This window comes from Euphorbia lathyris, chromosome 5 (assembly GCF_963576675.1).
Source record: "Euphorbia lathyris chromosome 5, ddEupLath1.1, whole genome shotgun sequence".
In the NCBI taxonomy this organism is placed as follows: domain Eukaryota; kingdom Viridiplantae; phylum Streptophyta; class Magnoliopsida; order Malpighiales; family Euphorbiaceae; genus Euphorbia; species Euphorbia lathyris.
Genome location: NC_088914.1, coordinates 34,823,030 through 34,895,118, shown reverse-complemented (window position 1 = coordinate 34,895,118; position 72,089 = coordinate 34,823,030). Strand labels below are relative to the sequence as shown.

At 37.3% G+C, this 72,089-nt stretch overlaps 3 protein-coding genes across 7 annotated transcripts in view; 2 read left to right on the top strand and 1 right to left on the bottom strand.

Annotated features, from left to right (window-relative positions):
- The window catches only part of LOC136229197 (uncharacterized), a 13,132-nt gene extending 5,035 nt beyond the window's left edge, over positions 1-8,097 (top strand). The window contains exons 2-5 of one of the 3 annotated variants that reach the window (XM_066017810.1): positions 739-1,030; positions 3,357-3,425; positions 3,525-3,630; positions 7,744-8,097. In XM_066017810.1, the coding sequence (XP_065873882.1) occupies positions 739-890 (152 nt within the window). In that variant the 3' untranslated portion in view covers positions 891-1,030; positions 3,357-3,425; positions 3,525-3,630; positions 7,744-8,097. Of the gene's footprint in view, positions 1-738; positions 1,031-2,828; positions 2,893-3,356; positions 3,426-3,524 lie in introns of all 3 variants that reach the window. The other 2 variants (XM_066017811.1, XM_066017809.1) reach the window with 2 other exon arrangements.
- Positions 8,098-33,521: 25,424 nt separating this feature from the next.
- On the bottom strand, positions 33,522-39,441 carry LOC136228855 (uncharacterized membrane protein At3g27390). 3 transcript variants are annotated; one of them, XM_066017345.1, is made up of 11 exons: positions 39,267-39,441; positions 39,057-39,165; positions 38,770-38,962; positions 38,523-38,659; positions 37,820-38,108; positions 37,634-37,740; positions 37,361-37,508; positions 37,079-37,274; positions 36,753-36,993; positions 36,301-36,535; positions 33,522-35,673 (listed from the first exon to the last, which is right to left on the bottom strand). In XM_066017345.1, the coding sequence occupies exons 1-11, from the start codon at positions 39,358-39,360 to the stop codon at positions 35,635-35,637; spliced, it is 1,788 nt and encodes a 595-aa protein (XP_065873417.1). In that variant the 5' UTR covers positions 39,361-39,441; the 3' UTR covers positions 33,522-35,634. The 3 variants fall into 3 exon arrangements, with proteins under 3 accessions (XP_065873417.1, XP_065873418.1, XP_065873419.1); XM_066017346.1 differs by lacking the exons at positions 33,522-35,673; positions 36,301-36,535 and adding an exon at positions 36,541-36,627; XM_066017347.1 differs by lacking the exons at positions 33,522-35,673; positions 36,301-36,535 and having other exon boundaries at positions 36,866-36,993; positions 37,075-37,274.
- Positions 39,442-55,296: 15,855 nt separating this feature from the next.
- LOC136231207 (probable glycosyltransferase At3g07620) lies at positions 55,297-61,857 on the top strand. The gene is made up of 3 exons (XM_066020522.1): positions 55,297-55,451; positions 60,518-60,866; positions 61,198-61,857. Exons 1-3 carry the CDS (start codon positions 55,297-55,299, stop codon positions 61,855-61,857), a joined length of 1,164 nt encoding a protein of 387 aa, XP_065876594.1.
- Positions 61,858-72,089: the final 10,232 nt, after the last annotated feature.

The window sequence follows — 72,089 nt, the reverse complement described above, 5'->3', positions numbered from 1 at the left end:
TATGTTTTAGAAATTACGTTTTCGGTGTCCATTTGGTTTTCAGTTTCTTTTGTACAGACAAATGTTATTCTATCTTTCTAAGTGCTCCTATATACACTGAAACTCAATAGCTTTTCTGCTTTTCCGTTTCTGTTTTAATTTCGTTTTCGGTGTCCGTTTTGGTTTCAGTTTCCATTATGCAGACAAATGGTTATTCTTAATTGCACTATCTTTATAAGTTGTTGCTATATTGCACTCTCTTTTGAAATGACGTTTTTGGTGTCCGTTTCAATTTCAGTTTCTGTTATACAGACAAATGGTTATTCTTAATTGCACTATTTTTCCAAGTTGTTGCTATATTGCACTGAAAACTCAATAGAGTTATTTTAATTTCGTTTTCGTTTTTGTTTCTATGTTCGTTTCCTAGCTATGCTTTGAATACTAATACTATGTTTTTGGAATAACGTTTTCAGTATCCTTTTCGGTTTCAGTTTCCGTTATACAGACAAATGGTTATTCTTAATTACACTATCTTTCTAGGTTGTTGCTATATTGCACTGAAACTCTATAGTGTTTCTACTTTTCTGTTTCTGTTTCAATTTTGTTTTCATTACCATTTTCATTTCCTAGCTATGTTTTGAATACTATGTTTTAGAAATAGCATTTTTTCGGTGTCCGTTTCAGTTTCAGTTTTTGTTATTTAGACAATTTGTTCGCATTTGATTGTTATATCTCTGATTTCCTAAATTTTGATGGCAGCCATTGTCGAAATAATGGATAGAGACTATGAATCTTCTTCACTCGAGAGAGGTAAGCGAGTAAAAGTTGAAGAGCCTATTCCTTTTGCTTCTCCTGTCGAGCCTGCAATACTGAATATGACGACACGTTACATCGGAAAAGGCGAAACTTAAGCGAATCTGTTGAAGCGGCTGAGTGAGCTTGGGGATGACAGTTTGAGTTCCTCTAGCTCAGATGGTGCATTGAATCTTTCTTTTGATTATTTTGCCGTTTATAAGACTCTGAATTGACTTAAGAAGTTCTCCACAGCTTGGTATGATTAAACTCCCATTTTGTTGATATTTTTCATTAATTGTAATACATGTTTTAAGCCTCTTTCTTTAACTATCCGGTTTTGGAAATCGTATTGTCGTGTCTGAAATTGATAGTCCTATCTCATATTGCTTAATTAGTGAAATGATCCTTCTCTTTTGATGTACTTTTGGTGAGTTAAGCCTTTGTCTACAGATAGATCCAATGGCTTTTGGGGTGAGTTAGGCTAATAGTTACCTAGTATAGAATAGATCCTTGTATAAATATTTGTTTCACGTTTTTTATGGTTCTGGGCGTGAATGGTATGCGTTAACTATCTCTCATTACATTGCTTCTTATATATATATATACACACACACACCATATATATGAGCAAATTCTCTTTTCAAGGTATGTTTTGGGTGAGTTAGACTAATACTTCTATTATATATGTCCAACGATCCTTCTCTTTTGGTGAGTGAAGCCGTTATTTACAGATTGATCCCCTGCTTGCCAAATCTGTTTTATAGATGCATCCAACATTTAAAAGAGCTGCTTTCCAATGGTTAAAATGAATAATGCGCTCTTAATTGAGTTTATGTTTAAAAACCTAATTCGTTTAGTCATCAAGGGCTTATAATCATGAATTAGGCCAAAAGCTTTTGGAATGAGTTATGCTAATATTTACATAGTATCAAAGCCTTGTATTCAATGTTTGTTTCACGTTGTAGATGCTTCTGGGCGCTAGAGTGGTACACGTTAAATATCTCAGGTTATATTGCTTCTTATATATATATATATATATATATATATATATTTATATTTATTTATGAGCAAATTCTCCTTTTAAGGTATGTTTTGGGTGAGTTAGACTAATATTTCCATTAGGTGTTTTGTTTTTGTATTTGTAAGGAATGGTTGATTGATTACATAATTACTAATAAGGCGCTCTTAATTGAGTTTATGTTTCAAAACTCGATTTTTTTAGTCAATAGGGGCTTATAATTATGAATTAGGACAATACCTTTAGCCTGAGTTGCTAATATCTACATAGTGTCAAAGTCTTGTATTCAATGTTAGTTTCCATAAATATTTTTTTCATGTTTTAGATGGTTTTGGGCGGCGTGTCGCACATGTTAAATATCTCACATTATATTGCTTCTTATATATATATATATATGAGCAAATTCTTCTTTTAAGGCTTGTTTTGGGTGAGCTAGACTAATATTTCCATTATGTGTTTCTTTTTTTTGTTTTTAATTTGTAAGGAATGGTTGATTGATTACATAAATGCTAATAATACGCTCTTAATTAAGTTTATGTTTAAAACATTGACTTTTTTAGTCTGCAAGGGCTTTTAATCATGAATTAGCCGATGGCTTTTTCAGCGAGTTAGGCTAATATGTACATAGTATAGAGCCTCGTATTCAATGTTAGTTTCCATAAATATTTGTTTCACGTTGTAGATGGTTCTGTGCGCGTGAGTAGTACGCGTTAAATATCTCACCTTATATTGTGTCTGATATATATATGACCAAATTCTCCTTTTAAGGTAAGTTATGGGTGAGCTAGACTAATATTTCCATTATATGTTTCCTTTTTGTGTTTTTAATTTGTAAGGAATGGTTGATTGATTACATAATTACTAATAATACGCTCTTAATCGTGTGTGTTTAAAAAACTAATTTTTTTTAGTCATCAAGGGCTTATAATCATGAATTAGGCCAATAGCTTTTGGCGTGAGTTAGGCTAATATCTCCATAGTATCAAAGTCTTGTATTCAATGCTAGTTTCCATAAATATTTTTTTTCACGTTTTAGATGGTTCTGGGAGGCGTGAGTCGTACACGTTAAATATCTCATATGAGCAAATTCTCCTGTTAAGGTATGTTTTGGGTGAGTTAGACTAATATTTCCATTAGGTGTTCCATTTTTGTGTTTTTAATCTGTAAGGAATGGTTGATTGATTACATAATTGCTAATAATGCGCTCTTAATCGAGTTTATGTTTCAAAAACCGATTTTTTTAGTCATCCAGGGCTTATAATTATGAATTAGGACAATAGCTTTTAGCCTGAGTTAGGCTAATATCTACATAGTGTCAAAGTCTTGTATTCAATGTTAGTTTCCATAAATATTTTTTCACATTTTAGATGGTTCTGGGCAGCGTGAGTGGTACATGTTGAATAAATATCTCACATTATATTGCTTTATATATATATTATATATATATGAGCAAATTCTCCTTTTAAGGCATGTTTTGGGTGAGTTAGATTAATATTTCCATTATGTGTTTCCTTTTTTTTTTTTTTTTTTTAATTTGTAAGGTATGTTTTTTTATTGAATGTAGTGGAAGAAACTGAGACGTTTGATTCTGATGAGAAAACAAATCCAAATCCAAGTGGTGGGGAGAGAACAGGTAATTTGAAATTCATATACCTTGACTTTGTTGGAAGGCTTATTAACCAGGGTGGTAATTTTTGACATGATATGTTTGGCACGATTATCATTTTGACAGGATTACCCAATAATCCGAATTGCACCTGTAGATATGTGGATGATATTTAGTATAACTGTATGGTTATATTTCAATGCAAATGCACTTGCTGTTTCACTCTCTCAAGGTAATCTCTCCTTCAAAATTGTTATTTATCTCATATTACTTAATTAGATAACTATATCTATATGGTTCGTTGTATATGCGAGGCAATCCTCCAATCTTTTGGAGTGTGACACTCTTATTTACATGGTATCAGATTAGGGAGCTACATGGCTCTTTATATGGGAGTCAATCCTCCTTTTTTGAGATTAGTTTTGGGATGTTAGGCTATATGGCTTGCAAAAAATTATGGTCCAATATCTATTTTATCCTCATAATTTCAGTAATTGTTTTATGGATTTTTCATTATTTGGACTTCAATGTTACAGTTGTACAAGGTCAAGGACTTTTGTGTCAAGCAATAAAATTTAGGGGTCATAATATTAGTAATCCTATATTTCAGGGGCTATGAATGTAATTTACCTTTTGTTTTGGCAAGTGATTAGGCCCTCAAACGGAAAGTAGAGGGTCTAACTGAAACTTGTCTTGTCAAATAACTTCTTAAATGCACTGTGTTTCTAAGTTGTTGCTATATTGCAATGAAACTCAACAGCCTTTCTGCCTTTCCGTTTTGTTTCAATTTTGTTTTTGTTTCCATTTCCGTTTCCGTTTCCGTTTTCTAGCTATGTTTTGAATACTATGCTTTAGAAATGACGTTTTCGGTATCCGGTTCGGTTTCAGTTTCTATTATACAGACAAATGGTTATTCTTAATTGCACAATCTTTCTAAGTTGTTGCTATATTGCACAGAAATTCAATAGTTTTTGTGCTTTTCCATTTCTGTTTCAATTTCATTTTCGTTTCCAATCCCGTTTCCTAACTATATTTTGAATACCATGTTTTAGAAATGACATTTTCGGTGTTCGTATCGGTTTCAGTTTCGTTTATAAAGACAAATGGTTATTCTTAATTGCACTATCCTTCTAAGTTGTTGCTATATTGCTCTGAAACTCAATAGTGTTTCTGTTTCAATTTCGTTTTCGTTTCCATTTTAGTTTGATAGCTAGGTTTTGAATACTATGATTTAGAATGATGTTTTTGGTGTCTGTTTTGGTTTCAGTTTCAGTTTTCGTTGGCGAATGGTTATTCTTGATTGCACTATCTTTCTACGTTGTTTCTATATTGCACTGAAACTCAATAGCTTTTTTTATTTTCCGTTTCTGTTTCTGTTTCAGTTTCGTTTTCGTTTCCTTCCTAACTGTGTTTTGAATACTATGTTTTAGAAATGGTGTTTTCGGTGTCAGTTACAGTTTCTGTTTCTGTTATACAGACAAATGGTTATTCTTACTGTCTTTCTAAGTTGTTGCTATATTGCACTAAAACTCAATAGGGTTGCTGCTTATCAGTTTCCGTTCCAATTTCATTTTTGTTTTCATTTCCGTTTGCTAGCTATGTTTTAGAAATGACATTTTCGGTTTCAATTACCATTATACAGACAAATGGTTATTCTTAATTGCACTATGTTTCTAAGTTGCTATATTGCACTGACACTCAAAAGCGTTTCTACTTCTCCGTTTCTGTTTCAATTTCGTTTTCGTTTCGTTTCGTTTCCTAGCTATGTTTTAGAAATGATATTTCTGTGTCCATTTCGTTTTCAGTTTCCGTTATACAGACAAATGATTATTCTTAAATGCACTATCTTTCTAAGTTGATGCTATATTGCACTGAAAGTCAATAGCCTTTATACTTTTCTGTATCTGTTTCAATTTCATTTTCGTTTCCATTTCCGTTTCCTAGCTATGTTTTGAATACTATATTTTAGAAATGACATTTATGGTGTCCATTTTGGTTTCAGTTTCCGTTATACCGACAAATGATTATTCTTAATTGCACTATCTTTCTGTTTCAATTTCGTTTCCATTTTAGTTTCCTAGCTATGTTTTGGAAATGACATTTTCAGTGTCCGTTTCTGTTTCAGTTTCCGTTATACGGACAAATGGTTATTTTTAATTGCACTGTTTTTGTAAGTTGCTATATTGCACTGAAACTCAATATGGTTTCTGCTTTTCTTCTGGTTTAATTTTGTTATTAGTTTTCATTTTCGTTTCAATTTTTTTGCCTAGCTATGTTTTGAATACAATGTTTTAAAAACAACGTTTTTGGTGTCTGTTTCAGTTTCCGTTATACATACAAATGGTTATTCTTAATTTCATTATCTTCCTAAGTTGTTGCTATATTGCACTGAAACTCAATATCGTTTCTGCTTTTTCGTTTTTGTTTCAATTTCCGTTTCCTACCGATGTTTTGAATACTATGTTTTAGAAATGACGTTTTCGGTGTCCGTTTCCGTTTTAGTTTCGTTTATACAGACAAATGGTTATTCTTAATTGCACCATCTTTCTAAGTTGTTGCTATAGCCTATATTGCACTGAAACTCAATAGCGTTTCTGCTTTCCACTTTCTGTTTCTATTTTGTTCTCGTTTCCGTTTCTGTTTCCCAGCTATGATTTGAATACTATGTCCTTATTTCACTATCTTTCTTCGTTTTTCATTTCCTAGCTATCCTTTGAATACTATGTTCTAGAAATGACATGTTCGGTTTCGGTTTCAGTTTCCGTTACACAGATAAATGGTTATTCTTAATTGCACTATCTGTCTAAGTTGTTGCTATATTGCAAGGAAACTCAATAGCATTTCTGCTTTTCCGTTTCTGTTTCAATTTGGTTTCCATTTCCATTTCCTAGCTATGTTTTGAATACTATGCTTTAGAAATGACGTTTTTATTTATTTCCGTTTTGGTTTGATGTTATACAGACAAATGGTTATTCTTAATTGCACTATTTCTAAGTTGTTGCTATATTGCACTGAAACTCAATAGTGTTTCTGCTTTTTCGTTTCTGTTTCAATTTCGTTTTTGTTTCCATTTCCTTTTCCTAGCTATGTTTTCAATACTATGTTTTAGAAATGATGTTTTTTCGGATTCCGTTTCGGTTTCAGTTTCCGTTAGACGGACAAATGGTTATTCTTAATTGCACTATCTTTTTAAGTTGTTGCTATATTGCTCTGAAACTCAATAGTGTTTCTGTTTTTCTGTTTCAATTTCGTTTTCATTTCCGTTTCCTAGCTATGTTTTGAATAATATTTTTTTGAACGGCGTTTTCGGTGTCGGTTTCAGTTTCTGTTTCTGTTATACAGACAAATGGTTATTCTTAATTGCACTATCTTTCTAAGTTTGTTACTATATTGCACTGAAACTCAATAGTGTTTTATGCTTTCCGTTTTTGTTTCAATTTCGTTTTCATTTCCATTTCCTAGTCTATGTTTTGAATACTATGTTTTACAAATGATGTTTTCGGTGTCCTTGTTTCAGTTTCGGTTATACAGACAAATAGTTATTCTTAATTGCACTATCTTTCTAAGTTGCTATATTGCACTGAAACTCAATATCGTTTCTGTTTCAATATTCGTTTCCTAGCGATGTTTTGAATACTATGTTTTAGAAGGGACTTTTTCGGTGTCCATCTCGGTTTCAGTTTCAGTTTCGTTTATGTTTCAGTTTGGTTTATACAGACAAATTGTTATTCTTAATTGCACCATCTTTCTAAGTTATTGCTATATTGCACTGAAACTCAATAGCATTTCTGCTTTTCCATTTGTGTTTCAATTTCGTTTCCGTTTCCGTTTCCTAGCTGTCGAACCGGTTCAACCGCGAACCGGCCAGACTTCCGGTCCAGTTATGCTATTTTGGGGTCAATATTACTGACCCCATTTGAACCAGGGAAAACCGGTGAATCGGAATTAACCCCCGGTGAACCGTTTTAACCCTGGTTTCTATTAAAAAATATTTATTTTTCCAAAAAATTGATTTTTGGAAAATACCCATTTAGAAGTTTTGAATTCGTAAATGATAGCCTTTCTTCTTTTCTGTTTCGGTTTCAATTTTGTTTCAGTTTTCGTTATACAGACAAATGGTTATTCTTAATTGCACAATCTTTCTAAGTTGTTGCTATATTGCACTTAAACTCAATAGCATTTCTGTTTCCAATTCCATTTCCTAGCTATGTTTTAGAAATGACATTTTCGGTGTCCATTTGGGTTTCGGTTTCCGTTATATAGACAATTTGTAAGCATTTGATTGGATTTAGTGTTTGTTCGAATTTGATTGTTATATCTCTGATGTCTTAAAATTTCATGGAAGACAATTGGAGACCTTTATGAAAAGACATGGTCGAAATCATAGTCTTCACCCGAGCGAGGTAAGCGAGTAAGAGTCGAAGAGCCTGTTCCTTTTGCTTCTCCTGTCTATCATTGTTCGTCTGCAGCGTTGAATTTAGAGACACATTACATCAGATAAGGCAAAACGTCGGCAAATCAGTCGAAAGATACTGAGATAGGGAGGGGATGACAGTTTGAGTTCCTCTAGCTTGGATGATGAATTGGAGATTTCTCTTGATTATTCTGCCATTTATAGGACTGTGGATTGAGGTTTTAAGAAATTTTCCACTCCAGTTTGTTAGATATTTGTCATTAAATATAATACACGGTTTAAGTCTCTTTTTCTAACCATCTGGTCTTGGAAACCCCCTTTAACAACAAAGTAACTCTAGTAAGTAATAGTCAAAGTGCCAAAAATATAAAATAATAAAATGAGGTCAACAGAAATATTCAGTTATTGAATATTTAATTTTTAATTTCGTAATCGTTGAATGGGCTTATCTTTAACTATTTTTGCTTTTTTTTTTTTATTTCTATTTTATGATTGAATCTTTCAGTATAGGGTATCTTATTTTCAAAATCAAAATTATAGAATTTATAGAGTACTAGTTTTTAACCCGTGGAATACACAGATTCTTGATATATAAATATTTATAATATTTATAATTTAATAATTAAAATTAATGAAATAAATATGTTATCTAAATTAAATTTTATTATTTTATTTTTACATTTACATAAATATAATAATATAATTAAAATTAATATATTATATTATATTTTTTATCAATAAAAAATGAGGAAGTGGTACATCAACTTAATCGTTACTGTTTTATATTATATATGGATAGATAGACATGTAGAGAATTAGAGAGATTTTAGTAGAGAATTTAGGACTTAATCTAAATTCTGTAGAAATTTTAGATATAATACGAATAAAATAATTTTTTAGATAAATATAATAATATATTTAAAATTAATTAATTATATTTTATATTATATTTTTTTATCAGTAAATAAGGAGATACATCAGTTCCATCGTTTCTGTTTTATATTATATATAGATTAGAATGACAGTTGTTGAGTATTTTAGTATCCCTCCACGTAATTTCAAAATTTGTAGAAATTACTAGCTGAAGCAACTATATGCAAAGTGACAATTGTAAGCGTAAACAATAATACTCTCTTTCGAAACAATAATACTCTTTCATAGAGAAGAAAGCTAAGGAATTTAAATTTGAGTAATAAACTTTCTACCAAAAAAAAAGAAAATTTGAGTAATAAACTAATAACATTCATAGATGTTGAATATTCTTGTGGGGGGTTTTAAATATTTAATACTTTTGCTACTAACTAAAAGTTTGGGTAGGTTTCAAATTGATAAAAATAACATAGGTTAGTGACTTAGTTGTTGATTTTGAGAGTTTGAGGAAGGTAATTGATTTTTTTTTTTTTTTTTTTGATAAAATTTAGGGTGCAAATTTGGCCGTAAGCCTTAAAAATATTAATTTCTAAACTTATTATTAAATTATAAAACTTGTTAGTTGTAAAATTGTTTTTGTTTGTCAATATTAAAGGTAAAATCGTATTATTTTAAATTAGAGTTATACGTGTTTTTTACACCATATTCCTATTATTTACAAAATTTACATCTCCTTTTTTTTTTTTTTTGATAAACAAAATTTACATCTCTAAATAATTACTTATAGTTGATAAATGTACTAAGTCACATGGTGATTAATAATACTAATAAATTTTCATATTATATGGTATAAATATATAGATTTTTTTTTTGGTAGGAAAGGAAAGAAAACAAACACAGCCGCCTAACCTGGGATCAGCCTGGAAAAGCTGACCCCCACCATATCATCCAACATCAGGGACGAAATGAACAAAGGAGGAGAAGAAAAGGTTGAGGGGCCAACATCCTAGAATGACCTTCCACAGCGAGACGGTCCGCAACCCGATTTTGCTCCCTATAAATATGGCCAAAGCTAATACGATCAAAGGAAGAGCAAATTCTTCTAATTCATCTGATTAAATTATGGTTATTTAAGCAAAAAGCATTATTCTCCGAGATCATCTTGACTGCTTCAAGGTTATCAGATTCCACCAGAAGCTCCTTCACCCCCAGACCTTTAGCTGGCCTAAGGCCAGAAAAGATCCCCCAAAGCTCTGCAGAAAAAGACGAACCCATACCCAAATTCTGAGAGAAACCAGAAACCCCAGTTCGTGATTCGTCGGCACCCTTTAGACGTATCCATATGGTATAAATATATAGATAATATGCATTAAAAATGTTTAACCCAGTTCGTGATTCGTCGGCACCCTTTAGACGTATCCTCTTTCAATTTTTTGTTTTTTTTTTTGCATACACTAAAATTTCTAACTCGAAAACTCTAGTATAAGTGATTTAAATCTCTTAACCACTTAAGTTAACCTTAATTGGTCATTAAAAATATTTTATATAACGAACGTTTTTCAAGCGATTCTCAACCATGCTCTTAATTACAAGATGCGTTTGAAAATATATATTTGACATTTCACTTACCGGATTAGATTTACAAGAAATCTAAATATAAATTGAATTCCCAACCGCTTTTGTTATATATATATATATGTATATCTTTATTTTTTTTTTTGGTAGAAACAGAAAAGGAAAAACAAACAACCAAAAGAAAACCTAACCTGGGATCAGCCTAGGGAAACTGACCCCAATCCTATCCTCTAAAAGAAGAGAAGAGAGAAAGATAGGAGGATCCGAAAGGGTAGTGACGCCCAACATCCCCTCATGACCAGCCGCCACCAAGCGATCAGCAACCCTGTTCTGTTCTCTGAAGATAGAAAACCTAACCTGGGATCAGCCTAGGGAAACTGACCCCAATCCTATCCTCTAAAAGAAGAGAAGAGAGAAAGATAGGAGGATCCGAAAGGGTAGTGACGCCCAACATCCCCTCATGACCAGCCGCCGCCAAGCGATCAACAACCCTGTTCTGTTCTGTTCTGTATATCTTTATTTATATTCCATAATTATGGTTTAACTTTAATTTATAATTTTATTTTTAATATAAATATTTTTTTTGTAATTTATTTTTAATATAAATATTAGTTGGGCAGACTAAAGTGATGTTTGATAAAATTGAAAATTAAATGTTGAATTTCAAGTGTTTAATATTAGGATTAATACACGTAATTGTCGATGTATTATCACGGAAAAACAGATATGTACTTATATCAAATAAACCCATAAATATACCTTGAAATTTTTCAAAAACCTACAAATATACCATAATCTAACAGACTTATGATGTGGCATAAACGGCTGTAGACACCGAGTCGGAGGACCTGTGACGAAAACCTGGAAACAAGACGGTGGAAGCGATTGATTCTGAAAGTTTCAAAAAGAAAAAAATAATAATAATAAATAAATAAAATAAATAAGTTATGGTCGGTCGCTGTTGTCGATCGGATAGCTCGAGAATGCTTAACGGCACGGTACGAGTGCTTAGCGGCGGCTGGCGCGCGTTCGACAACAGTCGGACGCCCGCTCGACGACGCGAAGCGCGCGCTCGACGTCTGTCGGACGCACGCATCCAACCATGAATGGTTCGCGCTCGGTGTCTGAGCAAGACACGAGCTTGGCGGCACGGGACGCGCGCTCGTCAGCCACGAGGCGTGTGCGCCCGACACGCGTTCGGCAGTCAGGACGCATGAACGCCCGACGACGCAGAGCGCGAGCTCGACAGCCGCGGGGCGTGCACGCCCGACGACGTAAGACACGCTCCGGCGGCCGTTGAGCGAGTGCCCGACCGCGTCAGGCGGAAGCCCAACGGTAGTCGGGCGCGAGCGCCCAACCGCGTCGGGCGGACGCCCAACGGCAGTTGGGCGCGCGTGCCCAACCTCGCGTTGGGCGCTCGCCCAACACTGTTGGGCGACCGCCCAACACTGTTGGGCGACCGCCCAACGGCTTTGGGCGACGCCCGATTTTACTCGGGCGTCGCCCATTGATCCGGGACCCGTTTTCCTATAAAAAGGGGCACGGATCCCAATGAAAAGGGGGAGGAATTTGGGAGCCTTTCTCACTCTAAACATTTTTAGAGAGAGAAAGTGAATTTTTTTTGAGAAAAATATTTTTTTTCTCAAAAATTCCGAATTTCCTAAAGTTAAATTTTTACTAAAAAATATAAAAAACGGAAGAAGGCGACTCGTGGAATCAATCGGCTTCGACTGTCAGATACCGAATTTAAGGTATTATCCGAGGACTAGACTCTTTTATTTAATTTAATTTATCTTCTCCTTCTATTTATTTTTATGTTATAGTTTTTATTTATTTAGTTATTCATTTATCTTGTCACGTTTTATTTAATTAGCGTATTTATTTAATTTTCGTCTCGTGTTGAACAAAATTCGGTTTTGTTTTAAAATAAAAAACCTCGTTTTGATATCCCAATACGAACCGTGATCCGATAAAAGGTAGTTCGGGTATTGAAAACGTTGTAATTATAAGTTTTAATTCAAAGAATTTCCAAATAACGTTTTTGAAATGAAAACGTCGTTTTAGGAATTTCCGTTATTGACTATGATCCATCTTTGGTAGTTCGGAAATCCAAAACGAATGAATTAGATTTAATTTAAAGCTTTTGAATAAATCTGGAAATAATTGGAGTGCTGCTGGAATTTGCCATTTCTGTCGCTAAATGCTGTTTACCGACAGATTTTCCGTCGGTAAATCTGCCAGAATGTAAAAAATGCTGTTTTGGTCCACCTTTCTTAACTTTTAAGCTTTCAACCCTTTATATATATATGTATAGTTATGTAATATATATTTTCAAATTATTTTAGACATTTAGTATATATAATTATTTAGGATGTTTGTATATCATTTTTTATTCTATTTTTAAACATAAGTATATGTATATATATGTTCTTTTTTTTTATTCATTTGAGTTATATTAGATCCTATTTTAAAGGTTATTTACTTGGGTATTTTGGGAAATAATTAGTAGATATTGGTATATGTTATTTTTGATATTTAAAACTATATTAGTTGTGTATATATGTAGTTTTGAGGTATATGGGTTATGTTATTGATTATTATATGAAACTATTTTGAATAAAAGATTATTTTTTTATTTATGAGATTTATTTACTATTTTCACATTTTTAAAGTATAAATGTATTATATCTAGTATTTTCATACATGTATTATATAGTTCCTTTTTTATTAACTCTCATATTCTCTTTTTGATTTAAATGTATATATATATGCTTAAATTGTTTTCTTTATTCTTTTGGCCCATCCATGGGCCCGGGTTTCAAATGGGCTTTATTTGAGTGTGAATCTTGGTTTAAATGGGTTTATTATTATAATCATAATAGGTAAAGAGTCCATTAAGTAAGAGGGGAAAATAAATCACAAAAAGAGAGTTTTCAATTTAATCATTTACACTAATGAATTTTTAGAGGTTCCTAATGTAAATAAGTGGAGTTATTTTTGTTAATATTTCTAAATTGGTTCCGAAACATCACGTTTTAAAACCTTAATCCGTTCCAAAGGCGGATTAAGCGAACATTGTAATTAAAATCGTTTTCTTTGTGAATAATAGAGTTTTTGAATCATTTTCTAAAAGGGTTTGTACAAAATAAAATTGACTTGTATGTTTAATCATGTTTTCCTATTAAAAGGTTTTTATCCTAACGTTTTCAAACACTCGAGTCGTTTCAACGGCGATTCGGGTGAATTTCATCAAGCGGGGTTTTAAAACGCTCCTAAATCGTTCCAACGGCGATTAAGGTGCGAACCATGTAAATGAACTCGTTTTGGGGAAATGAGTTAGCATAGAGTAAACACACAACATGACATTTAAATAAAGTCGTAAACCACTTCTTTCTTCCCCCTTCTCTGTGTATGTATAATATAAATGGGTGATTTTTTACTAATGTGGCTTTCCAATAATATATGCTCAAAACGGTTTCTAAAAAGAGAAAGAAAAGGTTTCAAATGAATTTTAAACTTAAAGAAATATACGATTAGTCCGTTATCGCCTAACATGCTGAGTAGGAGACTGGTGGTTCATAACCGGGCGATGTCGGGGTGCCTAGTAGCCTTTCTCCGGAAAGGAGCTAGCCTTCTCGGCTCGTACCTAAGTTTTCCGAACCCACACCAGTCTCCCGCAAGGGATCGGTGTTCATTTTCCCATTCGTGGGTGGCGACTCTTCCATATCTCCGAGCTCCGGTCCTGCCGAGCAGCTTGATTCCACGATTGGTTGCTTTCGGCGCCAATCACCGCTTACGTCGCCATGAGGTGTCCACCCCCCGGTCCGCCCGGGAGATTAGGCCGCGGCACCTCGTCTAACAAGTGGTGACTCTGCTGGAGAATCGAGAAATTTGATTCCGGAAGGCGTGTATTAAGCCCTTAACGGGGACGGATCGTTTTACTTCTTTTCGTATGCATTCATGTGCATTATTGCAAACCCTTTGGGTAATTTCCGCGAAACCTCTAGCGAGAGTCCATTCGTCGCTCGAAAGAGGCTAGTGTAAGTTCCCCCTTACAGTAAGGCGCCAAAGGGTCCCCATCCATTCGTTAGGGGCGAATTTGTGCGGTCCTGTGAGGTCCCGCGGTTAGCTGTGTCAGCATATAGTAGCCTTAGAAGTTTCCATAGGATTACCCGTTACTATTTTTGATGTGATAAATGAATCAATTCGTGTTTTCAAACCGCCACGATACATGTCTAATCCTAAAGTAGGTAAAGAAAATGAGACGATGTGTTAATATATACTCGTGAATCGACATACTAATTACCCTAAAACATCGTAACAATTTGAACTAAAGACGACTTAGTCATATGAATGAACATGTGCGACCCGCCTTGTCCCTTTCGGTGTCCCGACGAAGGCACATGTTCAGGAAATGTGTTATGACGTAAGCACGTATTAGTATGAATCGGTTCGGTGTTGAGGATAGTTACATCTCGATACAAAAGACTATATTAACAGTAGCCGTTATTCACATTCTTTAAATAAGTTGGGATAAAACGAGATCATGACAAAACGAAAACGAAGAACATTTCTGTCTTGAATGACCCTGTCGTAACGTGAAAAGTTTCGCACAGGTAGCCCGTCCCTTCCGAATAAAAGACGAGCTTTTTACGTTATGCCTCGTGTCGTTCTTAAGAGAAATGGATGTGTCCGCAAAGGTGACTAAGAAAATAAAAGAAAAGGAAAAACTAAACGACCAAAATCATTCCGAGTCTACGATATTCAATCCCGAGAGTAGTTAAAGAAAATAAACCAATACTGTTGAATACGTGTCTCGAACAAGTATATACCCCGTTTAAAACTTTGAAGCCGAATTAAGCCAAACCATATAATTGCGCCATATGGACGAGACTGCGGGTTTTGACTAACGACTCGATCATTTCGACCGTTACCAAAACTGTAAGAAATATGGCCCGATATACGTGTTTGCTTAATTCGCGCCTAAAGGAAAGAGAACAGTGATATCCTCGCCTCGAATAAACATGCGATTCAACGAAACGTTGATTTTCTATAACCACACTAAGATGATATATCCCGTAGGTTGGGAAGAACAACGAACTGTTGTTAGCCGAAAGATTACCGTGCGCTCAAATAAGACTCGCCGTCTTTCGTGTAGCAAAATGAGCAAACGAATCCTCGACGCTAAGAACAAACACGTTACGCGATGAGTCCGTTCCCTAAAATAAAATCCAAAAGTGATTCCATCACTAAATAAACGTGTGGTTACGTCTCTCGATAGATCCAAAAAGATCCCGTTGCAATCCAAAAATCGAGACACGAATCCACATGAATAAAAAGGGAACGAGTCATTTGCAATAACAAACGATTGGAATAGAAGAATAACTCGTACCACGTTTAAAAACCGAGATGCGCTCAAAGGGAGTCAAAACCCGAATTAATGCGTCTCGCGAAAGGACAAAAGACGAGTTATTCTGAAAGGACAATCCAACTTGGTCGATTTCTGAGTCACTGAACGTGGATACGTCAAAAACGAACTGTGTTGTATGGTGAATGATTTATTTTTCCGCAATAATCGACGGCATCACGCGTCCCCTGGACCGCAATGTGAGCCCCAAACCAAAATCCTAGGAAAGAGACTTGGACCATCGAGTGTGTGGAGGAATAAGGGTGGAAGAGAGATGTCGTGATACGTGTAATTAGACTAACGTTTGTTCTTCTTATCTTATATATCCGTAAATAAATAAACGCACACACCACGAATCATGCATATAAAATCATGCATACATACTAATGGATACCGTTCACGCAGACGTCATCATTAAGCGATTGTGGTACCGAAAGAGCAGTCTACTAGTTAGGCAGTTTGACCAGTTACAGATTGACAGTTCTGAATCGGCAGTTGTGGCTTCGGAATCATCTTCGTCCGAGTATACTCAGTCTTCAGCCAGTATGTCTGCGACCGACGAAAAAGTGGCCGGATTGGAAAACTCTGTGAACAACATTAATGAGCAGTTAGCGGTGATAGCGGCCCAGTTAGCTAAGCTGGCCATGAGAGATGATAAAAATGGCAGTAAACACGCTGAGAATGAGGTGAACGATGGTCCTCGCTTTGGGAATGAGGATGATTATCAGGATTATATTCGGAAGCAGCTGGAGAAAGAGAAAGCTAAGGAAGAGGAGTGGAAGCAACACATCACGCAGGAGGTGCAGGACTTGCGCGGGGGAAGTTCCGGGAGTCAGGACTTTTATAACTTGAAGAATTGTTTATCGGCAACAGCTTTGCCTTTGAAATTTCGGCTCCCTGACATGAAAAAGTTCGATGGAATTGGGGATCCCACTGCCCACATGAATCAGTATGTTGCTGTAATGAAGCACACGATCCTTACTAAGGATCAAGTCCTAGGGATGTTTAACACTTACCTAGAGGGGGCTGCCCTCACATGGTTTCATGCATTGCCGATGGTAATGAAGAGGGATTGGAAGGGACTAGCAAAGTCATTCATCGCTCAGTATAGCTTCAACACCATGCTGGAGGTCACTTTGAAAGAGTTAGAGAGCACTAAGTAACAGGTTGGGGAATCCTTTTCCGATTTTGTGAAAAGATGGAGGGCTAAGGCCGCAGTGATGAAACAAAAGCCGCTCGAGCAGGATCAGATCCGAATGGTGGTTGGCAACACGTTGCCGTATATCAAAAATGAGTTGCGGTATATTCCATTTACTGATTTCAATCAGATGTATAGTTGTGCCTTGACTGTTGAAGGGGATGGAGAGCCGAAGAAAGCTTATACTAAGTGGACGAAGTCTGGATATAGTGCCGGAGGGCCTAGCGCGAGTACGGAATCCGCAGCAGTGAAAGTGGTTGATCTTAATGCTATTGAAAAGAGGCGGTTCGCCAAGTTCGATCAGACCTACGCGAAAGTTTTCGAGCGTCTGCAGAAAAAGGGATTGTTGAAAGCCCTTACCCCGTATAACAAAGCTCAACCTACTCCGCAGATACAGGCTAGAGGGTATTATGAATTCCATAGCAGTTATGGGCATACAATTGAGAATTGTGAGAGGCTGAAACATGAAATCCAAGATTTAATTGAGGAGAAGAAGATAGCTGATCCTTCGTCAGTGAACCCTTCCGTTAGGCGCAATCCATTGCCTAATCATAGAGTGAGTACGATCGGAGTTGGTTTGACAGAAACTGTAGTGATGGAATCCTTCGAGGAGAATGTAGAGGAGTTGTTGGACTCCGATGAAAAGAGCAATGTGGGAAAGGGGCTGTATGTGTCCTTCCTGGGTGAAGAACAAGAGGATGAACCGATGGGGGAAGGGTCAGATGGTGGAGCACCGTATGATGAGGATAGTGCTGAAGAGACCGGAGAAGGGTCGTCTCGGACTATTGTGCCAGATTTGGGTTTGTTTAGTGGAGGAAGGGATCCTGAGGCGCACTTGCGTGAATATATTCACGACATGTTTATTGAATCCTTCGGAGTAGATGAAATTGCCCAGTGGTTCCACCATTCGCTGGTAGGCGAGCCTTTGGAATGGTTCCATTCATTACCCGAATCTTGCAAGCATGATTGGGATCGGTTGTCGGATTTGTTTCTAGAAAAGTACCAAAGAGCTGAAGATAGAACTGCGGAGCGCTTTGCGATGCAGATCGGACCCATCAAACGTCCGCTACCGAGGGTTAGTAAGTATAACGGCAATAAGGACCCTATGGAGCACCTTCACTTCTACTTGTCGGCTATGGCACCATTGGGTTTTAAAGAGGAAGAGATCACGAGCTTGTTTTGCAACTCATTGGCAGGAGATTCACTAGTGTGGTACATGTCTCTTCCAATGCACGTTAAAGCAGATTGGGCAAAAATGACTAAGAGATTCATCAAGAAGTACGCCGCATGGGAATGTCTAGAGGAAATGCCTGCATTGCCCGAAGAGGAGACACCTGAAGCAGTAACAGCCATGTCTAAGTATAAGGGAGATGAGAACCCCATTGATCACATAAACCGTTTCCGTGCCTACATGTTTGACGCGGGACTCTACCGAAGTGAGTTAGTCCAACATTTTCCAAAGACACTCATAGGAGAAGCTTTGATGTGGCACCGAATGCTCTCGGCAAAGACAAAAGGGGACTGGGGATCCCTCATGGAGGCCTTTGTGCAGAGGTACGAGAGGTACATTCCGTGGACAGGGTCGTTGGAAGATTTAGAAAGAATCAAGCAATTTCCTGAGGAAGCATTCATGGATTATGCTAGAAGATGGAGGTTCAAGTATGCCTCGTGTCGGGTCACCTTGAGTGATCAGGAGCAACTCATGTGCATCCGGAAGGGTGCTATTCCACTCGTGGCTAGAAGAATGAATGGAGTGTTCCTCAAGGACTATGAAGAACTGATAGGCTGGGCTCGGTATGGATCGTCGGACCCTTCCTACATAAATCTGAATGTCCCTCACATAATGGATCTAATGGTCGTGGACATTTGGGGAAGTTCCTCCGACGAGGAAGGTATCAATCAGAGGGTTCCGATCAACATCTGGGATGAGTCTGATGATGAGTCCGAAGTGGCTGTTAGCGCCGAAGGAAAGATTCTGCCAGGTTTTGAGATCTTCAATGATGTTACTGACTGGGGCAAAGGAAATGCGAGCTGCTTTGTCGAGGAGATTATGATGATTGATTTGAATGCCGAGGAGCAAGTCATCACCATTGAAGCAACTGCAGGAGCGGGAGATGAGCCTAGTACCTCCAAAATTCATGAGAAGTCCGAAGACCCTGATGATGAAAATTGTATTACTGCTTTGTTTGAATCAGATGATGTAATCACCCATGCTATCAATGAAATGAATTCTGATTTTGCTTACTTGCTTGATGTTGATCATGATCATTCCATGCATTCTCATTCATATAACATGCCTACATTTGAAATCAATGCAATAGAAATGTCAACTTTCAATCTTGGTACGGATGAAAATCCTAAACTTATACAAATTGCTCAAGAATTAACTATTGAAGAGAGAAAAGAATTCGAGAGAATAATTAAAAAATACGAAATTGTATTCGCATGGACATACGAAGACATGCCTGGAATTGATCAATCAATCGTAACTCACCGTATTCCAACATATCCCGAGGCAAGGCCCGTAAAACAAAAGCTCCGACGCATGAGACCAGAATGGGCAGATAAGATCAGAGAAGAAGTGAAGAAGCAGTTAGAAGCAGGGTTCATCGAAGTAATCGACTATCCCCCTTGGGTCGCAAATGTGGTGCCCATCGCAAAGAAGGACGTCAAAGTAAGAATGTGCGTCGATTATCGAGACCTTAACAAGGCATGCCCCAAGGATGAATTCACGTTGCCTCATATTGACGTATTGATCGATAGTGCAGCATCAAGTGTCTTACACACGAATGTGGACGGTTTCATGGGCTAGATGCAAGTTCAGATGGCCGAAAAACACAAAGCAAAAACCTCGTTCACTACTGAGTGGGGAACATACTGTTACAGAGTAATGCCGTTTGGTTTGAAAAATGCCGGGGCAACTTACCAGCGAATGGCCACAGCACTGTTCCATGATATGATACACAAGGAGGTAGAAGTCTACGTGGACGATATGATGGTCAAATCAGAGACAAGAGAAGGAAATTTTGCCGCGCTCGAGAAGTTTTTGGCTCGAATTGCAGAATTCAAGCTAAGGTTAAACCCGAAGAAGTGCTTTTTCGGCGTTTCGTCGGGGAAAATCTTAGGCTATGTAATCGGAAATAAGGGAATCGAGGTGGATCCTGATAAAGTGAAGGCTATACAGGAGATGCCGGCGCCGAGAAATGAGAAGGAAGTGAGAGGGTTTCTGGGGCAGGTTCAGTATATCAGTCGGTTCATAGCGAGACTCACCGCAATCTGCGAGCCAATCTTTAAGTTGCTAAGGAAAGACCAACCCGCTACTTGGAATGATAAGTGTCAGCAAGCTCTGGAGAGCGTCCGGAACTATTTGTCTAATCCGCCAGTGCTGAGACCGCCTAAACTGGGAAAGCCGCTTCTCCTCTTTGTAGCAATTGAGGAGCGATCTATTGGGGCAATGTTGGCTCAAGAGGGAGACACCGGTGTGGAGCACGCGGTGTATTATTTGAGTAAGAAATTCTTGGAGTACGAGCTCAAGTACAACATGATCGAAAAGACATGTGTGGCAGTAGTATGGTTGACAAAGAAACTGCGGCACTATTTCCAATCGTATAAAGTGATCATTATTTCTCGGATGGACCCCGTGAAGTATCTATACCGAACTCCATCCTTGACGGGGAAGTTAGCCAGATGGTTGTTGCTTTTATCCGAGTTTGACATTGAATATGTAACGAAAAAGGTTATCAAAGGGAGGGTCGTGGCAGAGTTTCTGGCCAACCAACCTCTGAATACAGAAGAGGAAGAGATAAGCTATGATTTCCCCGATGAACACTTGAACGCAATAGAAGTTATACCATGGAAAATGTTCTTTGATGGAGCAGTTAATTCGAATGGAGCCGGAGTAGGGGTATTACTTATCTCACCAGAGGGAGAAAGGATCCCGATGGCCAAGAAGTTGTCATTCCCTCTTACCAACAATATGGCCGAATATGAAGCGTGCATTTATGGCTTAGAGTCATTAGCAGCACTGGGAGCATCATATGTCGAAATTTGGGGTGACTCCAAGTTGATCATCGAACAGGCACAAGGAAACTGGGAAGTGAGGGAAGAAAGGCTACGTCCGTACCTCGATCAGCTAGAAGGGTTGGCACAAAGATTCAAAGAATGCCGTTTCTATGATATTCCTCGAGCACAGAACCAGGCGGCGGATGCCTTGGCCACTTTGGTGTCAGTTTGGGACAATCCTCGGAACCTTGCTTCGAAACCGTTGGTATTGAGAAGATCTCACAAACCGTGCTACGAAGACGTAATGCTGTTAGGGACAGATGAAAAACCGTGGTATTTCGATATCGTGAACTTCATGAAAGATGGAACATATCCGGCAGAGTCAGAACCTAGGGATCAAGCTGTGGTTAGAAGGCTAGCTTGTCAGTTCGTCATCCATAACGACTTGCTTTACAAAAGGCACATTGACGGATTACAATTAAGATGCTTGGATGCGGGAGAAGCCCGCGAAGCAATGGAATCAGTACATTCAGGAATTTGTGGAGCCCATATGGGGGGAGCAGTACTAGCTAAGAAAATTATTAGGCAAGGCTTCTATTGGCTCACCATGGAAAGAGATTGTAACGAGTATGCAAAGAAATGCCATGATTGTCAAATCCACAGCGATTGTAGTCATCTTCCGGCCATGGAACTACATGTGCTAGCACCTATTTGGCCATTCGCTGCTTGGGGCATTGACATCATCGGCGAAGTAAGGCCTAACGCTTCAAATAGACATAAGTTTATTGCTGTCGCCATCGATTATTTCACCAAGTGGGTAGAAGCAGAGTCGTTTAGCAAACTGGGATCCAAGCAGATGAGAAAGTTCATTGAAAAACACTTGATCACCAGGTTTGGAGTGCCTCATCACATGATTACGGATAACGGGGTCCAGTTTCAGGGGGAAGTAAGGAATATTTTCCGAGAATATGGCATTGAACATCACAGGTCTTCTCCGTACCGTCCATAGGCTAATGGAGCAGTAGAAGCAGCTAATAAGAACCTTAAGAGGATTCTCGTAAAAACGGTGGAATCACATCGGAACTGGCATGAGCAGCTCCCACTCGCATTATGGGCTTATCGCACGACAATCAGAACCTCGACTGGGGCGACGCCATTCTCCTTGGTATACGGAATAGAAGCAGTCCTGCCGATTGAGATCGAAAAGCGATCGTTGAGAATCACAGTGGAAGCAGAAATCCCCGAGACGGAATGGGTGAAGAGGCGATGTGAGCAGTTGGCTTTAGTTGACGAGAAAAGGATGGAAGCCCTTTATCATGTACAGTTATATCAAAGAAGGATGGCTCGGGCTTTCAATAAAAAGGTCAAGACCAGTCCTATCAAAGAAGGAGATTTGGTTTTTGATTTACAGTCCCACTTCTTCTTTCTCTTCTTCATATCCTGACTCTCCATTGTCAAAATTGGTTTTTGATTTTGCAGTCCCACTTCTTCTTTCTCTTCTTCATATTCCAACTCTACATTGTCAAAATTGGTTTTTGATTCAGTCCCACTTCTTTCTTTCTCTTCTTCATATATTGTCAATACGTAGACGTTGAACTTACGAGCAAAGAACTGAACCTGCAATTTTGAATTCCGAATTTCAAATCCGTCGATGGATCTCTCGATTATGGAACTAAATTAAGAAGAAAAACAAAAGAGATCGATTATACCTGTTTGTGCCATTGCTAGAGAGCGGCGGGGCAAAAGCCGTGAATGAGGACGAGAGAAGTTTTACTGGGATGACGATCTTGAGGGCCCTAGAAATGGAGTGTGGATTCATCGTCAATTTGGATTGATTGATGAGAGAGGTCGGAGGAGGTGTAGCAGTAACGCAGATAGTAACCGTTGAGGGAAATGGACTGATAAGAGAAAGCGCCATTGAAGGTTGAAATGGATATGGGAAAAGAGTAAGAAGGGCATAGAATTTGACAAAAAAAAATGAAAGAATTGGAGAGTTGGATATAAAGAAGAGAAAGAAGAAGTGAGACTCTGAATCAAAAACTAATTTTGACAATGGAGAACGGTGGACATGGTGTTTTTTTCTTCTCTTGTTTATGCCACATCATAAATCTGTTAGATTAGGATATATTTACATGTTTTTGAAAAGTTACAGGTATATTTGTGGATTTATTTGATATAAGGGCATATTTGTTTTTCCAATACAGGGGTAAATATCTATATTAACCCTTAATATTATAAGTACTCAAAATATTAAATGATATAACTGTTTGATAAATACTAAAAATACATAATATAAAATATTAGTTGATACTGTTTAACTTAAATTTTTAGTTAAATTTTTTGAATTATCAAAATAAGTGATTAATTAGTGATTCTAAAAGAAGGATAAATTACAAAACTGGGTCAATCATGACTAGAAAGCTAGGAAAATGAGATTCTTGAAAGATGGGAAGCAAGTTGAATTACAGGGGATGGATTTGGGTAGCAACGAGATGTCCTCTCTACAAGTTTGGCTTGATGATAGTGCAAATAACAAGGTTACAATCAAGCAAGGCACTCAAGTTAGAAAACAGGGGTTGACGGAAGGGCAACAATGTGAAATGAACACTCTCTTAGGAAAATTCAGCTTTGTTTTGATACACCTCGAGGACTACCACCACCTCGACCGATTTCTCATACCATCAATATAGCTCCAGGAAGTGGACATGTGTGTGTACGGCCATATAGGTACCCACATCACTATAAGGATGAGATTCAAAGACAAGTTTAAGACATGCTGGAGCAAGGAATAATTTGAAACAGTAGTAACACGTATTCCAGCCCCGTTCTTTTGGTTAAAAAGAAGGATGCCTGATGGAGACTTTGCATAGACTATTGAGCTCTGAACAGAATAACAATCCGAGATAAATACTCGATTCCCATTATTGATGAATTATTGGACGAGTTACAAGGGAACCAGTACTTTTCCAAAATTGACTTGCAGTCCGGTTATCACCACATTCTAATTAAAGAGATGGATGGAGAGAAGACGTCGTTCCGGACCCATAATGACCATTATGAATACTTGGTATTTCCATTTGGCTTAATGAATGCACCAGCCACATTCCAAGCCACAATGAATGACATGTTTTGGCCTTTTCTACGGAACACTGTCCTTGTTTTTTTTACGATATCCTTATTTTTAGCACAAATTGGGAATCTCATTTGCAACATGTAGAGGCTGTTTTGAGTGTTCTAGCTGAAAACCAGTTTGTGGAAAATCAAAAGAAGTGTCAGTTTGAAGGGCAATCCGTAGAGTATTTGGGGCATGTAATAACATGTGAAGGAGTTTTAATGGACCCAATGAAAATTGAGGCTGTTCTAGCTTGGCCGGTCCCAAGATTGGTTAAAGGCGTAAGGGGTTTCTTAAGGCTCACATGATACTATGGAAAGTTCATTGCGAATGATGGTAAGATTGCCCAGCCCTTCACGACTCTTACAAAAAAGGATAATTTTCTATGGACTTTAGAATCACAGGAAGCATTTGAGACATTGAAGCACGCCCTCACCACATCACCAGTTTTGGCTCTGCCTAATTTTATAGAGGTGTTTGACATAGAGTGTGATGCCTCGGGGAAAGGTATATGGTCCAGTTTAATGCAAAATTCAAGGCCAATTTCTTTTTTCAGTAAGGCACTAGCTGATCGCAACTTGGCAAAATCGGCTTATGATTAAGAAATAATGGGTCTTGCTTTAGCAATTCAGCATTGTCGAGCTTATTTATTGGGAAAAACATTCAGCGTGTTTGATGCGCCTCTCGTAAGAAGGCTCACTAAGGGATAAGTGTACCCCGTCGTTATCAAGTAATAAAATTATGGAAAAGTCCAGGTATCGTCCACAGGATTTATTTCTGCAAGTATCAAGCTACTTGGTCTCAAGTGTTATCTAGGCTTTGGGGGTTTTAAGTTTGGTTTGTTTAAGTTAATCTACTCCTAGTTGAATTATACTACTCCTAGCTAAGTTATTCTAATTCTAGCTAAGTTATTCTACGCCTAATTAAATTACTCTACCCCTAATTAAGTTAAACTACTCCTAGGTGATCTTTCATTAGTGCAATTACCCGAAGGAGCATGGTATGAACAATAATAATGAAGATAGATTATTAGGTCTATTGATTAAAAACCTAATCTAAGTCACTTGTATTCAAGGCGATTAACCCTACTTACCCTCCTGAAGTCTCTAGTGCGTGATTCCCTTGTAAGGCCGAAACTAGGTCTAAGGCTCAGCAATTTGGGCTTAATCAACTAAGAGGTTGTCAATCTCCTAGGCTCTGACTAGGTCAGATTCAGCTCGCAATATGTGCCTACTAGATTTTGGGGCTTTTGAATGAGTTAAACCAATTGAATAAAGCGTAAGACAAAGATTAAACAAATAATCATAGAACAAAATAAGAGCTAAAATATTATTAAAGGCGAAGAACAATGTCACAGGATACAATTAGCCTAGGATTCATAGACTGTATCAAAGAGTACAAACAAGGAAAGATAAAAGGAGATACGAAAATCCCTTTCAGGGAACCTGTCTACTCTGCAGCCGGCTTCCTAGGTCTTAAGGACGGACCTTGAATATTCCTCGGTGAGCGGAGCTTCGAAGGTGCTTCAATGGAGGTTGAAGGAGATGGAGGAGGTGGAGAGGAATCTTCAAGGGTGAAGGCTAAGGTAAATTTACAATAATGAAAGATGTCTAATTTACAATTGGAAAATCTTATTTATAGACGCGGTTCGGGCCCTCTTTCTGACCTAATTCGTGTCCTTTTGCAAATAGGAAGTCGTGGGGCCAATCGTGGCTTTGTGGGGCTGGGAATCAGTTTTTTGACTGATTCCCGCAGGCCAGCTCGCCCGAGCAGGTGCCAGCTCGGCGAGCTGGCAGCCAGCTCGCCCGAGCAGTGCCTGGGCAGCTCACCGAGCAGCGCCTGGGCAGCTCGTCGAGCAGCGCCTGGGCTGCTTGCCGATGCCTAATTCGCCGAGCGACTGCCGGGTGTCCCCGAGACGCGACTTTCACCTGAACTCGTTCCTGCTTTAGCCTGAACATGCACAAAAACTCCAAATAACATTAGTTCCGAGGCTAAATTGACCCGCCAATCGCTCATTTTGAGTAGACACTCCGTTTGGTGCGACTTTTGGAGGATCAATTAGCTATAAAAGATAATGGAATTTTAACATACATGCTATTTTAGCCATATTTGCCTAAAATAACCAGAAAACGAGCCTAAACAACGAAAAGTAAATAAAACATTTCCAATTTCTAACTAACTCACACAAAAGCATATAAATGCGAGAATTGCTCGCTTATTCATGAAATAATGCTAAAAACCGTCCTAAAACCGTACCCAAAGATAGGGGTTTTTAACCCTTATCAAACCTCCTCACACTTAAAACTTTACTTGTCCCCAAGTAAACTAAAAAACTAAACCCGCAATCACAAGCAAGCTAGAAAACCTCCTGGTTTGACTAGGTGCTTGACACAATTTCGAGCATCTGTAATTACATGCATTCGGAAATACAAAGTAGAGACACGATATCCAAAAGCCACATTTCAATTATCACGGGTCATATGTTTAAGAAAAAGGACACATGTTCAATTAAACGAGCTTAAGGGGATAGCTAAGTAAAACACTTCACCATAGGTAGTTCACTCAATTCACACAATTTTGGTGGCTAAAGTGTTTACTCTCGGCTTATGTTCTTGCTTAGGATTACGTTGATTTTGCACGTTCATCCGAGTTTCTCTACTATGCTATATGACTCCGATGATATCAAAAACAGCCTCAAATTGGGGTTGTAATGTGGTTAGAGGGTTAAAGGTACAATAAGGGTTAGGAGTTCTAGCGCTAGAAAAACAAAGTTAAAAATGGCTTTAGCAAATTGTGAAGTGATTGAGCTTTTTATTCACATATTTTTTCTGAGACGTTCTAATTTTAAGACTTGGGAGATATGGTTCTCCTTCTTTTGTTCGTCTCTTTTCTTTTTTCTGTTTTTCTTTTCTTTTCTTTTTCTCTTTTTTTCTTTCTTTTTGGATAGTGACGCTCATTCACTTTTTAGCCTTTTGGCTTGCTACTATGGTGCCATAAACAAGGATAAAGCGCTAGAAGAAAACAAAGGCTCAATGCGAGCTTTGAAAAAACTCCGGTTAAGCAACAAACCAAGCGATGGTTTGCAAAAATTTGGGTTAGAACGAAAGAAAAATCTACAAACTACAAAAATACAGGCTCAAAGGGGTTTCCTAGAGTAGATGAAAAAGATAAAATAAGGTAAAGAAAAAGGGTTAATTCTAATGAGGCTGATTCATCGTTTACCATCTCAAATCATTGCATGTAGGTTCAACTCAGTATTAGGTGCAAAATCTGTAATCTTTCCACAAGACAAAGCATTCACACAAAAATGTCAAGAAAAAGAGCTCTTTGATGTTCGCTCTTGGGCTCAAATTCAACTCACAGTTCTTGGGTTTCAAATTTGTGCTTACTAGTTTTCCCCAAACTCAAGTTTAATATCACATGCCTTCAATTCTTAAGTTATCTACCTTAGTAATGATTTTAGCATTTCTTCAAAAGTAGGGTCTAAATGCAAACTTTAGCTCATGCTTTTACAGATACAAGGGTTGTGTCCTACACCTAAACTAGTTGTCATGCAATTTTAGATTCGGTTCTCAACCCTCAAGAAAAAATAACGAAGTTTAGATTCGAAGGAGGTTCACGGTTTTAGGCCCTAAACATGCAAAAACATAAATAAAACCTGAAAACGCTAAACTAAACTAGACACAATGCAACAAAAATTTAAAAATTATACAAATTTTTGTAAGTTTGTCTACCCCTCCTCCTCACACTTAAATCATGCAATAAGTTCCAACATTGCATCTAAAACCATCAAGCGCATGTGCAAAAAGTTAGGGTGGAGAAGACAACTTACTGATTTTATCGCAATCGCCAAAAACTTGATGATTTGCGGTGTCAAATTATTTATTTAGCTCCGTTCGGAAAAAATCCCGAAATGTTGCTTATCTCGACCGAGCAGCTCGGCGAGTGCCCAGCTCGCCTGAGCTGGGGTGCCCAGCGGGCTGGGCGGCAGTGCCCAGCTCGCCCGAGCGGGGGTGCCCAGCTCGGCGAGCTGGGCTTCCCGGGGCGAAATTACGCTTTTTTTTTTCCAGCTCATCGCGAGCTGGCAGGCAGAAGGTCCGAAAATATATATTTTTTTTATTTTTATTTTAAACCCGAACACTTAAAAAAACGTAAAAGAAAACTAAACAACTAAAGATCAATGTATAATCTAAATAAAATAAACCTGAAAAGTTTTATTAAAACTTGGGTTGCCTCCCAAGAAGCGCTACGTTATAGTCGGTGAGCTCGACATAGAATTCCCGCCTAGGTGTATGCTGACATTCGTGTTAGGAATTCAAATTCCTGAATAAATAATCCGTACCTACAAAACGGATTAGGAGCCTCAAATGAGTTAAATAAAAACAAGAGGCCAAATTTAAATAGATTATGAAAACGTTGGTTTGCTCCCTTTTGGATTCTCTTGGTAGGTCGAAGAGAATGAAAACTTCTGAACAAGGAGTAAATCCAAACTTTTCTAACGTTTGAGGAAAAGGTAGTTCATATACACAAGCTTCGATCTGATCATTTATTTCTATCACATGATTTAGGATTTTAGGTTTTGAACCGGGGTTGCTTACCGCTTCCGGTTCCTCACTTACCTTGAGTGATGCATGTGATAGTGGGCTTGGTTCTACCTTTTTGTCGTTCCTCAAGGAGATGGCTTGAGCTGATTCCCTTTGTGGGATTTCTATGTTTTCCTTTATGCCTGGGAGAGCATCTCGGGATTGCTCTTGCATCTCATGGTTTATTTGAGCCAATTGGTTGCTCAAGTCCTTGCAAACCTCCTCGTTGATTGTAAGTCGGGCTGATATTCCTTTCAAAAGGGACAACACCTCATCTCGTGAGCTAGAGGGTTGTGGAGGAACTTGGCTTGCTTGTTCGTAAGGGAACATTCCCAATTCGTTTTCCCTGTGCTTATTAACAAACCTATTTGGAGGCCTCAACATGTTAGGGTTCCCGTAGGACAGATTTGAGTGTTGAGGTCTCATCCAATCACTACCATAAAAGCTGTAAGAATTGGGGTTAGAATTACACCTTTGGTGATTACCCACAAAACTTACACTTTCATTGGTGTTGAGGCTCAGTTTCGCCATCAAGATATCCATTTTCTTATTTAAGTCGGCCATGGAGGGATTGGGAGCCTCATTCTCCAGGGCATGAATGTATTGTCTTGATGGGATTGTAAACTTTTGAGCTTGCCACTCGACTCTTTCTTGCCAATTCATTGATCAGAGAATGCTGAGAAAAAGTCAAGTTCTAGCACAAAAGTTGATAAGTAAAAGTATATAGTTATGAACAAATACAAAAGATATGAACAAGTATAGAAGTTATAAAGAATTATATATAAATAGGTATAAATGATATAAACAAAGGATATTCATAAAAGAATGCCTAAACTAACAAATCAACCTTTGATTCGATATTGCAGAAGAAATAAATCCCCGGCAACGGCGCCAAAAACTTGATTATTGGCAGTTGTCGGGTATTTATAGAATTAATCTACTTTCCCCAGCAACGGCGCCAAAAACTTGATGCGCCTCCCGTAAGAAGGCTCACTAAGGGATAAGTGTACCCCGTCGTTATCAAGTAATAAAATTCTGGAAATGTCCAGGTATCGTCCACAGGATTTATTTCTGCAAGTATCAAGCTACTTGGTCTCAGGTGTTATCTAGGCTTTGGGGGTTTTGAGTTTGGTTTTGTTTAAGTTAATCTACTCCTAGTTGAATTATACTACTCCTAGCTAAGTTATTCTAATTCTAGCTAAGTTATTCTACGCCTAATTAAATTACTCTACCCCTAATTAAGTTAAACTACTCCTAGGTGATCTTTCACTAGTGCAATTACCCGAAGGAGCATGGTATGAACAATAATAATGAAGATAGATTATTAGGTCTATTGATTAAAAACCTAATCTAAGTCACTTGTATTCAAGGCGATTAACCCTATTTACCCTCCTGAAGTCTCTAGTGCGTGATTCCCTTGTAAGGCCGAAACTAGGTCTAAGGCTCAGCAATTTGGGCTTAATCAACTAAGAGGTCGTCAATCTCCTAGACTCTGACTAGGTCAGATTCAGCTCGCAATATGTGCCTACTAGATTTTGGGGCTTTTGAATGAGTTAAACCAATTGAATAAAGCGTAAGACAAAGATTAAACAAATAATCATAGAACAAAATAAGAGCTAAAATATTATTAAAGGCGAAGAACAATGTCACATGATGCAATTAGCCTATGATTCATAGAATGTATCAAAGAGTACAAACAAGGAAAGATAAAAGGAGATACGAAAATCCCTTTCAGGGAACCTGTCTACTCTGCAGCCGGCTTCCTAGGTCTTAAGGATGGACCTTGAATATTCCTCGGTGAGCGGAGCTTCGAAGGTGCTTCAATGGAGGTTGAAGGAGATGGAGGAGGTGGAGAGGAATCTTCAAGGGTAAAGGCTAAGGTAAATTTACAATAATGAAAGATGTCTAATTTACAATTGGAAAATCTTATTTAGAGACGCGGTTCGGGCCCTCTTTCTGACCTAATTCGTGTCCTTTTGCAAATAGGAAGTCGTGGGGCCAATCGTGGCTTTGTGGGCCCGCAGGCCAGCTCGCCCGAGCAGGCGCCAGCTCGGCGAGCTGGCCAGCTCGACGCGAGCTGGCAGCCAGCTCGCCCGAGCAGTGCCTGGGCAGCTCGCCGAGCAGCGCCTGGGCAGCTCGCCGAGCAGCGCCTGGGCTGCTTGCCGATGCCTAATTCGTCGAGCGACTGCCGGGGGTCCCCAAGACGCGACTTTCACCCGAACTCGTTCCTGCTTTAGCCTGCACATGCACGAAAACTCCAAATAACATTAGTTTCGAGGCTAAATTGACCCGCCAATCGCTCATTTTGAGTAAACACTCCGTTTGGTGCGACTTTTGGCGGATCAATTAGCTATAAAAGATAATGGAATTTTAACATACATGCTATTTTGGCCATATTTGCCTAAAATAACCAGAAAACAAGCCTAAACAACGAAAAGTAAATAAAACATTTCCACTTTCTAACTAACTCACACAAAAGCATATAAATGCGAGAATTGCTCGCTTATTCATGAAATAATGCTAAAAACCGTCCTAAAACCGTACCCAAAGATAGGGGTTTTTGACCCCTATCAGTGTTCACAGATCAAAAAACTTTGAAGCATCTCTTAAACCAACGAATTAGCATGTGTGACCAGCAGAATTGGGTAGCTAAATTACTAGGCTACCGGTTTGAGATATTCTACAAGCCTGGCAAATTAAACGCAGCAGCAAATGCCCTTTCTAGACGTGAAGAGGAAAAGGAACTAGTCTTACTCAATTCGTTCCCACAATGGGAGGAGGGAGCCCGACTCACAGATGAAGTTAAGAGTGATCCATACTTAATGAAGGTTAAGGTTGATTTACAGAAAGATCTCCAATCTAGGTCAGGATTTCAGTTGAAGGAAGGGATTTTGTTGCATCAAAACATGCTAGTCATTTCTTATGCATCACCTTTAATTCCGTCTTTACTACACGAATTTCATTCGTCTGCCGTATGAGGACACTTAGGTTTTTATTGAACTTATAGATGAGTGGCAGCCATAATTTATTAGGTGGGTATGAGAAAATAAGCGCAAAATTATGTCCGTAATTGTGATATTTGTCAATGATATAAGGCTTCAACCTTAGCACCAACAGGATTGTTACATCCGTTGCAAATCCCAGAAGTTGTGTGGAATGAAATTTCAAAGGATTTCATTACTGGGCTGCCAAAATCTAAAGGATTTGACGCGATTCTGGTAGTGGTGGACAAATTGAACAAATATGCTCACTTTATTGCTCTAAAGCACTCGTACTAACATGTACCATTATGGAACTGTTTGTCAAAGAAGTGGTGAGATTACATGACATTCCTGCTGCTATTGTAAGCGATCGTGACCATATCTTCATGAGCCATTTTTGGATAGAATTGTTCAAATTGCAAGGAACAAAGTTGCATATGTCTTCAACTTACCACCCAGAGACGGGTGGTCAAACTGAAGTAACCAACTGATGTTTAGAGGCTTATTTGCGGTGTTTCTCCGTTGAATAACCACGATCGTGGGCTCATTGGCTACCATAGGCCGAATTTTGGTTCAATGTGACATTCGACATATCATCAGGGATGACTCCATCTGAAGTGTTTTATGGAAGAAAACCTCCCACTCCAGTTCAGTTTGTTTTGGGGGAAATTCGAGTTGAATGTGTAGCAAGGGAGTTGACTGATAGTGCAGAAGTGTTGGCTCAGTTACAATTTAATCTTAGCAAGGCACAATAACAGATGAAAACTAGGGCTGACAAAGGGCGGCGCGATGAGCATTTCAAAGTTGGGGATTGGGTCTATTTAAAATTACGACCACATAAACAGCAATCAGTTGCTCGTAGGATCAATCAGAAGTTAGCAGCTTGTTTCTATGGGCCCTTTTAGGTAGCTCGTCGAATCGGGGAGGTTGCGTATGAACTAAAATTACCTTAAGGATCCAAACTTCACCCAGTTTTTCATGCCTCTATGTTGAAGAAGGCTAGTAGGCCACATCAAGTGAAACCTTCCCTGCCTACTGGTTTTGAAGTACCAGTGGCAGATGCGGATCAACCGACACAGGTATTAGCCACGCGCATGATCACATGTCACGAGGAGCAAGTTAAACAATGATTGATTCACTGGTCCGAGAAGAATGCAGATGAGGCTACATAGGAGGATGAGATTTCAATCAGTACTCAATTTCCCTCCCTCAGTCTTGAGGACAAGACTGATCTTCCAGGTGCGGCAATGATAGCAATAGGGTTATTGAGAGAGGCGGGCCCAAAGTATTAAGGGGGCATTTGGTTTGGGGTCTTTAGGAATGGGAATGGGAATGAGAGAGTTTCATTCTCTTTGTTCTTGTTTGTTTACAAAAAAAAAAAAAAACTCATTCCCTTTACCCACTTTAGGTTAAGCCATTACCCCATGCCCTCTAGGGAATTGGATTCCCTTTACTCCATCCCCTTTCCTAAACATATCCAAACACATAGGGGAATTAATGGTTATTCATTTCCTTTCCTTTAGTTTCCCTTTCTTGATTCATTTTCCCTTACCCCTTGTGAACCAAACGTCCCCTAAGGGTTTACACTAGGAGAAATGGTGGACACGTGTAGATGTGTGAATAATATGTCTCTTGTAAGGTAAAGGTATTAAATAAGGCCTTGAGCTGGTACGAGAGGGAGGCGTGAATATTGTTATTTTAAGGAATTTGCCTGATTTGTCAGGAGATTCAGAGGGGGCTGGTCCCTATAGGTTTGTCTCCATTCCATGTATTTCCATTGTTAGGAAGACATACACTGCTCCATTGTTTATCAATACTATCTTCATCTTATTTTTCTTACTATTAGTTCCTTAATCTCTATTTTGTGACTCTATACTTGATACTTGTTAATTTTAAGATAAAATACAAATCAAATCAAATGGAGAATTTAAACATTTAAACATTTTGCTAAATGGTATAGCCAAATCCCTTAGCCAAACCCAAGGAATTGATTTCCATGAATCCTTCCTTTCGATTGCCAAAAATGTAACTGTTAAAATGATGATTGCAATAGCTTCTACTTAATAGTGGCTTTTACATCAACTTAATGTAAACAATGCATATATTAATATGGTTATCTAGAAGTCCAGAATTTAATATCCAGAAGTCCAGAATGCTTTGTTCTAAAAATATGAGTATAGGAATGTGCAAGAAGTTGAGTGATATTTCTGGCATTCCTTTAACCAATTCTTTGGATAATTATCTTGGTGTTCCCCTTCATAGTGATAGAGTCTCTAAAGCTCCTTTTAAAGAGATTTTGGATAAAACTTCTAACAAGTGTGCTAATTGGAAAGCTAAAACTTTATCTCTTGCGGGGCGTCTTACTCTTATTCAGCCTGTCAATTGTGCAGTTCCTAACCATATTATGAAAGCTTGTAAACTGCCTGAGCCGGTCCTCAATGATCTGGATAAAGTTAATCGCCGTTTTCTTTGGGGAGATTCAGTTGATAGTAAGAAGATCCATCTGGTTCCTTGGATGGAGGTTTGTAAACCTAGAGAGATAGGGGGTCTGGGGATTAGACAAGCCAAAGATAACAACAAAGTTTTATTAATGAAGATTCTTTGGAGAATGTGGCAGAGTCCTTCAGCGCTTTGGGTTCGCTTATTGTGTGGAAAGTATAGAAAAGATAAGATTTTTGGAGGGCCGAAAGAGAGAGTTATTAATTGTTCCTTTCTCTGGAAGGGCCTTAGTTCTATTTTTTCAGATTTCTGTTCTGGGATTGGTTGGGATGTGGGTAATGGTAAGACAATCAGCTTCTGGAATGACAAGTGGATTGGTGACAAGTCTTTGTTAGAGGTTTGTAGCTCCCTTCCCCCTGTTAATTTTCGCTAATGGAAGATTGCTGATGTGGTGGATTCAGAAGGTGATTGGATTTGGTCAAAGTTTGAGGCTTTTTTTAGCTTGGATACTCTCCTTAGAATTAGAGGAGTGAAGATTAGTAGCATGGAAGAGGATAAGGATAGTTATTGTTGGGCTTCTACCAATAATGGTGCTTATACTTGTAAGTCTTCCTTTGAGACTTTTAGTAACAGTGATGAGGAGCCTCACTCAGCTATTTAGAAGACTTTATGGGCTATGAAAGTGCCCTACAGAATTAGAAGCTTCTTGTGGCTTGGGGTTAAAAACAGATTACTTACTAATTCAGATAGAAAAAGGCGCCATCTGGTGGAGTCTGGGGATTGTAGTAGATGTATAGGGCATGAAGAAACCATCTGTCATGCTCTTAGGGATTGTGTTAGAAGTGAAGCTATTTGGAGGAAAATTCTTCCTAGCCATATGGTTGATGAGTTCTTTTCTCATTCCAGTCTTGAGTGGTTTGATGATGGGGTGAGTGGGAAGTTGCTGACTAATCTGGAGCATGGTGACATATTCTTTTCTGTAGTCTGTCACCAAATTTGGGATTGGAGAAATAAGGAGATTTTTTGTGCTGAGATTGTTAACATCCCTAACTTGGTGGATTTTTTTGCTAAAAAAATTCATCATATTAGTAATAGCTTCAAGGAAGATTCTCTTGCTAGTTATACTCAAAGAAAGGCTGTTCATCTTCTTTGCTGGAAAAGACCGAGGGAAGGTGTGATGAAGCTTAATACAGATGGCTCTTGTCTTGCCAATGGTAGTATTGCTGCTGGTGGAGTTTTGAGAGATGATGGGGGTGCTTGGATTTCTGGGTTCTCACAGAATCTTGGCATAGATTCTTCCTTTTGACTGAGCTGTGGGGTATTTATTCTGGCCTTACCCTGGCCAAAAGATTGGGGTTGGAAAATCTGATTGTTGAATCTGACAATCAAAAAGCTATTAGGATGATCTCCAACAATAAAGCTATTGGTTTAAATAGCAAGAATTTGATTAAAGGTATCAAGAGGCTCTGCCAGTCCTTTGTTTCTATCTCTTTCTGCCATATCTTTAGGGAGCAAAACCGGGTGGCGGATCGTCTGGCGGCTGCGGGTCATGAAAGAAGTTGGGGTGTCACTACTTTCTCTTCTCCTCCTGCTTTTCTTTCTTCGATCCTCTTGGAAGATGTGGTGGGGGTTAGCTTCCCGAGGCTGATCCCGGGTTAAGTTTTTGTTTGTTTTTTTTTTCTTCTTTCCTTTCCCTACCAAAAAAAAAAAATATATGGTTATCTAGAAGAGGAGATTTCCTTAGGTATGAAATATGTCCAGCCGGGCAAGTTTGCAAGTTGATCAACTCCTTGTATGGACTTAAGCATACAGGGCGACAATGGCACAAACATATTTCGCCTAAGCTATTGGATTTTGGTTTCAGACGGTCTTAATCATGACCATTGTTTATTTGTGAAAAATGATAAAGAAAGGGATCCTATCTTCCTAGTCATTTATGTCGATGACATATTGATTACTAGCTTAAAGAAGCAAACATTCTTGCAACAGGAGGTTACCTTCATCAACTGTTTACCATTATTATTATAGCTATTTACCCCAAATAAAACACAATTATTTGTTGTACCAACAGATTGACTCACAGATTCTTATAACTACAAATGCCACAAACCACATTACAGTTATAACTGTGTTTGTAAACTTTTAAATCCCATATCTAAATTTGCAATTTGGGTAAACCTAACATTTTTTTCTTTTTCACTTTAGCCTTATATTTTCTTGAATGAATTGTAAATTACTGTTCAAACTATTTCCAAATATAGGCTTATGGAGATATGTTACAGAAAAGGAAAATCAAGTATAGGTTGAAAATTGAACTACACCTCAGAATCAAATGCCTTGTTCTGTTCCTCATTTTGCTCTCTTCTATTTTTACCTTTTCTGCTTCCACCCTCTATCAAAATCTTGCCTGAACGTTTTGATTTTAATGATCTTCCAATCTGATCAGACGAACTATTATTAGCCTGAATTGCATCTAAATACAACAGCTTCACCAAATTCATGAAACGCCGCCGAAAGGTTGGTATCCGAGTCATCATAGCTACAATACCTTCCAATCTGCCACAGAATCAAAGTTCTTATAAAGACCAAATTTTAGTCCTTCAACTCTGCTTTTTCATACATCAACTTAGTAGTTTGGTCAAGTCAATCTGAAGTAATATATATCAGCATCAGACTTAAAACAAGCCACATATATCATAATCCTACCACGTACTAATAATAACAGGAATACAAAGATGTAGTTTCTAGCAACATGTACGATTGTAAAATGTACCTTCTAATTATGCCTTGCAGCTGCCCCCTTCTGACATTGTCTTTGGACGGAAATCCAGTGTCATCCCACTCTTCGGGTACTTCATTTTTTCCCCTTATTATTAAACCTACAAGGCACTTCTCTTCTTGTTCATCTAAATCCAGTTTCTTTATTTGCTCTTTCATGATTAACAACGGTCCAATTAGCCATTCAAACAATTTATCCCTCGGTGCATTACTCCTTGTTAGCTCTGCATTATCAGCTGCATAATTTAATCACATAATTAATATACAAATCAGAAAAACAGATCATATACCATAAAGAGAAAAATATTGGAAAATACCTACAGATCACCAAGCCAGATGAGTCAGATTTTGCAGAAACAATGAGACACTGTAAAAGGGAACAAGCTGGAAGTTTGACGTCTAACTTCTTAAAATTACCCTTAACAAGGCATTCCTCAATGTCCTTGATATTTACCATGCCTTCCTGAAGGAGTTTCCTACCGTACTCCTCCGAGGATTTAAATAACCAGTCCCACACCTGTGAAATTTGAAACTTAATCTATGGATTCAAAGGAAATATAAGTTCTTTATAAGAAGTCATAAGATTAATTTAAAGCTTCATACATGCACTGGTTTATATTGTTGGACTGCCCACTTCAGTGTTCTTGATCTTTCTGATGATAGTTTGGTTTCCAGTGAGTTTTCTCTTCTGGCCTTTGAACCGTTATTGCTTTCATCTGTTTTGAGATCCATGTTTCTTCGATATCGAGGCCTGGCTGCCACACAAATGTGCAAAAGTTAAAAGGGAGAACATATAAAATGCATCAAGCAACGATAACATCACACATGCCTGTGATATTAATTGTGTCCGAAAAACAATGATTTCTGATAATCTACCTGGGCAGTTTTGATCCTTCACTCAAGTAGAGTAAATCATTTACATATTCATCAAATTCAGAAACTACTGCGACAACATAGGCAAGTCCCATCATGAGCGAGTCTTCCTGGAAACAATTACGATAAGATGAAACGTTAAATAAATAAGAGAAATTTGATGAATGCTTGCTGGCTAACTTCACAGACCTGATGGACTATCACTGCACTGAAAAGTCCAAGAAAAAAGCTGGATATGATTGCAGCAATTACAGATGCTACAACAGCCAAAGGCCAGAGGATGATTGCTAAAGCAGCAAATGGAACACAAACTGTCTCCAAGAAAGGGCCTTCCCTACCAATCAAGTCTTCTAATAGCCTCTTCCATCCTTTGAACAGCATATATGGGCTTTTCCACAATGCAACAACTGTAATAAGAACCACATCTACAGGCACTCCAATCAGGATCACCAATAAACAACTTGGCAATTTTGACAGCCTAGAAAGAAAGAAAGATAAGAAGAATCAAACTTTCTCCATGATTTATGAATGCATTAAGTGGAAAAGATATATTTTAACCGTTATACTAGGACATATTTTAACTTTCGTCCTCTAAACTTTGATTTAGTGAGATTTAGACCCTAAATTTTGATTGTTCTCACAGGGAAATAAGAAATGTACTCCTTCCTTCCTAAGGGAACTTTTTCTCCTTGTGGAGTTCAGAACACATGGTGTTCAAGCTGGACAATTTTGTCTATTAGGGAGAGCTTTTAACAAAAATCAAAATTAGAGAGGCCAAATCTCACCAAATCAAAGTCTAAAAGCGCAAAACTTAAGATTTGACAAAGTAGATGGGGCAAAAATATGTTTTTGCACATAAAGGACAGAAATGAAAAAAAGAAAAACTTGTTACTTGACATCTATGGGATTTTCATCTTCGGGGACTTGATCACTTAGTTCATCCATGTAAGAGAAGTAAGAATGGAAGCAGAAATCTGTAAAATCCCTAACCACTGTGCAGCTTCCTTTGATGGTGGATTCACAGCCATCCTGATAAAAAATTATCATTCAAAACCCCTCGTAATTAAATTGCAGATTTTTTTTTAATTAACATGATTACTTGAAGAAAAAAGGCAGAGGGCATAAATGAGAGAAGTTACAAAAAAACAATGGTAGAATTTGTCCCTAACATTCTCTCCAACAGCCTCAAAAGTAGCAGTGAGAGGATTAAAAAATCCATAACCAATACCACCCAAAACACTTCCAATAATTCCAATGAGTGGCCAGAGAAGCAAAGGCAATGGTAAAAGTAACAGCAGCACAATCTTCAGAACCAAGCCAATCCTCTTAGTCCTACAATATCAGAATCAGAGGGTGAAAATCAAAGGGTAAGTTACATATTGCAGGAAATGAAAGAAGAAAGTAAACAAGGAAGCATTAAGCATACCTTCCTACACAATAAAAAGTCCAAAGAAAATGAGCAAGCCAAAGGCCAAGTATAACTGCTGAATTACCAATCACAATAATACATAGTGCTAATGGGCAAATAAGAGAAGCTGTGGATTGAAAAAGAAAGAAGAGATTCTTAGTGAAAAAAGTGCATACATACAACCATTTAAGCATACACACAATTAACAACTGATGAGCACATACATACCTTTAATAAGACCCAGAATAAGAAGCAAGAAGAAGAAAGGCAAAAAGCGCACAAAACTCCATAACGTATCAAGAAATCCAACAGGAACCCTCATAGCTCTTTCTGTGGTAAAAGGATTGAAATTTGAAACAGTTAGAGATGAAGATGATAATAAATTAGTCGGAAGAAAAGAAGGCAAATTTGGTGCATGAAATGATAAAAAGTGTGCCATCTCATGCCGGAAGATTTTGAGAGGTGGGATTACGTGGCAGATGAACGTGGTCCAAATAGAAACGTGGCAAGCATTGGAGGGAAAGTCCCATGGTGAAACGGAGCGGAGAGTAGAGAGGCTGATAAAGCAATTTAGTTTTTCAAGTCGTCACCCTCTTTTGGCGGGAACGAACCGCCAATTGGAAAAGGCTAATGATGCTAGATATCTTTTGTACTCACTGTAGGCCATTTTCGTACGTGTTAGATTTAAAGGTCAAAATCATAATTACATCATATCATCATATTTAATTCTTAATATATCATTATTTTTTTTATATATTATGATTTTATATTATAATTTAAAAATTTTAGATTCAAATTCATAAATCATAAATATTTAAAATATATTATAAATTTCTAATTTATAAATTCTAATCCTTAAAATATATTAAAAATACTGATTTTACTAGTTTGACATAATCCAAAGTTATAACTTCATATAATTATAAATAATTTTTAAAAGATGAATTTCTATGTAATTTTTCTCAAATGAAATAGCAAAGTTAACTGGTCCATGCCGTTTTCTTAACCAATTTTTCTTTATTACTTTCCCGGATTCGAAGAAAACTAGTTTTAAATTCGTATCATGTACGGATTTTTTATATATTTAATAAATGTATATTTTTTTCATTGTAATGTTACGTATTAGCCATTTATTCTATTAAAATAATATTTTATATTTAATTTGACAATTATTAAAAATTATTATTTGAAAGTAAAACTAAAAATAAAAAAATATATAAATTTATCCATTAGTATTATTAACGACTTCTTTAAAAAATACACATGTTAATATAATTTTTTGTTTTTCTGAATATAAATATGAATTTTTAGTTTCTTTTTATTTGTAATTCTTTAAAATTGCAACGTAAATTTGATCGTGATTAAAAATTAGCCGAGCGAGATATAATCCAAAATTCGTCCAAAATTTTATATTACATATTAAATAGTGTTTCATTCTAAAATTTGTCTAATTTGTCAATGCTAAAACTCAAAATTTCCATCAAAATTAAGTTTTATCCGTGGTCTCTCGAATAAATCCTTAAAAAATGCTCTTTCAAAAAATAATTTAAAAAAAGTTGTTGAGTTAAAAAAAATTCATCTGTAATTCTCTTTTAACTTTGATATAGTTAATTGATACCGGTAATTAACATACTGGTTTCAGGATGGTAAGGAAACCAATGTGTGAAACACTAGTTTCCATGATGCTGCTGCAACAGGCAAAATTTATAGAAATGTTGAATATTACTGTAATAATTATTTATAATAAAGGTTTTTGTACACTAAAGGTTATAACTCATGTTATAGTTTCAATATGCAAAATCTATTTAACTAAAAGATCAAACTGATAGTTAGGCCTAATCCTGACAAGCTAAATTAAATCAAGTCCACCTCCTCGACCCATATTAGTGACACACTTACAACCTTTATAATCTATCTTTCTACGAACCACATCTAGCCTTTCCTCTCAATATGAGTTTCAAAAATAAAAATCAAGCTAGGTTTATAATATACGGACAAGATCCAATAAAACCCGAACTATAGGTGGATTGCCTAAACTACGATAGTTCTAGACTATTATATTCATAATGATAGGCAAGTCTTGTTGAAACACCTTTCCACATGATTTTGATTTGACAAAATTATTTAAGTAATTGATAAAAAATATTCTAACACATTAAATTTAAATGCTTTGATTTATTTACACTAATGTGTTTGTTCAATGTTGAGTTTATTGATTTATAAGACATTAAGATATAAAGTCTAAAAGCCCATAAGTGGAAGTCAAGCCCAAGTCAACAAATCAAGACATCACAGCCCAAGATTTCAAAACGCGGTCGTTTTGTACAAAGCACAAGCTCAGCTTGAAGAATGATCGAGAAGCCTTCTCTCAAATTGCTTCAAGATGAAGCTGTTGAGTGGAACGACAAGAAGTACAAGACAGCGGCAGACAAGAACCAACTTCTAGACAAAGTATTTCTACTTTGGGTAAAGTTCAGAAGGCGCAGGAAGCTGTCTGGAAGACTTTGCCAAATATGTCGAAACATTCTGTTTACCGGACGAAAAGCTGCCGAGCACTGCCGTGGACAGAAGATGCAAGAATCTCATTGGCCAACGACACTGAGCGCGTACTGAGTGACAACGACAGGACTCCGTTTGCCTCCAACGGTTATTTCGAAATTCGAAATTACCGATGCCTCAAGTGTCACTATATAAAGGCCTCTCATTTGCTTCATTCCATGCAGATCTTCAATTAGTCAAAACGCTGACCAAATTCATACTCGAAGTTCTGTGAGAAAAGCAAAGCAAAAATCTTACACCAATTTCCAATTATTGTGTAAAAGTCTAGAGTGATTACAATCATCTAAAGTGTCTTAGCAATTGTTGTTTAGGACAAACACTTTATCATTTCTAGAAGAATAGAAAGGAGAGGCTGAGTACTCGGTTATAGTACTCAGCGGTAGTTCTAGGAGTGAGTAGAGGTATAGAGGAAGGTACTCTTGTATACTCAGCTTCTATTGTAAAAGGTTTCGTGCTCTACCTTTAAAGAGCTCAGTAGAGAATTCAAAAAGCTCGGAACGCGTTCCGGGGACTTGACGTAAGCGGAGAGGCCGAACCAGGATATGTCTGCTGAGTAACATATTTCTAACCCTTAAACTCCTTTATATATTGCTTGCTATAAAACTGACTAAGTAACGAACTCACGCTGAGTTGAGTGTACTAAGAAGCTGAGTTCAGGAATAGACTCTAAGTGCTATCTCCTGACTCAAGTAAAGAAACAGACTTAGTCACAAGTTGACTAAGCTTGTGTCTTGAAACTACTTAGCACCGCTGTGTAAACCTTTTCTTAAGAAAAAGAAGTCAGCCTTAACGGACAAAATTTTAAATAGTTCCTATCCCCCCCCTTGGAACTAACCTTGTCATGTTATAAGGGACCAACAAGTGGTATCAGAGCTTAAAAGCTCACTGAGCAAGATATAACTATCTTGAGCTGATCCCCACAATGGCTGAGAACAACACTCGTTTCCTCCCAGGAAATGAGACAACTCAGATTCTACCTGAGGGACTGTCCATTACTCGGCCTCCTCTGTTCTTCGGGTCTAACTATACCTTTTGGAAGAACAGAATGAAAAATTTCATTCAGGCAACAAATATGAGTGTATGGCTTTCTATAGTCCAAGGCCCATTTGTTCCTGTTGAAACTATTGACGGCCAAACGATTGTTAAAGCTGAGACTAAATGGACAGAAGATGATCTCAAGAAGCTACAAAATCATGCTTCGGTTATAAACATGCTTCACTGTGCGTTAGATGCTGCAGAGTACAACAAAATTTCAGGTTGTGAGTCAGCGCAGGAGATCTGGAAGAAGCTGGAGGTCACCTACGAAGGAACCAACAAAGTTAAGGAGTCTAAGGTGAACCAGCACATGAGGTTGTACGAGCTCTTTGAAATGAATGATGATGAAGGAATCTCTGACATGAACTCAAGATTCACAAACATAATCAACGAGCTCAAGAGACTTGGCAAGATCTTTACCGAGGAAGAGCAAGTCAAGAAAATACTGGGGAGTCTTCCTAAAAGCTGGCAAGCCAAGAAAACTGCTGTTGAGGAAGCTCAAGACTTAACCACCTACAAGTATGATGAACTCATTGGCTCGCTGCTGACCCATGAGATCTCAATGAAGAATTTCGAGGTGAAGGAGAAGTCTGAAGACAAGAAGCAAAAGTCTCTTGTCATGAAAGCTGACTCCACTGATGGGAGCTCAACAGACAATGAAGAAATGGCAATGTTCACTAGAAAAATGAAAAGGCTGTTCAGAAAGAATGATAAATATTCCATGAAGCCTTACAAGAAGTTTGATAAGTACAGAGTTGAGTCAAGCGACAGCAAGTACAAGAAGGACAACTCAAAGCCCATTACATGCTTTGAATGTCATCAAACAGGCCATATCAAATCAAGCTGTCCTACCTTGAGGAAGGAAAGGAAGAACGACAAGAAGGCAATGGTGGCAACCTGGAGTGATAGTGATGAGTCATCATCATCAGAAGCTGATGCCACTGAGTCAGCAAAGATCTATTTCATGGCAGATGAGCTTGCTGAGCCTTGTGTTTCTGAGCATGCTGACCCCTCCATTGCATCTGACGATGAGATACACTCAACTGAGGTAATATCACTACCCTTGCTCAGAAATGAAATGATAAATGCCCTGAGTGATCTCTACACACTTATCAAAAAGTGTAACAAGAAGGTCAGAGCACTCAGCAGGCGATGTGATGAGATTGAGGAGGTCAAACTGAGTGACCTTCGATATCTTCTCCAAGACAACTCAACTTTGCATAGCAATATAGAAATTATGCAAAAGTTTGTCTCTGAGGTCCAATCAGATTCTAAGAAACTGAAAAAGGATGCCACATCTATTCAGAACCAACTTAAGGTTCCGAATAAAAGAAATATTCCTCTGAACACTCAGTACCGAAGTACTAGTCAGCAGAGATGGAATCCTCAACGGAATGTCCAGTGTGACTTCTGTGGGAAGAAAGGACACACCACAAAGGTGTGCTGGCATGCTCAGCACTGGGGTGCTGACCAGTCAGTGAAATATCCTAAATGGAAGGTCAGCTGCGACTTCTGTGGGAAGAATGGACACACTGTCCAAGTATGTCGTCATAAAATTAAATATGATGCTTTACATGTTGAACCTAACAAACAAGGACCCAAAAAGAATTGAGTACCTAAAAGTAACTAGCTATATTGCAGGTAAGCCTGAGGTGTGCTGAGAAGTCAAAGATGTGGTAAATTGACAGCGCATGCTCGAGGCATATGACTGGTGATGAAACTCAGTTCATTACATTTGTGCGTAAACGAGGAGGAAGCGTAAGTTTTGGAGACAACAAAAAGGGTAAGATAGTAGGGTCAGGAACCGTTGGTGGTAATCCTACTATTGAGTCAGTCTCCTTAGTCAACGGACTCAAATATAACTTACTCAGCGTAGCTCAGCTATGTGACAATGGGAGAAAAGTTATATTTGATGACACTGGATGTAAAATATTCGAGGGTAAAACAAATGAGTTGATTTTAACTGCCCCTCGTATTGATAATGTCTTTATGCTGAACTTAGAAAAGAAATTTTCAAAACCTGTATGCTTAGTGTCAAAGGAAGAAAATTCCTAGCTATGGCATATGAGACTTGGTCATGTAAGCATGGACCTCTTGGCCAAATTAGCAAGAAAGCAATTAGTTGAGGGACTGCCAGAACTTATGTTTGAAAAAGATCAATTATGCAACGCTTGTCAAGCTGGAAAAAAAACCAAACAATCTTTTCACAGTAAAAACATTGTCTCAACTAAGCGTCCATTAGAGTTGCTACACTTGGATCTCTTCGGTCCAGTCCAGCCGCTGAGCTTGGGTGGTAGAAGATTTTCCTTGGTCATTGTAGATGACTTTTCTCGGTACACTTGGATCATCTTGCTGAGTAGCAAGGATGAAACCTTTGAGACGTTTTCAACTTTAGTAAGAAAACTTGAAAATGATAAAGACCTTAAGTTAGCTCACATCCGAAGTGATAATGGTGGAGAATTCAAGAACCAACAGTTTGTTGAATTTTGTGAAGCCAACGACATTGACCATAATTTTTCTGCTCCTATAACGCCTCAACAAAATGGGGTTGTTGAAAGGAAAAACAGAACCTTGGTTGAAATAGCCATGACAATGCTGAGTGAGCATAGGCTTCCAAAGTACTTTTGGGGAGAAGCTGTCAACACAGCGTGCTACATACTTAATAGGGCTCTAGTTAGACCCATATTAAAGAAGACTCCCTACGAACTTTGGAAAGGACGAAAGCCCAACATTGGATACTTTCGTGCCTTCGGTTGTAAATGTTTTATTCTAAATACCAAAGACAGCCTTGCTAAGTTTGATTCAAAAGCTGACGAAGCTATCTTTTTAGGCTACTCAACAAACAACAAAGCATATAGAGTTTTCAGTAAACGAACTCAGGTCCTAGAAGAGTCAGTACACGTTGAGTTCGATGAAACTAACCCTGCAGGAAAAGATAAGCAGCTGACTGAGGATGATCCATACTCAGCACCCGCTGACCAAGAAACAGCCGCTGAGTCACTACCTCAAGGGCTAACCAAAGGTAAAAGAGAAACCCAAATTTTTTTCACTGACCAATCTACACCTGCAGAGATTGTTGAAACACAACCAGCTCAAGACATCACTCTTCCAAAAGAGATCAGAATACCAAGAGGACACTCAGAAAGTGCCATTCTTGATGCTGCTGAAAACACCCTGATGGCAAGAAATCAACTCAGGAGATACCTCAGCAACGTAGCATTCGTCTCAGTCCAGGAACCAAAGAATTTCGCTGAAGCTGAGTACGATGAATTCTGGATGAATGCAATGCAAGAAGAACTTGATCAGTTCAGAAAAAATGAAGTATGGGACTTAGTGCCAAAACCAAGAAGCCAGAAGACCATAGGAACAAGATGGATCTTCCGCAACAAGCTGGATGAACAAGGAAACGTGGTCAGGAACAAAGCAAGACTTGTAGCTCAGGGCTACAGTCAGCAAGAAGGTATTGACTATGGTGAGACCTGCGCCCCAGTGGCAAGGCTAGAGGCTATAAGAATTTTATGTGCATATGCAAGTTATATGAACTTTAAATTGTTTCAAATGGATGTTAAGAGTGCATTTCTTAATGGGGTTATAAACGAGGAAGTCTACGTTAATCAGCCTCTAGGGTTTGAGGATCCTAAGTTCCCAAACCACGTTTATAAGCTCAAAAAGGCTCTGTATGGTCTCAAGCAAGCACCATGTGCTTAGTTTGAGAGGCTGACCAGTTTCCTGCTGACTAGAAATTATGTTAGAGGTAAAGCTGATACAACCTTATTCATTAAGAGGAAGGGTAAAGATACCCTGCTGGCTCAAATATATGTTGATGACATTATTTTTGGTGCCACTAACGAGTCAATGTGCAAGGAATTTAGTAAGAAGATGCAGAATGAGTTTGAAATGTCAATGATGGGAGAACTCAACTTCTTCCTTGGACTTCAAATCAAACAAGGGAAAAATGGCATCTTCATCAGTCAAACTAAGTATGCTAAGGAGATATTGAAGAAGTATGAACTTGAGAATTGCAAGTCAATATCTACCCCTATGGGCACTGACACTGTCCTCTGCGATGATGAAAATGGTAAGTCAGTAGACAGCAGATTGTACCGAGGTATGATTGGTTCTCTACTCTACTTAACTGCTAGTAGGCTGGACATTCAGTTCTCAGTATGTTATTATGCTAGATATCAATCTAACCCTAAGGAATCTCATTACATAGCTGTAAAAAGAATCCTTAGATATTTACAAGGCTCAGTGAATGCAGGTTTGTGGTATCCCAATACTCATGATTTCACACTCATTGGATACACTGACGCTGACTACGGACGAGACAAGCTTGAACGAAAAAGCACCTCAGGAGGATGCCACTTCCTTGGGAGCTGTCTTGTGTCCTGGTTCAGCAAGAAGCAGGCGTCAGTAGCCCTGTCAACCACTGAAGCTGAGTACATTGCTGCTGGAAGCTGTGTTGCTCAAGTCCTATGGATTAAGCAACAGCTTGAAGATTATGGCGTTCAGACTAAAACGATTAAAGTCAAATGTGATAACAAGAGTGCCATTGACTTATCAAAGAACCCAATCCAACACAGTAGGATGAAGCATGTCAGCATAAGACATCACTTCATCAGAGATCATGTACTCAAGGGAGAGATCAAGCTGACCTATGTCCCAACGGATGAGCAGCTTGTTGATATCTTCACAAAGCCACTGGCTCGTGAGCAATTCAACATACTTAGAGAAGCCATTGGTATGTTTAATACCCTTCAATAAATTCCAAGTATAATATGTGATACATGCATGCTGAGTGAACTACCATGCTGAATGATTTATGCTAAATCAATCACTATCACATGCTGAGTGGATATACATGCTGAGTGCTTATCTTAAACTGAGCTACTATGCTTAAGAATTATTCATTGCGTAACACTGACTACTCAGAACTTTAAACGTTTGAAATCCTTATCACTGAGTAAAGATCCGTTGCAAAATTTAATGCATAACACGCGAATTAAATAGCCACCTAGGATGACGTAAGCACGATGATTAGAAAACACATGCGCCGAATGTGTCATAAATGCCAGAATATTTGTCGATTGAGTATCTCGAGGTCAAACGGCCACCTCAACGCTTTAGATCAATTCGACACCTCTATAAATAGTGGGCGATTTCCCACTTTTACCTCTTTACGCTTAGAAATCTCTGGTATTCAAATACTCTTCTCCAAAAACTCCCAAACTTCTCAAACCTCTCTAAGAATCATGACAAAAGATTCTCAGAATGTCTCCGGTGCCGGTTACACCGATAATCGCTCCGATGAAAACCCTCAAATCCCTGCTCAGCAGGAACATAAAGAGACTCCCACTAAGTCTCAAGAACCAAGTCAGCGTGACCATTCAAAGGTCACTACCCCAAGGACGAAAACCCAGGCTGACCAAGCTGCCTCTTCGAGAGGAAAACAAAAGCAAGATAAGGCGAAGAAACCCGTTGAACGCACCTACTCTCAGGTTTACGAGAGTGTGAGGGGGTATAAAGTTGACCACTCTAGATGGTTTTCAAAGGGTTTTGTGGAAGCTGAGCAACCCTTCTGTGAGTGGATAAAAAACAACGGCTGGACAGAGCTGTTCTCAGTTCGCGACGCTACCTATCCAGAGTTAGTTAATGAATTCTACGCTAACCTAAAAGTCACGGATGATAATCGGGACTACATGGTCACCCAGGTTCGAGGGAAGGATATCTTCATCAACCCCACTTATCTTGCCTCGCTACTCAAGCTGAAAAACGAAAGAGCAATACTTCGTAAATCAGGTGACCAAGATAAGACCAACTACTCCGTTGAGTTTTGTAAACCTCCTGGTAATGTAGGGGAAATTTCAAGTACCTCCATGGGTCAGCATCAGAAGATGGCCCATTACATACTGACTAATTTCCTCTTCCCTAAGATCAACTGCACCAACTCAGCGACAAACTTTGAGCAGTGCTTCATCTGGCACATGCTGACCTACACGCCGATAAACATGTCTGTCTTCATAATCGGTGGGTTTCAAAGAAGCACTGGAACCCTTAGGATAGGCTCCATAATTACCAGAATCCTCAAAGATCACAAGGTGAGCTTGGTTGAGGAAATCCACACAATAGGAACAGAGATCACTGCAGCGGCACTATTTGGTCTATTCTACGATCAACCAATTGTGCCCAAGAAAGGGAAAGCAGTCGTTGTCCAGGAAACTGAGGGGATGCAGACCCGTAAAGGAAAGAAGGAAAGAAAGAGGAAAGCTGTTCAAAGCCCCTCTAAAGAAGTTGTTTCTCCACCAAAGAAGCTTAAATTTGTGTCCAGAGGAACAAAGCCTCAAATTCAACAAGGTCAGGATGGACCTAGGTCAGTGGAAAACCTCAAGAGGCAAGCTGAGCCTGAGGTAGAAGAGAATGAGGACAATGATGAGCAACCACTAAGGAAGAAGAAGAAAATCTCTTCTGAGTTAAGTCCCATCAATGCACTTCCCACTGACTTCGTTATTCCTGCTGACTCACACTATGAACAAAGTCTTGGCACTGATGTTGGGCAACCACAGGATGAACAAGATGAAGAAGAACTGGGTGGTCAGTTCGATAATGAGGAAACACTGGATGATGAGCATGATAAGCCATCAGATGTTGACCACCATGGCACAATTTACACTGAGGAGATTGAAGAGGAAGAAGTTGAGCCAACAGAAAAGGAACACACTGTTCAAAGGGAAACTTCACCTGCTCACTCTATTGAGTCTATTCCTGCTGAACCCTCTCCTCCAAAGACCAAGAAATTAAGGAGACTTAAGAAGAAGGCACATCGATCCCCAGTCATTGACCTTATGGGTGACTCACCTCTGCGGGATCCGATCACTGACCTATCTAATGTGCATTTCAAGTTTTTCTCTAATCCTATTGAATCTCCACCAGAGCAACAGTAAAAGCAAGCCTCTGTTTCTCAGCCTAAGGAACATGCCGACTTAACTGCTCTCCTAAGCCAAGATGATCCCGAGCAAGTGCTCGAAGTTCCTGCTCCTCAACATGTTGAGCAATCTATGGAAATACCTGCTCAGGTCAATACTGTCTTCAGTCTGACTCTGAGCAAGTAACACATTTTGCCGATCATCCTCTTCCACAAATCCAAGTGCAGAATCTAATCCAGTAAGCTTCCACTGGAAATCTTAACTCAAGACCAGCCGATGATCATGCTGGCACTTCCAATATTGAGCAGATCCAAACACCGCCTCCATTCGGTTCTACTCCTCTTCCGACATCTGGGCCAACAAATGATGGATCCTTCAGTTATCTTACTGCCTCTGAGTCTGGTCGAAGAATCATTGACTCAGCTCAAGCCCTTCTCCATGACCTCCATCAAACAAACGCTGATGCCGCTAGGTCTATTAATGTTGAGCCAACTCAGCTTTCGTCTGTCACTCAGCTTCTTACAGAGATCAAAGGTCTTAAGGATCTTCTGAGCGTCATGACTTCATTTCAGTCTCAACAGCCCAGGAAGGAATCAATAACGAAGCTGGCCGAACTCTAGCTAACCATGGTTAATCACATGAACTCTCTACAGGGTCAACTTCATCAACTGTCAGCTGCGAACACAATGTATGCAACTTCTGCTGAAGTTCATCAACTCTTCAACCAGCTTCACACTGAGCAAGAGAAAACCAATCACCAACTCTCTTCCTCCTCCCAATGCTCCATTGAACAAATTAGTGAGGTTGTACGTTTGCTAAACTTAAGCAAGGAAGAGATGGAAACTGACCAGCTCAAGACGAACGAAATCCTGAAGTACTCTCGAGTTACTTTCAACCACGTGCGCCACTCAAATGCCCAACGTCAGTATTTTGACACGTCCTTGCTGAAGATGTTTCATCAAGCATTTGCCATACTCACTGACAGTAAACACTGGGTTGGAAAGTCTCAAGCATATATCCTGAGTATGCTCAGTGCCGCAACTATCAGGATTCCACGTTCTATTTTGGATGATGGTGTGCCAGTTTTTGACGGCATAAATGAAAGCACATGAAAGCTTAAGGCATTCTCTAAACGCTTAACTCAAGCTGCCATTGAAGACACCTTCATTCCTCCTCCTCCCGATGGTGGCAAAACGAGGGAGAAAGAACAAGCTCAAGCTCAAAGAACTCATCAATCAGAGGAAGCTTCAGGTAGTCAGCAAAAATTCAAGGGAAAAGGAAAAGCTAAAGAGCATGAAGCCCAACTCAACTACAAGAAAAAATAGCTTGACTAGGATTGACTAGATTCAATTTTGTTAAACTTGTAGTCCTTCCTTTATGCATTTTTGTTGTGCTGACCCTGAATACAAAACTATGCATGCATCTATCTTTTTCAGATTTGACCAATCTTATGTGATGCTTACTTATGTTTTGTGCTGAATAGTTAACGCATCTTCATTAAATCAATTGTCTACACTGCTTTATGACTATATGCTGTGTTAATCAATATGTTGACCTCTTTTATATGTCTTCCTAAACACATTGAACAAAGAAATACTCAGTGCTCTCTGATATCTAAATCTTCCGCATAAACTGAGTTAAAAAGAATATGTTCCATGAGCTGACCTAATTATGAAAACTGACCTTAGACTTACTTGATTAAACCTTGAAATATTTAAAGTAAAACTAAGTCAGCAGCTCAACCCTTACGGGGGAGTATACTGAGTAATATAAGGTCAACTATCATGGGGGAGCTCAACACTGAGTTCTTGATTGAATATTTTTGCCAACATCAAAATGGGGGAGTTTGTTGAAACACCTTTCCACATGATTTTGATTTGATAAAATTATTTAAGTAATTGATAAAAAATATTCTAACACATTAAATTTAAATGCTTTGATTTATTTACACTAATGTGTTTGTTCAATGTTGAGTTTATTGATTTATAAGACATTAAGATATAAAGTCTAAAAGCCCATAAGTGGAAGTCAAGCCCAAGTCAACACATCAAGGCATCATGGCCCAAGATTTCAAAACGCGGTCGTTTTGTACAAAGCACAAGCTCAGCTTGAAGAAGGATCGAGAAGCCTTCTCTCAAATTGCTTCAAGATGAAGCTGCTGAGTGGAACGACAAGAAGCACAAGACAGCGGCAGACAAGAACCAATTTCTAGACAAAGTATTTCTACTTTGGGTAAAGTTCAGAAGGCGCAGGAAGCTGTCTGGAAGACTTTGCCAAATATGTCGAAACATTCTGTTTACCGGACGAAAAGCTGCCGAGCACTGCCGTGGACAGAAGATGCAAGAATCTCATTGGCCAACGACACTGAGCGCGTACTGAGTGACAACGACAGGAAGCCGTTTGCCTCCAACGGTTATTTCGAAATTCGAAATTACCGGTGCCTCAAGTGTCACTATATAAAGGCCTCTCATTTGCTTCATTCCATGCAGATCTTCAATTAGTCGAAACGCTGACCAAATTCATACTCGAAGTTCTGTGAGAAAAGCAAAGCAAAAATCTTACACCGATTTCTAATTATTGTGTAAAAGTCTAGAGTGATTACAATCATCTAAAGTGTCTTAGCAATTGTTGTTTAAGACAAACACTTTATCATTTCTAGAACAATAGAAAGGAGAGGCTGAGTACTCGGTTATAGTACTCAACGGTAGTTATAGGAGTGAGTAGAGGTATAGAGGAAGGTACTCTTGTATACTCAGCTTCTATAATAAAAGGTTTCGTGCTCTACCTTTAAAGAGCTCAATAGAGAATTCAAAAAGCTCGGAACGCGTTCCGGGGACTGGACGTAGGCGGAGAGGCCGAACCAGGATATGTCTGCTGAGTAACATATTTCTAACCCTTAAACTCCTTTATATATTGCTTGCTATAAAACTGACTAAGTAACGAACTCACGCTGAGTTGAGTGTACTAAGAAGCTGAGTTCAGGAATAGACTCTAAGTGCTATCTCCTGACTCAAGTAAAGAAACAGACTTAGTCACAAGTTGACTAAGCTTGTGTTTTGAAACTACTTAGCGCCGCTGTGTAAACCTTTTCTTAAGAAAAAGAAGTCATCCTTAATGGATAAAATTTTAAATAGTTCCTATCCCCCCCTTGGAACTAACCTTGTCACGTTATAAGGGACCAACAGGTCTGACCAGCAGAACCCGCTATTAACCCATTTTTTTAATCCAGTATTGTAATAAATTGCAATTTTCAAAACAACCCATCCACTAACAACTTCCTCTTTTACGTGCCTTTTAGAATTAGTAATAACCACACCTTCCTTTCTTGGTTCATTGACCTTTTTTTTCAAAATATTACTCCCGTGATTTGGCCGTTAACACCTTTATTTCTGCTTCCGAACCATATGTGAGAGAGAAATATGTTTCTCCCGTAACAATTCTGGAAGTTGTTTTTATCCCATGAACAATGGTTCGGAGATAGAAAGATATTGTAGTAGTCATGTAACGGTTTTGATATCAAGGATTCTGTGAACTAATACTCTGTTGATCGATAAGATCTTTTAGATGCCTCAGATAAGACAAAAAGATTATAAAAATGAGGCCATTGATGGGTGACCCAAATCTCATGCCTAAGTCAGTGATGAATATGATGTTGTATTAAGCATTTTGAGAGTAATTGTAGAGAATGTGACTATGTATGTTGACTGTGTGATATTTAGGCGGGAATTACTGTCCCTGGAGTCCTCAGAAGACACTTTAGGCAACTTGGATCCTACCACTTTCTGGACTTTCTTGATTCTAGGTGAATCTGGTGGGATATAGTCCGAGTAGGACATGAAGATTTCTCTATTGGTTCACATGTTAAAGAAAAGGTAGTATCCATGTTGGTTGAATTCAACGGTTTCCAATGCTCTAGATATTTCTGGCCCGTCTAGAATATCGACATATGTACTAATATTAATTTCTCATGTTATCAGTATGATATCTCAAAATCTATTTTGAAATCGGAAAAACATATTTTTCTCATAAATTATTTGAGGCAATTGATATAGAAATCAAGAATAAAATAATTATGTTCTTTTAATTATAGTCTTGATAACATTTTATCTTTAAATCTTTTATATATAATGCTTTTCCAAAATACATCCGTAATTTTATTCATTTATCAAAATTTAATAATTTGTAAACTGACATGTAAATTGGAACATAAAAAATACTTCAAAGAAGTTATTAATTTTTAAAATATGTACCATATTTTGATACCAAACATAAATTATTATTATTATTTTTTGATAAAAAATAACCTTATAATACTATCAAGAAAAATAGAAAATATCTTTTTGAATACAAGATGAAACACACAAAGAGAAATCTTTAATAAAAATTTCTAAAGAAGAAAGACACCATGCCCAAGCAGCAAGATTATGCATTACAGTATTCACTTGGTGGCACTCGTGAACGAACTCGATAGAGGAGAATGCTTGGACTACCTCATAAATATCACCAAGAATAACACCCAGTGCATTTGACAAAACTTGATCACCTCTTAACAAATGGATTGCCGATGCTGAATCAAATGCAATTCTAATAGCTTGAAAACCACAATCATAGACCACACGTAAAGAAAATAAAATTGCGAGCAACTTAGCATGTAAAGCGGACATTGTGAAACCAAGAGGCCCACCTCTAGATAAATTTACCAAACCATTACATTCTCGAACAATCATGCCAAATGATATCTTATAGGATTGGATTGAAAAAGATGCGTCAGTTCAATGTGTAACATTGAACGGCAGGAGGCTGCCAACATAACGACACAGATACCAAACATAAATTATTAAACCGTATGATGGAGTTAAAAATGAGAGATTTTATAGTAGTTGGATATCAACAAATGCTAATGCGTCATCACTCCAAAATCAATTCGTGTATGAACACGTTATTAATTATGCTAACATAATATTTGAGGACCAATTTAGTCTTTAACTATTTAACTATTGTAGAAATTTTCTTAATACAGTAGATTGGAAAGAAAAAAAGATTTTACTTTAGCGCACTATATATATATATATATATTATCTGTGTGCTAAACCAATAATTTAATAACATGTTACATATTAACCAATAAAATATTTGAATGTGTAATTAATTAAATATTTTTTTAGTTAATTATTTATATAACATACTTTATCTTTTTTTTTTTTAATGAAATATAACATACTTTATCTTAAAATAAAAATCATATAACTCAAAATATATAAAGCATATGTTTTAAATTATAAACTATGGATTCTAAAATATATAACATGTATAGTAAAAAATATCTAGAAAAAGAAGAAGTGTTAAGGTAGGTTGGCAAAGTTAAAAATGGAAGGAAATTTGAAACGGTTCTTATCTGGATTATATAAGAGTGAACAAATTACCAAATTACATCCTTCCTTCCATTCCATTCCATTTAGTAAAATTGAGAGAAAGACTCAAAGAATGAAACAAAATGAAGCAAAACTACTTGAAATATTCATGTATCCTTCTTCTTACTCTCGTTCTTCTTCTTTCTACAAACAATTCTTATGTTCTTTCTTGGCTTTATTTCCCATCTTCTCATCAATGGCCTTGGTTTTTCAATCTTGGCATCTCCAAGGTCTTTCTAAATCATCCTTTTATTTACCTTTTTCATCATTAAGTACGTATTGTTTATTTGTAGTCTTATTGAGCAGGATGATCAAATTAAGGAAGTTGATATGAAAAAACTGGAGAGGGTCGAAGCACATCTTTCCATGGCTAGATCTTTGATAAAAGAAGCCATACTCGACTCCAACTGTTCTTCTTCACATCATCATGATTTTGATTATCTTCCTCGAGGATCTATTTATAGGAATTCTTGTGCCTTCCACAGGTATTTACTCTTCTTTTCTCCTTCCATTACAGTTACAGATTAAAAAAATTAAAATCTGTTGATTCAATATCAAATGTTTTTCTCATTAAGATTTGAATTAATTAATGTTTGTCTAAATATAGAGAAACTTGCAGAATTTTAAGCATCACAAAACAATAATGAGATGATATTCATTGATTCTCATTAATTGTATACATGTATATTTACTTAATTAAATTTCAATCTTGGATAGAAATAGGCTTGAATAATATAATGTTGATGTTTTCAAACTATATTAAAATGGAATTAGGAGAGCTATACATGGAATCCATTCTTTTTTTAGTGTGGCAGATGCTGAGACCAGATCTCCAAATATTGGAAAGATATGAGAATGTGAAAATTATTAATATAATATGTATCTGCACAAAAAATCGAACTAAATTATGAATTCTAGGAGCAATACTCGGCTTTGGAATCTGGCACAGTGCTCTCAAAACTAGGACACAAGGATGCACTATAATATTAGTGTGCACTTATAATTAAATCAATTAACCTTAACTTACAAAAAATCAATTAACCTTAAAAACAAATCAAAACAAACCACTGATGTCGGCTATATGTTTGTAATATTATACTATTATACTCCTAGAAATATATATGTAGTAAGAACCAACTGCTTGAATCTGATTTAGAGTTTCTTTGTTTGAATTCTATTATGAGTGAATTCCTTTATTTAGAATTAAAATAAATAAAACTTGGCAATTCATTTTGAATGAAATAATGTTTATATTTCCAGTAAAAAAATAATAATGTTTATATTTGGATTAAAAATAGAACTCATTCTATTTATGATATAGATTCATGAAGATGATGCTAATAGTTTTGAATTTAAACTAATAAAGAAATAATTATTTTTAAACTAAACTAGAATGAAATAATTTCAAACGATAGAAACTTTAGCCTCAGTCTCTAATAAAGAAGAAAATGTATTTGATTTGATAAAAGTTGCATCATTTACAAAATGTGAGGCTTTTATATCTCCATAACACAAAGATAGAAATGACATAATACCACTCAATACACAATTGGCACCACTTAAGGTAAGGGTAGAATGGACACAAATAACCTAATGGCAAACTAGAAAATAGGCTAAATGGCAAAACAATAAATAGGTAGTGGCAAAACAGTAAATAAAACATAGAAATTGTAGAATCGGCAGAACTTACTGGTGAAGTTAGTCTGCACGTCGTGTGGGCTAAAGCTTCGATATGCCACATGATGTGTTATAAGATCAACACGCTATGTGGATTCCCTCAGAAAGATTAGAAACCCTAGAGAGATTCCATACGTTGTGTGGCTAGGGTCACACGTCGTGTGACTGCTCTTGTTTCTTCGTTGATGCACTTACTCTCTCAACGTGTAGCTGCTCTCACACACTGTGTGACCCTTGTTTTTGGGGTTCCTCCGCTTTCTTCACATTGATGCTCTCATCATTCTCTCATTCTCGAAAAGATTTGGACCCTAAGTCTTAGACGGTGTACTCGAGAGGCACATTCGGCTTCTAAGGGCTCAAGTCACGCATATTAAAAGAGGGATGCGTCTTTCCCTACCAATTCAGGAGTGTTATATGGTAGGCAAAGACATTGACTCTCTTGGTAACCGTGTAGGGGTCATATTTCCTCAGTTGAATACTCGGAGCACTAGCTAGGCATTCTTTACTCAAATACACCATGACTTCAAACTGCACATCCTTTAGTGCTCATCAACCTTACTTTTACTTGGTATTCCACTAAGCTTCTCTTTCACTTTATCATGAATTTGTTAGGAATACCAACCTTGTCCCCTTTCGATATGCTCACAATGTTAAGGGTGTGGTTGGGTACTTAAAGTAGTTATTAAAGGCGCGCCTATGGCACATGGCGCATACCTTAGCGCCATGACACCCCCATGGCGTGGCGCAACCGCCATGGCACGCACCTGGTGCGCCATTTTGCGCCAAGGTTGTTGTCAAAGACGCGCATTGGTGAGTTAGGGGTAGTTTTATAGTTTTTTGACAGTCAAGTGGTCTGAATGGTACTAAATGAGAAAAAAATATATTAAAAAGGAAGAGAGAGATTATTCATTTGAATTAAATAGAAGAGGCAACCACAAAGTACCTTACTTTAGTGTACACCATTTCTAAAGGCGATTTTTGGTGCACAAATGAATGACCACGTTGTATGCCAACTCTACTTGAGCTATCACCAAATCCCACATCTTCGACTTGCCCTTGCACTTACTTTTAAAGAGATTCCCCAAGGTTTGGTTCACCACCTCAGTTTGTCTGTCAGTTTAAGGGTGAGAGGTAGTATTGAACTTCAATTAAGTGTCGAATAAAGTCCAAATGGTCCTCCAAAAACGATTTAGGAACTTGGTATCTCGGTCATACATAATGCTCTTCGGTATCCCATGCAACCTCACTACCTCTCGGAAGAAAAACTTGGCTATGGATGAGGCATCATTGGTCTTTCGGCACAAAAAAATGTGTGCCATCTTTGAAAATCTATCCACAACTACAAAGATAGAGTCCACCCTCATTTGAGTCATTGGCAAGTCCAAAACAAAGCCAATGAAGAGATTCTTCCAAACGGTACTCATCACTAGTAATGACTTGTAAAGTGGCATGCCCCTTGGCGGTTTGATATATATAACATAGTTGCACTAAGTATGCCACATCAATAATAACATGAACTCACTGCTTTATATGTCTTCTCTCTCCTAAAATGCCTCGCAAGACTTCCCCCATGCAAGTCCCGAATCACCTTCTCCCAAATGGAGGTACACAAAAGGTATAATTGGTTCCCCTTCATGAGATATTCATCTAGAAAATGGTAGTTACTCTCACCAATTTGACTCGTACACTTCTCCCAAAGGGCTCCGAAGTTCAGACCCTCTTTTTAATCACCCATCATGTGCTCAAATTAGTCTACTTGAACTGTTATAATCTTGAGTAGTGCTACCCTTCGGCTCAACACATCCGCAACTCGGTTTTGTTGTTCAACTTTATGGATAAGTTTGTAGAAGAACTTATCCACAAACACAGACCATCTAGCATGAATGGAACTCCTAAGTTGCTTTTAGCTTCCCCAAGTACTTCAAGGCTTGGTGATCCGTGTATAGAACGAACTCATTCCCAACTAGGTAGTGTTCAAACGTCTTCAAAGCCTCCACTATGGAATATAACTCTTTATCATAGGTAGCCCATTTTTGTCTTGAGTCACATAATTTCTTGCTAAAGTAGGCAATCAACTTATTATCTTACATCAATACTCCTTAAACCCTAACTCTGCTAGCATCGCACTCTACCTCAAAGAGTTTATCAAAATCTGAAAATGTAAGTACTGGAGCCGTACTTAACTTCTATTTAATGAGTGCAAAACTGCCTTCTTGTTTATCTTTCCATTTGAATTGTCTTCCCTTCTTCAAATGAACCTCCGCTATAATGTTGCCAACCGATGGAAGCTTCGAATATCCCCCACATTACAAGGCGTAGGCCACTCTTGGATAGCCCGAACCGTCTTTTCATCCACGGAATGCCTTCTCCACTAACAACATACTCGAAGAACACCAAACTCTCCATCATGAAGTCATACTCTTAGTGTTTGCATAGAGTTGATGTTTCCTCAACAAGTCAAATACAACCCTCATGTGCTCAATTTGATTCTCAAGTGTTTATCTAATGAGGATGTCATCAAAGTAAACTACCATGAACTTAACTTATTGATTACTGAACGCAAAACTTGGTTCATCAATCACATGAAATAATTCCAAAGGTTAGAAACCTTTGCCTCAAATGGAGAAGAAAATATATTTGATTTGATAAAAGTTGCATCCTTTACAAAATTTGAGTCTTTTATACCTCAATAACCTTAAGATAGGAATAACATAATACCCCAGTGAAGTACTAACATCACTTGTTACACTAGGGCCAGAATGAATACAAATAACCTAATGACAAACTAGAACATATACTAAATGAAAAAACAGTAAATAGGTAGTGATAAAATAGTAAATACAGTATAAGACGAAAGTTATAGAATTGGCAGAACTTGCTGGTGAAGTTAGTCCATTTGTCATGTGGGTTGAAACTTCGATATGCCACACGATGTGTTATAAGATCCACACACTATGGATTCATTTAGAAAGATCAGAAACTCCAAGAGATTTCACATGCCGTGTGACTGCTCTTACCTTGTTTTTTTGTTGATTCACACGACGTATTGCTGTTCTCACACACCGTGTGTGCCCCGTTTTTTGGATTCCTCCGCTTCCTTCACATTGATGACCTCATCAATTTAGGAAAAAACATGAGAAAAACAAAAGAAAACGATTAAAATGGAAAAAAAGAAAAACAAAAATATAAGAAGAAAAAAAGAAAAATAGAACTCATAAGTTAATCTATGAAGCACGGAAACTCTTCATGACATGCGTTTCCCCGTTTCCGGCAGATGTGGGAAACGGAAACTCTCAGAAACTGATACGAAACGTTTCCGGGCACGTTTCCGTAATTACCCAAAATATGAAAGGCGTCTCTCAATTTTTAAACAGTTTTCCCTACCTATTTCCATTAAAATTCTGGAAATTCACATCTTCTATTTTGCAATTTCTATTCAATCTAAGATTTGAAAAATTGAAACTTCCTATTTGAGAGATAATTCCTTCCATGTATCCTTCAATTTAAAGAACTTACCCATATTTTTTTCTCCTATAATCTGTCTCCTGAATCTCGTTTGAACTTGGACTTTCTTCCTCTTGTTCTTCAATCTTGTTTTTTTTTAATGTATTATTATATTTTTAATATTTATAAATATGCCCCTATATTTTTAATATTTACACGTTTCCCCCACGTTTCGGTTTCCTATGTTTTTCAGAAATTATGTTTCCCGTATCCGTTTCCGTTTCAGTTTCCGTATCCGTTTCCGTTTCCGTGCAACATAGAAGTTAATTATAGCTTTATCGGTATCATGTGTGGATCTTTCTTGCTTATATATAAAACTAAAAATATAATATATAGTGATGATAGATGAATTCAATGTAATTGTGCACAGGAGCTATCTGTTAATGGAGAAAATGTTAAAAATATATGTGTATGAAGAGGGAGAGCCACCTTTATTTCATTATGGGCCTGGGAAGAATATATACTCAATGGAAGGGATCTTCATTAGCTTAATGGAAAGTAATACAAAATTCAGGACATTGAATCCTGATGAAGCTCAGGTTTTCTTTCTTCCATTCAGTGTAGTGATGATCCTTGAACATCTCTTCCATCCCATCATTCGCGACAAAGCTGTACTCGAACGTACTGTCGTTGATTATGTTCGTATCGTCTCTCATAAATATTCTTACTGGAACACAACCCATGGAGCTGATCATTTCATGCTTTCCTGCCATGATTGGGTAAATTAAATATATGCATTATAACTTCCATTTTGTTTGTTTGGACTATAGTATGATGATGACTTGAAAATAAATCACTTGTTTTATTTGAAAATTTCTACAATTAGTACTGGTCCATACCACTTAGACGATGCCACGGATAATGTGGTATCATCTAAACAGACAAACAATAGTTTCTCTACTTAGATGATACCACATCAACTGTTGAATCGACGTGGCATCATCTAAGTAGTCTGGACTAGTAATAGTACTAATACGATACATTGTAGAAATTTTCCAACGGAAACCCATAATATATAACTTTTAGTGAAATAACATTGGTTGGTGACAGGGGCCTCGAGCAACCTGGTACGAGCATCAGCTATACTTCAATTCCATAAGAGTTCTGTGCAATGCAAACACTTCTGAATATTTCAATCCCAAGAAAGATGCCTCCTTTCCTGAAATCAATCTAATTACCGGCGAAATTTCAAACCTCACCAGCGGATTGTCGCCATCTAACAGAACAACCCTAGCATTCTTCGCAGGTAAAAACCATGGAAAGCTAAGACCTTCCCTTTTCCAGCACTGGAAGGAAAAGGACAAAGACGTTCTCGTCTACGAAACACTTCCAGAAGAATTATCTTACCAGGATATGATGAAAAAAAGCAAATATTGCATCTGCCCAAGTGGCCATGAAGTTGCAAGTCCAAGAATTGTGGAAGCAATTTATGCAGAATGTGTTCCTGTTTTAATTTCTCAGAACTATGTATTGCCTTTCAGTGATGTTCTTAATTGGGAGGCGTTTACTGTTGAGGTATTGGTTAGTGAAATACCAAACCTGAAAAAGATATTAATGGGAATACCTGAAGATGAGTATAGAAGAAAGCAGCAAGGTGTCAAACAGGTGCAAAGGCATTTTCTGATTAACAATCCTCCACAGAGATATGATGTTTTTCATATGATTATTCATTCCGTTTGGCTCCGAAGGTTGAATGTGCAAATCAGATAGTTTTTAAAGAAACTTTTGTTGTAGAGCTTCTTAGTACACAGAAATATTTATGAGAAAATGTTTAGAAACTTTGTGAAACCGTGTCAGCCAATTGCTGCATATCTGATCAAACATGAACTTCACATTTATAATTCAGATGGATGGGACAACAATTGAAAAATTCTACAATGTGGATTTCTACATAACTAATGGTAAAGGAGTTTGTGATCATGTAAACCAAATACTTTGCTTCCTTTATATTCGGGTGATATTCCCATATAAATGATTTTATAAGATCTGGTATCTTATGTTTGTTAGGCTATGCTTACTTTGTTTTTACCATTGGATGAACTTACTTTGTCATCATCCTTGTCAAAAACAAAACCTGTATTTATAATATAGCTATGAGGAAAAATTTCCCTTCGGAATGGAATATTTAATTTGCGCAACAAAAAATATATGAGAATAAATGATATGGAGATTTAGGTAGTTTGACAGTGTGTCTATTTTGGAGTGTAAACGAGCTGAGCGGAGCTTGAACTTAGATAGGTTCGGTATTGGTTGGTTAATATCTTGAGCTGAACCCTTTCGAACCGAGTTTTGAAGAGCTTTACTCGAGTCGATATGAGTTTAAAATAAGCAAATAGATTCTTTTAGCTTTAACTGCAAAGGCATCCTCCTTTACAAAACACTTCTAGAAAAATTATCTTACCAGGATATGAAGAAAAGCAAATATTGCATCTGTCAAGTGGTCATGAAGTTGCAAGTCCAAGAATTATAAGCTTTAACTAAATTCATGCGTACACTAACAAAGAGGCCCTATACTATACTTAATATAAGTTTAAAATATTTATAAAAGAAAAACAATCATAGAGAATAACTAACAAAAAGGCCTTATACTATATTCAATATAAGTTTAAAATATTTATAAAAGAAAAACAATCATGTGTTATTACCGAGATTCAAGAATTGTAAATGGTATTTATAGTCGGAATATCCAAACTCTGAGAAAAATTTCAAACAATGAAATATATTAAGGTTTGTAATATATTTTGCTCCTTATCAAAACGTAATTTTCTAGCTAAAGGCTCATACTCAACTTGTTAGTGCTCGAGCCGATCCCGAACTCGAGTCAAATCCTTTCGAACCGAGCTTTGATTGAGCTTTCACCGAGCCAAACTCGAATAGTTTGCGAACTACCAAGTCTCATTGACACCCCTAGGCCTACTCCACATGCCAAAGAGACTGGAAATTATTCCTCTAGAGAGCTGAAAGTTGTACAAAAAATAGAGAAAATAACACTAACAGCCCTTACCTCGATGCGTCAAACTATGTTAATGTATAGTATTTATAGAAAAAAAATACATGTGAATGGGAGGAAATATCATGTGTGAACAAAAAAAGAAAAAGAAAAAAAAGGTTTGAATGGACGTTTTCCATTTTCAACACGGGTTGGACGGTGAAATTCAAATCGCATTTACAAATCTCCACCTTGATTTGAAACTTCACAAAATCTTCCTTTGTCATAAAGCCCTTCAGGCTAGCTTTGATACCAACTGATACAAATTGAAGACAAACTTAATGATTTTAATTGTAAATCAAGAAAGAGTTTCTTCTCTAGCTAAATTAAAAGGAGTTAATTCCAATATATAGGTATAAAACCTTGCTCTCAAAGAGAAATATAGTTTGATTGATAAAAAGTTCACCATCCTTACAAACTAATGGGGTTATAAATACTTCCCCTAAACAAAGATTACGGGCTTACCCTTACTAGGGTTACAGCAAAAAAAAAACAACAACAACAAAGGATAATATGGGTAAGCCACATCGACAGTAATTAGAACGATGTCTGCTAATGTCAGACTTGTCTCCTTCGTAAGAAAGCAATGCTAAAATTCTTTGATGAGGAAGTAAAGCAAGAATTCGCCTACGTGACCTTTCGTCAAGGTTTCATTGGCCCAGTAAACAGCCTGACTCGTCTACTCATTCTTCTTGCGCTAACGGGAGCATCTGCCAGGTTTGAACTGTATAGCGGATTTTGACAGGATGTCCTCATCATTAAGTGGCTGAAAAAAATTTAATTTAGATAGCAGTTCCAATAATCCTAAAATTACAAAGAAATGATTTATTCAGTACAGTTTTTTTTATACTCTAATCTAAGGTCTCGTTTGGTAAGATGTAATGAGCTTTGTAACGGAATTATCATTACATTCAAGGCCCATTAGCATGTTTGGTTGCATGTTACAATTTTGTTGTAATGGAATGACAAACCCATTAGTTAAATTTTGTTCAACAACTCTTGTAATCCCCATTACATAGAAAAATGATTTGAATTCCCATTACATCCAAAACATGTAATTCTAATTCCTATTTTTAAGGCTCAATCTAACCTCTCATTTATCAAATCTCACATCTCATCATTGTCAAAAACACAAAAAAGAGAAAAACATGAAAAATTGAAAACAAGAGAAAAACAAAAAAACGCAAAAAATGAAAAATAACGGGAAACCGGGAAAAAAATAAAAAATAAAAAACGGTGAAAATTGTTGAAAACGAAAACTAAAAAACGAAAAACGATTCATTAATTTATTGATTTCAGTTAATATAATTTTGTATTTGATTTCGATTCAATTTTTTCATTTTTCGTGTTTTATGTTTTTCACGTTTTTCTCATTTTTCATGTTGTTCGTTTATTTTAATTATGCAAATAAAATTTTATAATTACATTTAATTAGGAAAACATAAGTATTGTAATGGTCATTACATTCTATCATTTTGTTTTTATTTGTAAACCAAACATTGTAATAGAATCACCATTTCATTACATTACATTACAAATTTGATTACATTACAACTTTGATTACATTAAATTACATTACGGCATACCAAACGGACTTTAAGTACTTCACGAATTCGTAGGATCCGGATAAAGAAGAATTTAAAATCAAACATATATAATTCCATAAGAAAATGCAGTTTTTATATACCTACATGTTGTCCTTTTTTTTCATTCTTTGAATTTTTCTTCTTTATTTTCTACAACTTCAATTACCCCACTTTCATTACTCTGGAGACTTTATATTGTATTTTAAGTATTAAAATGATTAGGATAGTCTATAGTCTACACTGATAATGAAATGAGATGAGTCATTAAATCAAATTAGTGGTCTAATAATAACAGTGAATTATAAGCATGTTGATGTGTGGAAGGCATTGAAGAAGTCTGGAGTTAGAATAAAAAAAATAAAAAATATTAATAATAGAACATTGACTTGGAAGTAGACTTGGCTTGTACCGAACCGAACCGAACCTTGTTTCTCCCCAGCCCCTAACTCAGTTGAATATCTTGACAGTAGAAAGACTTTTCCTGATGAGCGAAGGTACGTGCCAATATCCCCTTCATTGCTACTTTTCTCTCTTCTTTCCGTGTGGGGTTTCTTTCTTACGTACTTGTTTTCTTCTAAATTAAAATTGATCTGCCACTGCCACTATAAATAAGAGGAGGACATGCCTCCATTTTCAAATCAATCCTCTCCTCTTCTGCTTCAACATATATAACAGTGTTCTATTGTCTCAGACATTAATTTCAACAAACACTATGAAGGTATCAATATTTTTTTAATGTATAGTCAGTTAATTTGATTGCTTTGATTTCCGATTCTAATTTGAATTTTGTTGCTATTGAATTGCAGCAAAAGATTGTGGTAAAGGTATCTCTAAATGACAAAAAGTCGAGATCAAAAGCGTTGAAGATAGCAGTGGGAATAACAGGTGTTGAATCGGCTGGATTAGGAGGTAACGATAAGAGCCAGATAGAGATAGTAGGAGATGGAGTTGACGCCGTAGAACTTACAACTTTACTGAGGAAGAAAATTGGACACGCTGAGATAGTAAGTGTAAGCGCAGTAGGAGAGAAAAAACAAGAAGAAAAGAAAAAAGAAGAACCAAAAGTTCAACAAATGGTTTGGCCTTATAGTTACGGTGTTCCTCAAATGATTACTGTTCAGGAACCTTACTATTATCGAGCTGATCCTACTACTTGCTCCATCATGTAATGTAATCACAGGATTTGGAGAACAGGTGTGGCTGAAATTAAAGAGGAATGTGATTTGCAACTGTTTCTTTTTTTGGGTAGGAAAATGGGTTTCCTTTGGCCTATTATGTTGTAAATATGTATCTGTTTGTTTGTAGGAACTTGGAAACTTTTTGTTATTGGAAGTGATCTATCTTTATACGCATGCATAATCTATTTTGTTGTATGATCAAGTTTCTTTACTGTTGTTCTTTATGAAGTGGAAATGAAAATGGGGAAACAATATTTGTGAACAGCATCCTCTAGAATATATAACTAACTTCACTATTCCCAAATTAGGCCTTCATATACCCTGAATACTATAAGGCTCTCATAGACTGAGACCAAACATGTCTATTACCGGCTAGGCATGAGACGGGTACGAGATCAATACCGTTACCTGTTAGGATAATGGGACGGATATGAGAATACTCCACAGGGTACTTGGAATCCCTAATTTTTTGTTCTTCAACTGTTGAGTGATACCAATAAACTACTTCATTTTTATGGTGCCTTCTATGGTTACTTTGTTTTTGACATTACTTTGTTTTTTCACCATTTGATGATGGTGGACTTTAACAAAGTAAGTTCATCTAATAGTGTTAAAAACAAAGTAAGACTTACTTTGTCAAAAAATAAAGTAAGCATAGACTAACCCCATTTTTATTGATTAAAGTTCAATTTGTTCAATTTTTAGATTAATGATTTGTTAAGTTTATATTTTATTGAAAGTCTCTGGCAGGCTATTTGTGAACAGCATCCTCTAGAATATATAACTAACTTCACTATTCCCAAATTAGGCCTTCATATGACCCTCACTATAAAAGTGTCAAATTTTTTTTATGGGAAATTGGCTTATTGGTTACAATAATGACAGTTTGCATAATGATTTCTGTAGTTATAGCGTGTTTCAAATGCCATAGGTCTTAATCAATTATGTCAATGGATTTCTTTTCAGATGAAAGATTTTTTTTCATTATTTGTCTTCCTATTGTTATTTATGACATCTTTTTTAATCATCTTCTTTGCCTGGTATTTAAATGAAATTTATAGGTTTTATTCAGATTGGCTTAGAAGCCAATTCATGTTGTTACCTGAATAATAAAATAGACATACTCAATGAGCATCTAAAGTAATGTATCAAATATTTGAAATTAATTAGAGACTATATAATCTGTATACACAAGAGTTTAATTCAATTTTTGAATCTAGTCAAAAATAAAAATAAAAGCAACATGTTGATGTGAATTACATAAGGTTCATCTACATTTTCCAAAAAAATCCCCAAGTGTCTTGTTATCTGCATAGCAAAAAAGTCATCATTAATTATACCATAATTTCAAGGCAATTAACCCTAACGCAACAAGTGCACTCCACCATTTCCCCTTCTCCACGACCTTTCACTTTTCCACCCTCAAACCAGTATAAATGGAATGTATTTTACACTTTGTGTTTTACCCTAATCTTAGAAAATTTGAGACAAATAAGCATACAATAATATCTTCGGTTCACCTTGGCCACAGACGCATTTGGTTGGACTTGTGCCAACTAGTGCAAGAGTCACCCAGGTGGCTCATCAACTTTCAAGGTATCTCTATTTACCTTATATAGTCTTATCTTTTATGTTTTTGTTCTTAACCATGTTTGATGCATGCAGATCCTCTAGATGGAGACCTTCTACAATGGACTTTGAGGATAAAAGGCCCATAATACACCTTTTACGAAGGAGGTGTATACGAAATCCACATTCGCTTCCCTCTCTAGTTCCCCTCCAGACCTCTAATTATAACAACGCAAAACTCATTAAGGTTCAATACTACATATAATACTATACACTGATCAATTTATTCCTATTCTCAGTTTCACTTCAGGACTAGGATTTATCATTCTAATGTTAGTCCATTAGGGATGATCTCTCTTCCCCAACTCATTTCTTCCCCTACATATCCCACTGCCACAATTAGATTTGCCACTAGTTTTATCTATTTCTTTGCTACAAAAATATTCTTGTTTCCGTCTAATTTATCTATGCATTTGTTAGCTGATGTGGCATATGTATACACTGATGATAGAGCCCAATATTGAGGGTCCATTTCTAGGGCATGAACAAGTTGTTGAGCAATACAACGACAGCATGGCAGAATATGATGCAACTGCCCATAGATGGAGGGAACATCATGCAACGGGGGCATGATGTGCAAGAGGGAGAGCACTAAGCAGTTCCACAACTCGAAGATTAAGTTCCCCTTAGTTTTCAAGTGTGTCATGCCTAACTTTTTTGTCTAACTTGTGGGTATAGGTTTTTGTAACTTTTGTGTAATTAATGCACAACTTAATCCTATTTTGAAATATAAATTTATATACTTCATGATTTGAAGTAGACATCTAATGCAAGTCAAATCATACATATTCATGTAATAATAGAACATCAAAGTTACCTTAATGGTAGATATGCTACCTTACAAACAAACAAACAAACAAGCTTAATCAGTTCATACCTATTCATTTGTTTTCACTTAATAGAAGAACAGAAAAAGTAAGGTAAACAAGATATCTAACAATTTCTTATATAGGTGTGAGCACGAATTTTTTTTGCCCTAGTGATGAGTTTATGTTACACTCTTGCTAACAGTTGTGTAGGTGGGCTCCACATGTCACGTTGTGAAGGGATGCGAGCTAAGACCTGGACCCTGTTGTTTATGCGTTTCTTAGCTTATTTTACTTCCTTTTTTTTTATCAAACTCCTTTAAGTATTATCTTTCTGAGATTTAAAAATTTCCCCCTGACACGTAGGTCACCGATCGAAAACCATGTCCTCGATCAATGTTGTCCTCTAAACAGACTCTAGCAAGTGCACTAGAAACAAGTAATAAAGTGATAAATAGAGTATCGTCTCCACAGGGATTGAGGACCAAATTTTACGAGAAAAACCTTGCAGAACAGGGTGTTCGTGGTGTGTGAATTCTTTATAATGAGAGATATTGAGAAAATGTGACAAAGTAAATGAGTAAACTGATAAAAATGATTACTTGATAATGAATAAAAGGTAGAACAGGTTAGGCACAGTGGAACCGGTTACTTTAATTCCCTAAACATCCTATTTATTCATGAATGGAGTAAAGTGAAGTCAAGGTCTCTGTTTTAATGCTCACTTAAGTCAACTCTCGTGTGTTCTTAAGATTCTAAGACTTACTACAACCATAAGCGTCCCTAAGGTTGGTTCTTTCTTGCATTATGATCGAAACAGCATTTCAATAAAGAAAACCCTTGATACAACCTCCTAACATTCCTGCTTCGGTGTTGGATGTTTGATAGAAAGGTCCGTGAAGATGAAAGCAGTTCCCTATCATTCATCTAACACTAGCATATATGCGTAAGCAATGGAATAAAAAGCTTCATCAAACACTTCACAAATTAACAACATTCATTCATAAATAGAAAATAGAGAGCTTACATAATCGGCCCTAACTGGCCGAACCAATTCAAAATGACTACTCACTCATACTACCGAGTGAACAGTCTGCTTCCCATCTACAGAGCTCCATCGATGGAGTCATCATCTTCCTCGAGAGCTCTTCTCTCTACCAAAACGTCTATTTTTAGTTCACCAAAAAAGTATCTTTCCTTTCCCCCACTCCGTCTATTTAAGGGAGAAAAGATCAAAATGGTACTGAAAGTATGCGATAAAAATATTACAAAAACCAAATAAATTGTTCATAAATCCTAGACTACTAGAAGTGGTTAAGATCCTTTTGACCCTTGAACACTCAAGGGTCGAACTTTCTTGTCATCATGCTTCTTTTAACTGCTCTTTTCTGCCTTTCCTGCCTGCCGCTCCTGCCGTCTATCAAGTCGCCATCCGTCATCAGAAATTGCAGCGTTAGACCGTTGGATCATAGGTTGCTCATCTCCTAATGGTTTGTGCAAAACAGGCTGCTTACAGTCTGTTTGACTTAATCTTTCCCAATCTTCATAAAAACACTTATAAGACCTTCTTTCACGTAATTTAACCCTAAAAACACCCTTAATTCATCATAAATAATATGTTAAATTGTAGTCAAATTCATGCCTAACAAATACCCCCAAATTGAATCTTTGCTTGTCCTCAAGTAAACAACAGATAGAAAACAAGTCAACTTCTGGGAGGGATTTTAAGTATGAAAGAATACGGAGGATGAGTTTGAGGAGATCACGGAGAAGAAAAGGATTATAACAGATCATTTGTTCTCGGAAAGTTACAAAAAAACGCAAATCATGATTATAAATGAAGTTATGCCAGTGTTTAATCATATACCCCTACTCAAGAAATTCCTCAAAGCTTAAAGTTAAACCTCAATTTTCAAATGAACAATCTGTCTGCCAAAGATGCCTCACTAAGGAAGGGATGTTTCACTCACTCTCAAATGGCCCTTTTTTTCGCCATAAGGAAGGGAATGCAACTTCTCTCCTCAGCTCAGTAAATACACCCGTAGGGTGTGAATTTCTTATAGGTCCTATTTCTATGGTTCAAAGTTTTCCAAACAGAGTCCAAAGGTCTTTTAATGGTTGTAATGTAAGGTTAAGGTATAGGTGTGGAAGTGAATGGCTTTTTTATGTGTAAGAATTCTGTCCTCATGCACTTTACACTGATCCCTTGGTGTTTTTACTTACAACCTTGCACAATTTGTTTTAACAAATGATTTATCCACTCTTTTCATTAACTCCTACCCCTAAACAATCAATTCCAATGATTTTGGGCACACATTGTGATAGTGTGCCATGAAGGAACAAGTCCTTTACTGATTTTTCTTTTTCCTCTCAATCATTTTCTTTTATTCAACATTTTATTTTAGTATGCGCTCGAGTTTCCTAAGCCAATTATATTTTCAATTAACACCGCTTGCATGAGGCAAATTCTCGGCTCTTTAAGCTCAAAGTGAAGGGATTATGGTTATTCACAGGCTAAGTTAACGAAAGACAAGGGTAAGGCTCAAATGGTTCATCCTACTATATGAGTGCAATGCACGGGTTATGTCTTTTTAATGGTTGAGTTGGGTGCCTAATGCCTTTATCATTCTAGGTTTGTCAAAAAAATTTCCATTTCTATAGGGCATACCAAAGCAAATTCTCCCTAAAGATAGCAAGTACTGGCCCACTCTTTAAAGAATCAATGCATTTTATATGCAATTGCAGGCTCAAGTTCTCACTAGTTTGGGGTTTCATGCATTTAGGCAAAAGGTTCATCACGTGAATGTTGATTTAGAACTTCAAAATTTTTGGAACTTCAAGACTCGGGCATTTAAGATTGAGACAAGGCTATCACCATATATTTCAATCATAACAAGCGCAGTCTGTTTAGTGATTACTACTGAGTCTAAACAATCGAAACACTAGAATGTTTACAAGAATATGAACATAAACAAGGAATATTTACTAAGGACAGTTAAAGATTTCCTTTTGTACATGCCAAAGATCATAGGGGGGTAATTTCTTATTTAGAAAATACTACACTAACAACTTTGTTCAATCTTTTATCATGTTATGCACACAGATATTGCATTTGATATGTAATTTCCCACCCCCAAATTAGAAACAAACATTGTCCTCAATGTTACGACTAACAAAAGCATAGGAAAAACAACATAACATGATAACAGGTGAGTGTAAACAAATGCAAAGAAGGGGTATAAGTGTTACCAGATGCTTGGATAGCGACAAATTGAATGATCAGACAAGCAGGGAGAGAGAGAGGAATCAACCTCTCTATCTGTAGCAGGAGCATTGCCATCCCCTTTCGAGGAGGCAGCGGCATTGGCAGTTGTTTCAGGTTTAACTCTTACCAGACTTTTGATCGAGGCACCAGAGGGACTTTCCCGCCCATGTTCCTCCTGAAGGAAAATAGGCTAACGTTTGGCAGCGGAAATATAAAAATTTTAACCTATTTCCATTAACCCAAGATCTGTTAATCGTTATTTCATATAAAGAGGGATAGAAAGAAATACCTTTTAGAAGTTCTATCTACCGTTGCAAACGAAGTGCCCACAACTCTTACTTCGAGTTCCCAAGAACAAAACAAACAATTGAAGATCAAGTTAGAATTCAACCGTATATAACAACCAAAATAGATTGTCTCTAATTAATCAACACAAGATCAAGGATAAAGAGAAAAGAGATGTAATCAATTGAACGGAAGGAAACCGTG

Bases quoted from the DNA above. Each gene is read 5' to 3' on its own strand.
- LOC136231207 (XM_066020522.1), top strand. From the start codon at position 55,297: ATGAAAAAACTGGAGAGGGTCGAAGCACATCTTTCCATGGCTAGATCT. The intron at 55,452-60,517 runs GTATTTACTCTT...AATTGTGCACAG, and splicing joins AATTCTTGTGCCTTCCACAG to GAGCTATCTGTTAATGGAGA. The intron at 60,867-61,197 runs GTAAATTAAATA...GGTTGGTGACAG, and splicing joins TGCTTTCCTGCCATGATTGG to GGGCCTCGAGCAACCTGGTA.
- LOC136228855 (XM_066017345.1), bottom strand. From the start codon at position 39,360: ATGAGGGTTCCTGTTGGATTTCTTGATACGTTATGGAGTTTTGTGCGC. The intron at 38,109-38,522 runs GTAACAAGTTTT...CTTTCTTTCTAG, and splicing joins GAAAATCCCATAGATGTCAA to GCTGTCAAAATTGCCAAGTT. The intron at 35,674-36,300 runs GTGTAGTTCAAT...TTTTTTTGGTAG, and splicing joins ACAAGGCATTTGATTCTGAG to GGAAAGGAAAGAAGAAAAAA.